General features: G+C 43.1%; 1 protein-coding gene across 1 annotated transcript; it reads left to right on the top strand.

Moving 5' to 3' along the window:
* Window positions 1-42,646: 42,646 nt before the first annotated feature.
* On the top strand, window positions 42,647-46,289 carry LOC147895995 (uncharacterized). The gene is made up of 4 exons (XM_087382898.1): window positions 42,647-43,423; window positions 43,518-43,695; window positions 45,528-45,574; window positions 45,675-46,289. Exons 1-4 carry the CDS (start codon window positions 42,702-42,704, stop codon window positions 46,090-46,092), a joined length of 1,365 nt encoding a protein of 454 aa, XP_087239024.1. The 5' UTR covers window positions 42,647-42,701; the 3' UTR covers window positions 46,093-46,289.
* Window positions 46,290-72,089: the final 25,800 nt, after the last annotated feature.

Here is a 72,089-nt window from a genome sequence, read left to right as displayed (position 1 = left end):
CTGAGACCACCTTTGTGGATGCCGATCCCACGCCCTTTATGAGGCATCCTAATTTGGAACGCATGGAGGATGGAGAACCATGGATGAGGGACTTTGCAGGGCAAGACCCTAGCGAAGGAAATGCATGAGACTCTCAAGGGGGAAACTCTTATGAACTTTCGACATTCCAGGTGCCATCGACATTCACCAGTTATGTAGCCCCGCAAGTTCCCCTGAACTGTTCAATGCAAGGAACCTCCATGTAGATGCCCAATGACCTGCTCCCTCCTAGAGTCTGATAGTTCACTCTTGCAGTTGCTGCTCCAATGTATGGGGGAGCATGCTTGTCAGTCCGAATGCCAGCACCGGCAACTCAGTGGATCCTGCCACAACAAGGTCCCCACCTCTACGACCCATTAGGCCCACAACAATGCTGCCTCCACTAGCTTCCCAAATGGTGCTATTGGATGACGCAATGCGCATCCTTGTGGTGAACTCACTAGGAAGGGGGGCCTCACCACCCCCGGCTGCACCCATACTTCTAGCAGGGATTACCAATCCCTATAGAAGTGGACATATAGCCATCTCCAAGTTGATGAGACTAAATTACTTGGGGAAGGAGATTTAGTCTACCACGTGGAGCAATTTGAGAAAATATGTGAAGCTTTTGGTGCTCCCGCAGATTTAGAAATGGTTAATGTGTTTGGCCTTAGTCTGGATGGCAAGGTAGGCCAATGGTATAGGGCCCTCAAACTGGAAGAGAAAGTTAACTGGGAGGCATTACAAAAAGCATTCATTGTAGGGTTCGCCCCTAGTGGACATAAGCGAAGCCCAATTAACTAGTTATATGAGGTGAAATAGAATGACAAGGACTCCATGCGAGATTACATCGCCATGATTAAATACCTCATTTCCCATTGCGAACCATATGAGAGGATGAGCGATGATTGCTGCCACACTTCCTTAATCAGATTGGCTGACCCGAAGCTGCATGACCACTTAATGGTTATGAATCCCACTTCCTTTGAACTTTATAGCAGCAAGGTGGCTCTCTGTATAAGTGATAATATGATGGATAAGGTTGTTTAGAACAAAACTACAACTCCATCAGAAGTATCACAATCGGTAAGGTCTTCCACTGTAAGCCTACCAACAAGAAGGAGAACAACAAGCCCAAGGGTTTAGATATGAGCGAGTTGGCCTCAAACCTACTGTATCAGTGGAAGTCAGGGACCTCCAAGGAGACATTGAGTAACCCCCATTTGTTTCCTAGGAGAGACAATGTGTGGTGTCGAATATGCAATGACAATCATCCCTCCAATGAGTGGCCCTACCTTAGGGCAAGGCAAGCAGTCTACTGCACACATTACTATAGATGGGGAAACCACGACACCTCCCAATGCCAATTCCCAAGTGTCCTCCCCTAACCGATTTATCAAGCAAGACCCCCATTAGCCTTGATGGCCCCACCCAACCCTATGAATGCACAAGGTTCCCCTTTAGCCAATTTAGGGCACTATAGGGCACAAAAGGCTCCCTTATCGCCACCCATGCTGGGTTTGCAAGCTCCCCCACAACAAATCAAGTGTTGCTGGTGGAGGAACTACCTAATGATTGGGAGAATCCAGAACAAGACCATGGTCAGAATAGGACCATACTAGGTTTGCAAGCTCCCCCACAGCCAATCAAGTGTTGTTGGTGGAGGAACTACCTAATGATTGGGAGAATCCAGAATAGGACCACGGTCACCCTGACTATTACCCTTGCAAGGAGGGAAGTGGCACCATAAGTAACTACCTTCTACATGAGGATCAATACATCCGAGTGTTCCAGATAGCTCTCATGGTGGCTGCCAGGGCAAGGGACATGAACACTATAATGTGAAGGCCCCCGATCCAATGTTATACTTGCCACGGTCCACACAAGGCAAGTGAATGCTCGTATAAGGGTTTAACAAACCCTCCGGTGTCATGCTTTAAGTGCCAGGGGCCACATTTTTTAAAGGATTTCCCCTATAGGGATCTTACCCCGGTGGTTCCACCTATGACAAGACCTACACCCTTGTGTGTTGGTTGCAGAGTAGAGCATCTATTCAAGGATTTCCCCTTGTGAAGACCAGCAACTCTGGCCACCCCGCCCAAGAGCACTAGCATTAATTTGTTGAGTATTGAACAGGGTCAAGTAGCAGTAGTACCCTTGAAGGTCATCACAAGGATGCAGGCTTGAGCCATAGGAAGGGAAACGAAGAAGCAGGCAAGGAAGGACAAAGTGCCCCTGCCACAAAACCATGAGGCACCCCAACTCCACAGACTAGGTGCAAGAAGGCCACCTGGGTAGGCGAAGGAGCGGACCAAGTGCTCATCCAAGATGGTTCTGATGAGTAGACAACCACCTCGCCACCTCCTTTGCCTCCGGACAAGCCCTCTCCTAGGATGACATGAGTATGCCTCCATACCCATATGTAAACAAGCTAGTGCAGGCCCAAGGCCTCACATCCCCACCTCAGTATAAGGAAACCAATCTGGACCCACCAGCCATGGAAAAATAGCATGTAATAGATGCTCAGAACTTGGTACGGGAATGGCAAGAGAAGTTTGAGCATAGGCTCAAGGCTAATAGAGGGTTGGATACCATCCACCCTGACCACCTAACCACTCATAGAGGAGCAAAGGCACTTAAGATGCCAAAGAGGGTGGAAGAAGAGGAATGATCCAACTCCAGTAAATCAGAGGCTCTAGACTTGATGCAACGAATGTTTCAAGAGGATCTGATATTACATAACCTATGAGAGGAAGGAAATATTTATGGGCTTGAGGATCTACTCTATCAATATATTGGTAGGGAGACCTCTCAGGAACCATGCAATAGCACCGGGTTAGTAGCCTTCCTCTCCACTGAGGTTAAGATGCCCATCACATCCTTGTTCAAAGGGAATCCTACCCTCTAGCGAGACCTCTCAAATTGGATGAACGGACAATTCTTGCCCCCACGACATACCAACCCTAGAGTCCACCAACCGTAGGAAGAAAGCCAGAACCTACCCAAGGTCCCCATCAATAAGTTAAGGCAATACTTCGAAGATGATGATACTAATGTGGCTATCCCCATAACCTACCAAAACCCAAAGGTTGATGCCATCTTGGATGGGGGAGTGGGTGTGACTGTGTGCACCAAGGAACGCTGAGAAAGGTGGGGAAAACCTTCTCTCAAGCAAACCCACTTGGTAGTGAAGCTAGCTGACGGTAGAACTATTGAACCCTTGGGAGTCCTCATAGGCATTAACATTAAGGTATTTGGCTTCACGTACCCCATTATATTTGTAGTCATGGACTTCACCCAACATCCTGGATATGAACCCATCCAGACTTGTACACAATTGGCACATAGACACATCTATTTATGGCATGAGGAGAAAATTGTGCGAGTGGACTTGCATACATACAAGACCCACCCATTGTCAAGACAACTATTTGCTGTGGAATCTAACACAATCGACAGGTTTGCATCCCTAAAACTATTCCAAACCTATGGGAAAGAAGAGGACGAGAGGGAGGCAGATGAATTTTGGTATGCCCCTCTTCTTAAGCCAGAGTTCTCTCAGAATTGGATGCACATTCTGGCAGACATTGACGTTCCAGAGAGAATAGGGTTCCAATTAACAATCCTCGAGCATGAAGGGTTGAGCCTAGTGGTTCCCCTCAGAATGTTTAACATGCTCAAACCCTGCGAGGTGAGTAAGGGGATAGTAAGGGTCGAATCACGGACATCCACTGGCTAACATATGAGGGTGCCAACGTGCATCATCTAATACCTCAAAGCCTCATGTCCTTTTTTCAGGTGGTGACGATCCAAGAAAGGCTTGAGGGTAGTCTCAGCTCCTGCGAGCCCCCCTCCCTCCCTCCCGTAGCCTCTACCTCCCTACCCTCCTCCACCTCACCCCCTCTCCCTCGCCCCCCCTCACCCTCGCCGTACCCCTCTCGCCCTCGCCGCACACCCCCACCCCTCGCCTCATCCCGCCTCCATGCCCTCACCCCTCGCCCCTCCGTCCCGCCACCCCTCGCCCCTCGCCTCACCTCTCGCCTCGCCCCTCGCCCTCACCAACCCGCCCCTCGCCTCGCCTCTCACCTCTCCCCTCCACCCGCCCCTTGCCTCACCCCTCCGCCCGCCCCTCACCTCACCCCTCGCCTCACCCCTCGCCTTGCCCCTCCACCTCACCCCCGCCCCTTGCCACGTCCCCGCCCCTCCGCCCCTCCCCCCCCCGCCCTTCTGCCCTGCCACTCGCCCTTCACCCCCCCGCCCTCCGCCCTCGCTCTTCCCCCCCTTCCGCCCCTCTGCCCTTCATCCTCGCTCCTCGCCCTCACCCCTCCCTCCTCCGCCCTCCGCCCTCGCCTCCACCGTTGTCCCTCTCCCTCGCCTTCGACCTCCGCCCGCTGCTCTTGCCTTTGACATCCGCCCTCCGCCCCCTTCCGCCTTTTGCCTCCGCCCCCACCTTCACCTCCACTTCCCTTGCCCGCCTCGATTCGTCTCGCCTCGTCCTCTTCCGTCACACCCAGGCTCCATCCCTCGTCTATCTCCCCCCCTTTTTTGGTGGCAGCCTCTTCTTCATCGGAGGTCTCGCAGTTTGTCTTGGTAGTATGGCGGCCCCCTACCCAGAACCGGAGGTCCAGCCGGACCCTCCCTCTCCAGATGCCTACCGTGTGATCTTGACAGAGCAACAGTCGTCTCGGGTTCAACAGGTTGCCAATGACTTTGCCCTTACTTCCGTCTATGGCAGAGTCATTGGACACTCTCCCTCCAGATCAGCCATCAGGGACTGGCTCCAGTCCACTCTCATGTTAGAGGACAGCCACATCGAGGAGGTGGCCCTTATGGGAAGGGGCATCTTTTGCTTAAACTCTCCACTGCGAAAGCTACGAGCAACCTGATTGCTAGTTCCCCCACATCTGTGGATGGAAAGATCATCATGAGAGTCCCTTGGTACTGTGGATTCAGCGCAGCGGACTTTGATGCTCGTTTCCGCATACCTCGCCACCCAGTGACGCTAGTTTTTCCAGGCCTTGCTGCTGAGTTGTGGCCGATAGTTAGGGACCTGGGTTCCCACTTTGGCTGGGTGATGCATGACACTTTCGTCGATGCGATTACTGCGGCAGGATCTCCCCGAGTCCGTGTGGCTGTGGCAGACCCTGCGACTCTTCCTGCAATGATTGAGATTGTGACAGATGCTGGCAGCATTACTCAGAGCATGATAGTCACAGGACAGCCAGGCCAGTGCCTGAGGTGTCATGGCTTTGGGCACCTGGCTGCTGCTTGTCCACGATTCTCAGCTCCTCTCGGCCCCCCCCACCCCCCCCTCTGCCCCCTCCCCCCCCTCCGGGCAGCCATGTCAGGAGGAGCAGAGGCAGCTGGAATTTGGTCCAGAGGTGGCTGGCGGCTAGACCGAGGTTAGAAGGAAAAGAGGAAAGAATAAGAAGATTTCTGACAAAGGCAAGGAGGTAGAGGTTACCCAACCTGCAGCAGAGCCTCAGAGACCTGACAGGCAGCCACCCCAGGGTCCTGGGAGAACTTCTTCTTCGACTGTACCCCACCCTTCGCAGCCTCAGGTTCCCCTCTCTTTCGCTCCCCAGCCCCCTTCCACTCAGCCCCAGCTGCAGCCCCCTCTTCCCGACCTGCAGCATCAGCCCCCGCCTCTTCCTCTTCAGCTCCCTCCTCTTCCTACTCAGCCCTAGTCCCAGTTTCAACCCCATCCCCCCTCCCCCGCCCCTCTCAGCTCTCCTGCAGTGTCAGCTGCACCGATGGCTCCTCAGTCGCGGGCAGCCCCCACTCCCCCTCCTCCGCCCCCACTGCTAGTCACCTCTGTGGAGTCTGAGTTGCCTACCCCTCAGCCTCCTTCCCCTTCCCCACCCCAGGCAAGGCACCCCGAGTCTACACCACCCCTGGAGCAGTCTTCCCTGTCTGCTAGCCCGACCCCCTCAATTGCAGACTCTAGCGGGCCTCAGCTTCAGGAGAGAGAGCTTCGTGGTGACTTCTACAGATCTGGTCCCTGGGATTTCTTGGATGTGGCTGACCTCGGGACCTTCCCTGCTTGCCTCGACATCAGTATCTTCCTGCTCCGTAAAGGGGCGGATGGGAAGATCGCAGCCTTGGCCCCGAGGGATGGCCCTAGCTTTGCTTTCACCTTTCTCAGTGATGGCACCGAGACTTGGACATACGACTCGGTCTGGGAGGCTCTCAGAGAGCAGACGCATGCTCAGATTTGCTCCTGGATAGGCCCATCGGGTGGACAGCTTCTCGAGACTCAGTGGTCCGAGGGTGACGTGCACCTGCGGTGGCTTCAGATTGATTGTCGTGGCCCCTTCCCCAGTATGTCAAAGCCTGGACTCCTCAGAAACTTCAAGCCTTCTACGGGATGACTACCTCAGAGATCTCGAGTTGGCTCGAGAGAGCGTTTGTCCATGGCACTAAAGGCCTCACGCCTTTGCTAAAAGTTTTGAAGAATGGGCAGGATGACCCCGCCTCCCCCTCCAAACCCTCTCAAAAGTGTCAGCGCCTTCATTCCAAAATGCCAGCTTCTTCATCGACATCAGCTGCGAGCAGACAGTTGTTCGCAGCCTACCAGTCCTCACCATGAGCTTACACCTTGTCTCCTAGAACGTGAACGGGTTTCATTCTTCTGGCACCTGTGGTCCTAGGAAGCTCATCTTGAGACAGGAACTTCAGCCAGCAGTGATTGGTCGCTTGGATTTACTCCTGCTCCCCAGGAGCATAAGCTTTCAGTGGCCCATTCCCGTAGCTACAGGAAGATCCTCCCTGGACGCTCTCACACTTATTGGGATCCCTCGATCGGTGCACAGGGGAGGAGTGGCAGTGTCTGTACTTCCGTTTGCGAGTCGTTTGCCCAGGGAGATTTTGGTCATGGTACGTTGATCCCAGGCCATGCACTCTGGGTTTTGGAGGGCTCCAAAATAGGAATCCTCAACATCTATGCACCCACAGACCTCTGATGCAGAGCCACTTTCTAGAGGACACTCACAGAGATTCTCCCAGACATGGATTCATGGATTGTTGGAGGCGACTTCAACAATCTGGAGACCTTGGAGGACCAGCAGGGCAGAGGATCAGAGTTTACAGGTATAGCTCAGGCAGAGCAGTCCGCTTGGGACTCCTTTATCTTTGTGACAGGAGGTAGGGATAGCTGGAGAGACCCATCCTTCCGCCGATGGCACAGGAGCTTGGACTTCTCGTGGGGCTTCCGCAAAGAAGGAGGCAGACTCCTGGAGAGAGTGGACAAATTTTATGTCAGTGATTGGGCCATCAGCAGAGGTGGTCAGGTGGGTATAGTACTAGGGACGACACTCTCCGACCATGCGCTTGTGCTCTTATCACTAGACTCGGCAGCTCAGTCCCTTCCTCCCCGTTCGTGCAGGATTCCCGATTCCATTTTCTGTAGGGAGGAGGTGCGTAGTAGTATTGATAGCCTTTGGGACAGAGATTGGGGCGAGTGCGTGGATCTGGTAGAGTTGGTGGCACAGGCTTTGCAGGAGTCCAACCAGATTTGCAGCTCATAGCCCTTCAGGTTCGCCAGGAGTGGTGGGGCAGAGAGAGAGCTCTCCGTAGGGACCTCGCCTCCATTCAGCATCTCCAGTAGGCAGCTCTAGGTTCGGAGGACCTTTGAATCCAGGCCCTTCGTGCCAGAGCCCTTCTTGAGGAGACTCTCCAGCGCCGCTCAGAGTTTTCTTATCACGCCTCCCTCTCCTACTGGGCTCGGAAGGGCGACCGGATGAGCAGAGAGTTCTTCAGGACGCATGGCTAGAGGGCAGCAGGTGATCAGCTCCAGAGTCTTAGGACAACGGAGGGGCACATCGTTACTGATCCAAAAGAGGTCTTGGGGTTGGCTACCGACTTCTATAGGACTCTTTTCCAGCAAGAGCAGCTTGCCCCTCATACTAGACGTTCCTGCGAGGAGGTGTGGAGGCATATTCCACCCCTTGTTCAGCCCAGCATGCAGGCAATGTTGATGGCACCCTTCACTACTGTCCAGATGTAGGAGGCCTTGATGGCCATCGATGGGCAGAAATGCCCTGGTGAGGATGGGCTCTCTTGGGCTTTCTTCACCTCTTTCTGGGATTAGCTCCATCAGCCCGTCCTAGCAGCCCTACAGAGGATTTTCAGCAGCGGACATATGCCAGAGAGCCTCTCTTCGGGATTGATTTGCCTCATCTCGAAGGGAGGAGACCGACAAGAGCTCCGTCAGTGTCGCCCGATCACTCTCCTCACCACTGCCTACAAAGTCCTTGCCAAGATGATCAATGCCAGAGTTCGACCTCTACTTCTTGACCTCATTCATGACACTTAGACAGGCTTTGCCCAGGATCGCAGTATCCAAGATAATGTCTTTACCTTCTCAGAGGTGACGGAGTGGGCTCAGCACAGTGGGTCGCACTTAGCCATCCTACTTCTCGACTTTGAGAAGGCCTACGATCGAGTGGACTGGTCATTCTTGGAAGGTACTTTGGAGAGACTAGGATTCCCAATAGGATGGATTCAGGGTATCTCAGCGCTATACAGGACAGCTTCCAGTAGGGTCATTATCGGCGGCACGATGGGAGAGCGATTTTGTTTGGAGAGATCAGTGCGTCAGGGTTGCCCCCTTGCTCCTTACCTGTTTCTCTTCTTCACCGAGGCGATGACATACTACCTTCAGGCGAGGTTGACCGGGATCCGGGGTGTTCGCCTTCCCATCACGGAGGATACAGAGCTCCTGGACTCGGAGTATGCAGATGACACAGCGCTGTATGTTCAAGATGAAGAGATGATGCTGGAGAGGGTGAGGCTGGCCTTAGAGGTCTTCTGCTCGGCAGCCGGTGCGAAAATCAACTGGAACAAATCAGTTGGTTTTCTCACAAACCCTGGGGCATGCTCACAGTGGGGGAGGTTTTTGGGTTTTAGATGGATCCCACGGGGACAGACAGCCAGATATCTCGGCTTTCAAGTCGGCCTGGACATCATGCCAGCTTATCAGTTTCTCCCGGTGCTAGATTCCATTCGACGAAAGCTGGCTTTCTGGAGCACTGCTAAGCTCTCTCTTGCAAGACGTGCTCTTGTAGTCAACCAGGTTCTCTTGGCCATGGCCTGGTATGTGGCCTCCTATTGGTGCTTCTCAAGATCCAGCGTGGCACAACTCAGGAGGTTGGTCCGGAATTTCCTGTGGTCTGGGGGGGATGGCCTCAGAGATACCAGAGCTAGGGTAGCCTGGCAGACAGTCATTCTTCCGCAGGCTGAGGGTGGCTTGGGGGTCATTGATCTTGAGCTTCAGAGTCAGGCCCTCCTGGGCAAGTTAGTTATCTGCAGGGGGGCAGACGTGGAAGATGTTACTTCAACAGGGGATCGGTTCTTGCATCCCGCGCCGAGGTGGAGAGTGGCTACCGTCCCTTCGGTGGATCTTCACCTCTGCACCACTCACTCACCCCCGCTCCCCACTCATTCGTAGCCTGCTCATGGTTTGGAGGCGACTTCGTCTCAGTCTCATCAAGTCCCCTCCTAGCTGTCAGGAGGAGATCGACTGCCAGCCGCTCATCTGGAACGATCAGGTTAGAGATGTCTTGGGCCTTCAGCTGGGAGAGAGGTCACATATCATGTGGGATAGTTGGATGCGGGGGCTAGCCCGGTCCCTTCGAGTTTGGAGGGACACTTACAGATGCTTGGAGACCGTTGCTCTAGCAGCCGCAGCTGGTGGTGTCCGTGGAGCTCAGGCGAGACGCACAGAGATAGACAAAGCGATTCCTACCGGTTGGCTGGCTCCACCCGAGATTCAGATCCTCATGCCTGGTGATGACCTGTGGCTTGGACAGTTCACCCCCCGTGGCATCCCACTGGTGGTTGCAGGCCGCATGGACGACACCTTTGTTTCCTTCTTCGCGGTTTTGGGGTACGGCCGACTCAGGAGAGAGGGTGTGCTCATCGACCCCCTTCTCCCGTGGCAGAGGGTTTGGGTCGTAGGCCTCGTGGGGAAGGTTTGGTGGACCGATCCTAGTAAAGAGCAGGATCAGCTGCAGTTATGACGACTCTGGCTTTGGGAGGGGCGGGCATTGTCAGAGCTTGATTGGGACCCAGGTGAGTGGAGATGGCCAGAGGTTGTGGCAGACCCCTTTCTTCACTTACAGCACGACATTGGGCAGGAGAGTTCTCAGGAGGATGCAGAGCCGCCCGCCCACCCAGCAGCCCAGTTGGTATGCTCAGGGTATCTCCAGGCTATTTTTGCAGGCCTTCTGGAAGGCCTTGTGGGAGAGCTGGCGGCCGCGGAAGATTTCCTACTTCCTTTGGCTACTCGCCCACAAGGGTCTTCCAGTGGGGAGCTGGTTGCAGCAGGTTGGTCAGGATGGACTTTGTCAGATCTGTCATGAGGATGAGGAGTCACAAAACACTGCCTGTGGAGCTGCACTCGCGCCCAAGAAGTGTGGAGGTGGACCTTCGGGATCCTTACTCTCGCAGCACCGGAGCTAGGTTTGATCACTTGGGGCGCGTTCTGCTGGAGCAGCACCACACCTGGCTTTCATCAGTTGTTCGAGGCAGGCCCGCAGGACCCCATGCTCCTTATCACACAGGGGACTTGGGGGCTGCTAGAGGGCATTCCGCCGCACCTGGCAGAGGCTGACACAGGATCTCAGGAGAGGCAGCCAGCAGTCTGGGAGATTATTAGCAGCATCGATGGATGGCACATTTGGACCTCGCGCTGCGCGCAGATCCTCGATGGCACCTCTCTTTCGACTGCCCAGGTCATGACCGACATCTGGAGTGAGATTATACACACACTCAGAGGCCAGTGGGACCAGATACAGGGAGATTCTCGGGCTATCCGGGAGAAGCAGAGATGCGATTCCTCCATGATTGGGATACGCAGGGCCTCTTCTTCGAGCATACTTCTCAGGGCCTTCAGTGGCGCTATTCACCACCTCTCTGGCTATTTACTCACACTCGCCTGATCCCTCTGTGAGAGAGAGCTTGCTGTTTCCTTTTTGGGCTGCGTCCGATTTGTGAACGCAGCCCCGTCAGTTGCAAAACTGATCTCTTGTATCTTGTTTTCGAAGTAATATAATCAGCACTGTTTTTTCAGAAAAAAAAAAACATATGAGGGTGCCACTACCGCTCACCATGAGTTCTCCTCCAATTGGGGAGCATGGTTCAGCAAGGTTACCTCTCCATGAGGCTCCATAAGTGCCATAAAGAAGCCCCCCTCAGGTCCGAATCTCCCAACCTCCAAAAGCCCAAAGGCTCCTATTGAGGCCAAGGGGAATACCCCCCAAAGGGGAGCAAAGGAGGAGGACAAAGAGAAGGAGGATCTACGACAGGTACCTACCCATTACAAGGCCTACACGATCGAGGATCACAAGATCTTATACCAACAAGCCAAGAGAACTCAGGAAAAAGGGTGCTTCCAAGGATACGACGGCCCAACTAAGGTTAAGGAGGTAAACCTTGTGTTGGGAGTGGAGGACCCCAACCAATATTCATCGCAGATGATCTCACCCCCAATAAGGAGAGTGCTTTAATTGCCCTCCTTTGAGAGTACAAGGACTGCATGGCCTGGAAATACACAGATATGAAGGGTGTGCCCGTTGAGGTTGTGCAACACACGATACCCATGCTTGATGATGTTAGGCTAGTGCGTCAGCGTCCCTACCCTATGAATCCCAAAGATGCGCTCATAGTGAGAAAGGAGATCCAAAAACTCATAGATGTGAGATTCATCTATGAGATAGAGTATACAGACTAGGTATCACCCATCATGATAGTCCTAAAGAGGAATGAAAAGATTCGAGTATGCATGGATTTGATAAAAGTCAATGTTGCCACCAGGCATGACCACTATCCCTTGCCATTCACGAAACATGTTCTAGAAAGAGTAGCTGGAAAGAGGATACAATCAGGTGTCCATCACCCAGCAAGATCAACATAAAACTACCTTTGCAACTGATTGGGGTGTGTATGTAGCCAAAGTAATGATATTTGGGCTTACCAATGTGCCTGTCCCACCTTCCAATGGTTGATGATCACTGTCTTCAAGGAGTATCTAAGGGAATTTGTGGAAGTCTTCTTGGATGAAGTGCATAAACTTGACATGGGATGATCACCTAAGATACCTGAAATTGGTCATGGAAAGGTGCAGGTTGTATCATATATCCGTGAATCCCCTCAAGTGTCAATTTTGGGTCAAACATGGTGTGATTCTTGGCCACAGTGTGTCCAAGATTGGTATCTCCATGGATTACAACAAGATCAAGCTCATTCTAGAATTACCCCCCTCCACCAATGCTAAGGGTATGCAACAATTTACAAGCCATACGAGCTAATATCAAAGGTTCATTTTGTTCTACACAGACATAGCCCGGCCATTGTACAAGCTGTTAGTAGTCTTTGAGTGGACTGAGGAATGTCAAAAATCCTTTGAAACCCTCAAGCTAGCTCTGGCCACAACATCGGTATTACGGGCCCCAGACTTTTGGAATCTAATATTCCATGTTCACATAGATGCCTCCAATTTTTCTATCAGGTGTGTGTTAGCCCAACCACAGGAGTATAACTTGGACTACCTTGTGTACTTTTCTAGCCTGCAAATTAAATGCTGCTGAGGTCAATTACACGACAACAGCAGAAAGGGAAGGCCTAGCCATGGTCTATGTAGTTAAAAAGTTCAAGAATTACTTGTTAGAACCAACAAAATCATCTTTTTTGTGGATTATCAAGCATTACTGTATTTGGTTAACAAGCCCTGCATGACAGGATGCATCACAAGGTGGATGCTAATCCTTCTAGAGTTCGACCAGCTCTCAAGGATCCCAACAAAGAAGCTATGACGGGAGTCGAGGATGATCTCCCGCATGCTTCCCTATTCCTCATTGATATCATTCCTGAATGGGTAACCAAAATAGGTCACTGCTTGGCCAATGGGTTTCCTCTGGACAAAGCCCTCAAGAGGGAGAGAGTTTGCAAACTCATCAACGACGCAACACCATATCAATTAATTGCAGGCCAACTATACCACACGGGCAAGGATGGCATCATATGTAGATGGATGTGTGAGCACCAATACATCAACATGCTCAAAGAAGCACACTCTGGGATAGCAGCCCACCACTTTGTCTCGTTGACATTATGGCACATAAAGTGGTGCAAGTTGGCCTTTGGTGGCCAACTCTCTTCAGAGATGCAGTTGAATTTATCAAGCGATGTGACCCCTGCCAAAACGAGTCCAAATCCCACATAAAGTGGACATGATGCCCCTAACGAGAATATTAACTGATCAGCCCTTGAGAAATGGGGAATAGATTTTATTGGACCGATAAGCCTAGCAGCTAAAAAAATAGGAGCCAGATACATTATCTTGGCCACATATTATTTCACCAAATGGGTGGAAGGGAGAGCCACAAGAAAAGATGATGCACGATCCACTGCCAAGTTTTGATATGAGCATGTCATCACACGGTTCGGGTGTCCCTTAGAATCGCTTAGTGACCGAGGGACTCATTTCCTCAACAAAACTATAGCAATCCTCACTAGTGAATTCATGATTACACATAGAAAGTCGATGCCATACTACCCTAGGGCAAATGGCCTAGCTGAGAGCTCGAATAAAACATGCTACAAGATTATAACTTGCACTGTTGAAGCCAGTCGTACTACCGACTGGGAGCACAAGCTCATCGCAGCTTTGTGGGCCTACCAAACATCTTATAAAGTAGCCATGGACTGCACCCCCTTTAGCCTAGCCTTTGAGGTTGAAGGAGTTATGCCAATGGAATATGTAGTGCCCAGCCTTCGCATTACATGCCACACCATTCTCGCCATGTCATACTTCTCTCTCGATCTTCATCCCGCTAGCCTCTCCTTACTCCATCCCTCCAACCTTCAGACCCTTGTTGCCCACCCCATCCTGCTCAACTTCCAAGCATGGTGCTGGGTCATCACCGAGTCCACTAATTATCCATTGGACAATGACGGGATGAAACTAGCCAAGCCTGATGAACTCAGCCCATGGGTCTGGACTCCTGACAGCCTCCAAGCTAATATCAACTAGATGTAGATCTACGGCCAGGCATCAACTATCCAAATGCAAGGGCACCTAGTTGCATACTGCTCCACCGCCTACCATCCCCTCAGCATAGTCATTTTGTATAACTGGGTGCGACAAGCTCTCCAGGACTCTCTTCAATCCTTGGTAAGTAATTTTGAAACAATCCATGTAGCATATTCCAAAGAAGTCACCAAGGAGAGAGAGTATAGGGTTGGCACTCCCTTCAAAATGTGGAATGTATTTGGTCTTTAGTTATTTTAAATCCTAGTATGTGATCATCTTTAATGCAATATTAGTCAAATATGTAACAAATCCATCCCACATTAGCCACATATCTTCTTCTTATCTTTAAAAAACATAAGATTTAAGGCTCATACAAAAATACATAACTAAATCTTTAGTATGTTTAAGAAGCTTATCTTCCTTAATATACTGCACTTTTCTCCATAAAACTTAATGCTACAATACATCTCAAAATATTTTTTGAATCGAATTTAATATCAAATAAGAAAGTAAGGCTACATATGTTTATATAGATGTTTGTCAGCCAAAAAGAGAATATTATGTTATGTAAACCAATGAATTAAAAAGTGATATTTGACTAATATTTCATCATAAGGATTCAAACCTACTTGTTCTCTCTATAACTTACTAGTTTTGTAGAAAGACATTCCTAAGCACTTTGAGATCCAACAAAAAAATACATACCTAGGATTTGAGTATGTTTGAGAAGAATTTTTTCTCAAGGTACTCCACTCTTCTCCTTGAAGTTTTCTTACAAAGAAATTTACCACAAAAAAATATTTTGAAACCTATCTTGGATAAATTTTCATACCAAATAAGCAAAATTAAGGCAACACATGTTTGAAATTCATCCAAATATCTGTCAAGCTGAATGGAGATTATAGTGTTTGTATAAAATAGACATCAAAGTGACTCCTCACTTCAGAGATCCTTATTCGCATTATAATTTACTAGTGGAACAACTACATCATCTCATTCTCCATGAAGCAATTTTATAAATAGGAAAAATTCACCAAAACATGTTCAAAATGTAATGGAAATCAGTGTTCATACAAAATTAAACATAGGAAGCATCATGAAAGAAATGCAAATATCTATGAAGGTTGAAATATAAATAAAAGAAGGATAGATTTTCATGATTTACTAAGTCTAGTGACTGATGATCTATACTCTTTCCATATCCTCTTAAAGGATTGAATTGTCTCCTCTAGGCTAGAGACATGTTGAAGCATTGTTCCCTATAGTCACATTGATTGTGCAGCAAACTCAAAGATAGAGATTTAAAGGTCTTGTGAGCCTGTACTCAAACACAATTAAATGGAGAGTTAAACATAGATGAGGGAAGAAATGGCAAGATTATGAAGAATATGGACTCAAAAATTGAATGGGTCAAATCTTGCTTTAAAAATTCAAGTTTATGAAAGAATGAAGATGGAGAGGGAGGGAACTCACAATAGAGATTAAGATTATGATGATAAATTCCACCCAAAGGTGAGGAGGGACAAAGAAATAATGCTCCCAATCAAAAGGAGGAAGTTTGAAATTATGGTGTTAGAGAGAAGGAGGTGAAATAGTACCCAAAAGTGAGGGAGAGAGAAGGGGAAAACATGTGGTGATGGAAGGTACATAGTAGCTAGATGGGAAGGTTTTTTTTCAAGAGATTTGGTTCAATTTTGGTTGATAAATTTGGTTTGCAAGTTTGGTTACACTTCAAAAATTTGATAGAGGAGGTGAGGGCACAAGTGGAAAATTTGCATTAGACTTTAAATTTAAAATGTAAGATTCACATCACATCCCATCGTCCACAATCCAATTTGGCATTCATATCTAGACACATTATCCTACCATGCCTCCACTTATAACACCCCACTTTGAGTCCCAATTTTTTGTAATGTCTTGAATGCAACTACCAATGCTACAACCATAATAATTGCATTCCAAGAAGTGGTGATATAGCTCCTTAGCACAAAGAAAAAGTTAGAAAGCACCACAAAAAATGAAAATTTTAATACTAATATATTTTTAGGATTGTATAATAACAAGCTCGTGGGAAGGGCAAGCTCCATTTTTATTTGTGCTAAGCTTCGTCTACACTAAGCTGCTTATGTCAAATTTGTATGTTGATCCTCATTTTGATGTTGCTTGTCTATTGTGTGTTGATGCCACTGTAGCTCTAGTGCATTGTTATATGTTGTGACTACTTCGAAGGTAACTACATTGGAGATAGTCATCCTTGACTATTGTGTCTTTGCTTGCCTGGCCGTTTGAAGAGGGTGTTGTTTTTATTGCTATAGTTATAGATGCATAGATAGTTGTTGTAAGTGGTAGCTCAGCAGTCAACAACAAGGCAGGACCTCAACAAACATTTGAATCCACACAAATCTTATAATATGAACCTTACAAAACTATAGAAAAGAAAAAGTTCATCTTTCTTTAAATCCTTAAACCCTCAATGGACCATAAAAACACATAATGAAATAATTGGAGCTCTAAATGATGGAATCAAAAGGGTTTTGAATTAAAATAAAGAGTCAAAGGAGCTCTACAAGAAGAGCTAAATGAGAGATGAAGATGACTCAAGAAGGAGAGGCTTGTTCCTTGACATAGTAAGTATTTAGGCCTTGGCAAAGTAAAGGAATTTCACTCTCTCATGCTTTGATACCATGTTTGAGGATCAAGGGGAGAAAGTGAAGTGTACAAGATAGGTAACTATACACTCTACACTATACATTATATTGTATTGATTATAAACATGAATATATACGTGAACCCTTAGCATTATGGTTAGGGTTAGCGTTTGACAATATGCCCTTATGGTATGGTGCACTTTACACCATCCTTAACACTCCTAAGGAACAAGTCCTTGTCTATCTCATGCTTAGATTTCATGTTTCTAGTAAACGTTTGAAATGGTTTGGCAAAGTACTTTCTCCTATTCATGACAATGTACTAGTCTTAGAAATGAGTCAATCTACAAAGTCCTATCCATGACAATGTAGTATGGGAGATGATAGGTTGGGGGTAAAGGGAGTCCATGTACAACCTCCACATCCTTGTATAAAACTAGAACTAACTATGACAATTGAAGCCAATAAGTGAGCATGTAGAGTATAACTTATAAAATTATATAAATAATATATATTTATTAAAAAATATTTTAAAAAATAATCAATGTATATAATGAAAAATATATATTTGTTATATTCATTAAAAGTCAATCCCCATTCATAGGATCCACAATCCTTGCAAAATTTTGAGCACTTTTTTTTATGTCTACTAATTTGGGCTCAAAATGGTTGCTTTGGTAAGGTTCTAATTTGCACGGGTATGTCCTTGCTACCTTGGGTGACAATATTATATGAAATCAGAGGGAAATTAGATAGCTAGGAGAGGTAGACATGACCACACTCATAGAGGGAATGGAACAAAAAGTTATGCATGTGTGGAGACTAAGCTTGCAAGGCACTTGAATTTGCCTCAAGATTCTCAAGCCAAATGCTCATGGCATTCATTGCCATTACCAATCCTCACACTTCTAATATTCAAGGTGAGATATTAGACTATAATGCTTCTTCTTTGAGTATATGAAGTGTAATGTTGACCTTTGCCTTTTGAATTCCTGCATGGTTTGTAAATTTATTTCACAATAGGATAATATTAATGTGAGCGTTGAGTAAAGAAAAGAAATTGGCCTACATGCATATTTTATACCCTTTCCAAGGGAGATATCTATTGGACATATGGACACCCACCCTAGTTGTTAGCCCCTATTTTAGAGAAACCCTAGGCAGTGAGCTGGGTTTTCTAGAAAATAGGATGGTTCTTTATTAATAGCTAGATGTTTCTCTTTGTTCTTACCATCCTTAGCTCCTTTTGGAAAGTTGAATTGTACGGTGTTTTTCAAGCATTAATGGAATTTTCTTTTTTTTGAAAAGAAAAAATAGATATATATTGGCTCTCATTGCCAATGTCATTTCATAATGATGTACATCCGTCACCTAAAGTTCCTGCCAACACTATCAAAGTGCTTAATGAGGAGAGCCCAACCTTATACAAGTAAGTTGTTTTAAATCATCCAAGATAGTCTAGAATTATGGCAATTGCATGTATGAACTAGATGGAGGGTGAGGGATGGAAGATATTGAATAATACTACAATATTCAGTGTTTGCAATTGGGTGAAGCCTCAAACACAGACACATTACCTCAAATCATTCATTCTTTGAAAATTCTTTTATGGAGGGTATGTAACGATACCATGATGGTCACAATTTGGGGAAGCAACAAACATGCACGAGATCCCCCACATCATTTATTCTTTTAAAAAGTCTTCTATGGAGGTGTATTTTAATACATGAATGAGCATTTCTCTTTCCTTGATAGCACATACATGCACAACAAGTAGCTATGGAACATCCATCTACTCACTCTAGTTCCATTGGGCTTGTTGGCCCTAGGCAAATTTGGAAGCTTGGAATGCTTCTTTTGTAGACATGTTCCTCTTTGTGGTGGGATCTCCTTTGCACTTGTGTTCTACATCATGCCACAGGAGGAAAATTTCACTCAATTCATGGTGCATAAGTGGGAGCATGGCCATAAGATTCGTAAGGGAATATGACACTCTGTTTGAAGAATAAAAAGGAGTTGAAAAAGAAGATTGTTAGTGTGGATCAACATGCAAGACTCAAGTGAGTGTAGATGGTGGTTGCATATGAAATTATTCTAGCTGCATTTACCAACAAGGACAAGTTGGAGATTAATCTAATGCCCAAGAAGGAGTTCTTGATCTAATGTCCAATAAGGATTTCTTGGAGCTCCAAAAAGAGCTTGACGTGGCAGTGATCTTGAAGAGGTGATCACATTGCATGATCTCCATTTTCAAGGTTAGGACGTTATATTAAAGCTCACCAGCATTCTTGTGGTTTCATAGACTAAAGCACATGGTGCTAAAGCTTAGAAGTACTTTACACAATAGTAGGGAGAAAGTGACTTCTCTATTATGTAGCTCAAGCAAAGCTATCAATATGAGTCCTTCTAATTTCTAGGGCAAGCGACACAAGTAGATGAGAGGTGCTATGTCTTTAAGATGTCCACAAGTAGAGTAGGTTTTGGCATAGATCTAGTGGATAGAATGAGGAAGATGGGTGAAATTTGCCTGGGTTTACACTGATCACACACATCCCATTCATGGGTGGGCAACAATGGCAAGCCATTGTATGAGCACATCCTTTACAATTCCCTTAAGGTGAATGGACCAATGTACCTAAAAATTTAGTTTATAGTAGCAAAAATTGTGTATTGATCCTTGAATTTGGAAAACACTTTTTCATCTATTTTTTTGTTTAGTGTGCAGGGGTTGCTAACCATTACAATGTAGGGAGTTTGATAAGGAAGGTATCAAATCACAAATCATGTTTTGGGCATGCTTGAACTAGTTTATGACCTACATAGGTTGTGCAAAAAGGAAAAAAGTACTTGGGCATACAAAGACCAAAGAGAGATGGATTTTGGCTTGATCCATCTCACCTAAGTGCTATTTTTTTCTTTTGTTAGTTGACTTAAAAAACTTGAACCATCTACTTAACTCATTATTTCTTTAGAGAGTTAATGAATGAGGGACCTTGGGCGATACTGGTTCAGTTGCACGATGCATGTGGCATGTTCTTTGGTTGAAGAATGTTGCTCCATCACATCTTGTGGAAGTCATGCCATGGTCATGTAAGTTGGCTAAGTAATGTTGAATTAAGGATTGTTGTTTGTGACCTTCTTTACAGAAATCCCTACGGTATGACCACTATAGTGAGCTTATACCATAGATTAAGGGGGTGGGGAAAATGTTTGGGTAGGGAGACTGGTAATGTCTTCATGTTTGTGCCCACTAGGAGGCACCATGTGAGCATGGTTTAAAGCGAGTTGGGTCTAAGAGACCTCCCCTAGATTCTTTTAGGACCATTATGTAAAGTGTTCTTGGAAGCAATGGTAAGAGTTATATGTTTCATCCCAATAAGGTGAGGTGAGGAATTCATTTGATGATGTCATAGAGGTATCATCCATTCTCTCTACTCCTAGCATGTAGGGCCGCACACTCTAATTTCTAGTCATAGCCCATCAAAGCCCAAACACAATACTTATGGAATGCAGTGGGACAACAGTCTAGGATCACTACATTGATTTGATTGACCACCATTAGCATTCTGTTGATGTATACAAATTAAAACCCCAAAGATTTGCAAATTTCCTAACACTAAGATTTATATACACTATATTTTGAACTCCTCCATTAACCATAAGTGTGTGAGCCACAAGATGGAAATTATTCCAGTAGACCTAAAATTGCATACTTTTATATAAGCATGACGAGCTTTCAGACCTAGCTTTGCATGACAATGATAAGACTTTGATAACCATTAAACACATAGGCTGAAGAGCTCACAAGTAGCTAAAACTAAGGTTTTCAAGCCACATATAGCAAAAGCAAAAGTACATAATGAAATCCACAAGAAAAGTAAAGAAAAATGGGGAGGAAGCAGGAAGACCATGCATGGGGGGGGGAGAGAGAGAGAAAGAGAGAGAGAGAGAGAGAGAGAGAGAGAGAGAGGAGAGAGAGAGAGAGAGAGAGAGAGAGAGAGAGAGAGAGAGAGAGAGAGAGAGAGAGAGAGAGAGAGAGAGAGAGAGAGAGAGAAAATCATGCACTAGACAAAATCATCTGTGCTTCACTTATAAAGAGCTGTGAACATACCCCATGCTTCTTTGGATGTCTTCAATGTGTTGAGCTATCCAAGCATAACATCTTGCACATTTCTCTTAATCAAATGATATGCATATTTGTCTTTCTTGTCCCATTTTGCCTATGTTTGGGAAATGGTAGGATCTACTGCAAGTGTGGACATAGTTGGTGTAGGTGTAAACCCTTCTGCTTGTGGTCTAGCAATGGTGGGAGTTGTTGTAAGTTCACTAGACGGTCTAGGTGTATACCCATCTACATACTCCCATTCATCTTGAAGTACAAGAATGGTCTCCATTCAGTATTTCCATGTGTTGTAATTGGAATTGCCCAACTTAGTAGGCCCAACTTAGTAGATGCCGCCAAATTGAGATTGCTAGTAGTAGATATGATGCAAAAAATGTACTCAAAGTGCTTGTGAAAATGTTGTTAGAATTAACTGCAATCTGAACTACTAGTAGTGAAGATTGAACTGCAATATATATCCAATCTATTACAAGGCTTGTGTGGCAAATGATGCCAAGAATATCCAAGAGGTGTTACAAGGCTCAAAAGAATGTGCACATATGTCAAAAAATAGCCAATGAGGCTTTACAATAAAGGCATGTGAGTGTAAAATGAAATGATGTACAATCTGCCCACTAAACAATCTGCCAATATCTCTGAACACTGTGAGATTTTCTCCACTTATGTGTAGATGATAGGGTTTCAAGACATGTTATGATGTGAAACTGCATGTGAGCAAAGGAACTAACTCTGAGTAGGAACTAGTCACAAATTTTTGGGCATGGCTTTGATTGGCTACTTCGGAGTTGTCTCCTCTATGGACTAATCTACTCTAATCTAAAGCTAGTGTCAATGTAGAGGCATGAATATGTGCATGAAGTGGATTTGATGCTGAGGCTAAACAATGTGTTATGCAATTGTCAAAATCTATGTGTGATGTGACAAGTGCGTAGAGCACAAAAACCCAAGTGACTTTCCATTTTGAAGCACTCTCAAATTCTTTCTGGATCAAGAGATATTGCTTGATCAATGTGGAGGGGCAAGAAGAGTGAAAAATGATGATGTGACAAAAGGGGTGCACATGAAAAAAGACCAGTGTAACTATGAAGGGGTGTGCCTATGGAGCACTATGTGCAAGGTGGCACCTATGTGCACATGCAGAGAGAAAACTATGCCTGTGAAGAGAAAATTGTCCTTGGCAAGCTATGTGCCATGTGGCAGATAATGTAGCAGGGTGATGTGGCCTTGATAATGTGGTAATTGAGGTGGCAATGATGATTTGGTGTTGCTGATGTGGTCGTTGACATGGTATGATGATGTGGTGTGTTGATGTGGTAGCTAACATGATGCTAGTGACCTAGCAGTGTTGATTGGAAGTTGACCAGTCAATGATGATGTGGTAGGTGTGAGTGACGTGATAGATATGCTATTGACCTGGTAAGAAGGGCTACCATGTGTCATTGATGACATGGAAAAAGGGCCAATGCTACTAACGTCTCAAATTGGGTGGTGTGGCAGTGCAGGGGTACTTGTTGATGTGGCAAGATAGGGTGCCACGGGGCACTATGGATTGGGTTGCCATGCATGGCTTGGATGACCAATCCTTGGTGATAGGGTGGACAAAATCTTTGAAATTGTAACAAAATCTTATAGATTCCATCAATGGGGAAAGAATTCATCCTTGTTCTCTTCTCTTTGCATCGTCGATTTTATCATGGGTCGTGGTGTCCACCTCTATGTTGGTGCTGTAGGTCATTGTATTATTTGTTAAAGACATTGTAGAGTTCAATTAATTTGTGTAGACGTTCGAGTCGCTAAGCGCTAGGCATCAACCTATGTTATCTGACTGTCCGCGTCATTGAAGGGCTAGTCATCTTGCTTTCTTGGAGTTGGGCTACTTGTAGAAGTCATTGTGGCTTGGCCGTCATTTATAGAGTGCTATAGGTCATTGATGCTAGGTTTGTGTCCGTCCTGTGTGTGGAGGTCGGGCTATTATAGGAGCCGGTGGGAGCCATTCTGAGCTTTTGAAGTTGCTAGTGGTTCATTGTTGGAGGGCTGCTCATGGGCTGCATGGTTGTGCAATTGTGGTTGCTGGCGTCTAGGTCGACGTTGCATGTGTTGTTGGATGTGGGTCACTCAGTGGGGCTGTGAGCTCAATTCTTGATGCTAGTCGACTAGTTGCTTGTGTCTCCATCACCTATGTGTGTAGCCTAGGAAGTCATTGAGGGTGCTTTCTATTGGTGAGGATTTACTGCCCATACATGTGTTTGTTTGAGTGTTGCACTAGTTGCCTTAGTCGGTCCATGAGTTGTCATTTGGAGATGCATTGCGTTATGTGCTAGCCTTAGTTACTTGTGTGCTTGCTAAATGAAAGACACTCTCTTCGAAAAGGTGGGCAACAGAAATGCCTTAGTCGTTGTACCTCTATCTCTGAAATCTCTCACAACAAGAAATGAAGTGTAATGGACAGCTCTCACTTTCTCTCATAACTAAAATTCTATATTTCTCTCAAAACACTCGAGAAATGGATGAAAATTTCCTTCATCGATGGAATGAAAAGGAACACTCCATCTTCTTGCAAAGGAATGTAACCTCACAAGAACTCTAAATCTCTCTCACACTCTCACACAAGGATTTCGATGCCTTAGTGGAAGGCAAGGTGGCTTTGATACCGTGAACAAATATGGAGAGGGAGAGGAGAAGAGTGGAGATGAGGAGAGAGGACACAATTGTACACTAGATTAGTTGAAAAGAATGAATATATACAATCCCCTTTAGGGTTAGGGTTAGGGTTAGGGTTAGATGAATTCTCAATAGATGTTGCTTGGAATTGCAGTGATAGGTAATAATCTCATATGAATTTTAATGCTTGTAGAATCGCTCGTTGATTGCTAGCTTCATGAGCTTGTTGCAAAGATAGTGAGACAATTGGCTACCAAAACAATGAATTTGCGATGCCTAAACAAGTTACGAGAGATGCTATGTTATTGGTGTGAATGCTTTGATGCAATAGTGTGAACTTCTTATGAGTTAAGTCCAACAATGAGCCTCGAAAAATTTGTTTGGCTATTGCTTCCATTCCTCTCCTACTTTTAAGCTTAGACTAACAATTCGACTTAAATAATTTGAATGTTAGTGTGGAGATCTCCTATAGTTCCAAATCATACTCATTCTTTTTTCCAACAATAATTTGTTTTTGTGTAAGGACAGATGATGCTTTCGAATTTGCATCAATTCAGTCTCTCTAGAAGGCAAAAGATTGATTAGATCTTGTGGTCTAGCTGATAACATAATAGGTGATTGCTATAAGATCATGATGCTGGTTGCAAATGTCGAACATCTCTCAAGTAGAGCCCTATCATGTAGCATGATGCATATTAGAATTTTAATTGACTTAATTATTAGTATGAGTTTATGTGTTAGATTGGCACAAATACCTTGTGGAGATTTGTTCGTGTGGCATTTCTCACGGTCAACATGGGTTTTTATTGTATGTACAATTCATTTATGGTGAAGATGAGTATGAGCATGAGCATGAGCACCTACTCCAGATTTTATCTTTGATAAAATGACCTTGCAATCCTTATTTATGTAATAGTCACCTATGTCTTTGAAATTTCTAACCTTATTGATTCTGAAATTTTCAAGATGAATTGTCATCCTCTATTCTCTAACTTATGGCTAACTTGTCATGTACACAATTACCACTCAACCCAACTTTTCTCGATGTGTCTTAGTTTTTTTCCATATACCAATTGTGCTATCAAGCTGCTCTTTGTACTCGGGAAGTTTTTGTCTATCAATAGTGTAGACTTCTTCTAGTGTTAATTGCAAATTCCTACGTGGTATGCATAGGCTATGAATGCAAATTACTACGTCTTGAATGCAAATTACAATGTGTTGAATGCAATGTGCTATAAACCCAAGGAAGGGTACATTCCTTGGTCTTATAATTTTTGGAGAGGAAGTGTGCCAACTCTCCCCCCCACAAATGTGTGGCTATGTGCTAAACACAAAGTGGGAGTGCAACATGATTTCCAATTAGCTAACATATCATCTACTCTCATTTCCAATATTCAATTTCAAGCACAACTTTGCAAAGTGGTATATGTTGATTGCAAATCTCTTTGTGCCCAAGAAAGGGTATGCTCCTTGGTCTTATAATTTTTGGGGAGCAATCTCCTTTTCAATAGTCAGGTCCTTTACACACCGGGTGAGCCCCACCTACCAAGCTTGTGTTACAGAGGCATGTTGCCACATCAAAAAAGAGTATTAGATCTGCCAAAAAAGTTGTGTGGACAAAGTTGGCCAGCCAAGATGGGGCGCCCCACCCAAGCAGATGGGCGAAGGTTTTACATAGTTCAAAGCATTTATTGCATCAAGCTTGGTGGGCCTTGAACACACAACACCTTGCCACATACGTTCGTGCACCAAAAGAGAGAAAATAGAGGCAACATGCTCCATTTTGGCCAGGGACAAGACCCTCAATAGGCACCCATGATGAGGTTTATTAATACATTAGTATTAGTCAAGGGGCAACAGGGGAAAATTAACCTAAGTACAACTCATGTTTTTGCAAATGGGGCAAATTAACATAAGCTGGAATTAAAAATACAAGAAGGTTCGTTGCGCCGCCCTGAGCCAAGTATATGAGGGGAGGGAGAGGAGAGTCGAGCTGCAAGGAGGGAGAGGGGGAGGCTAAGGGGGAGAGGGAGAGAGTGTGTGGAGGGAGAGGGCTGAGGGGAGATGTAGGAAAGGGGGGGAGCTTAGCTGAGCGAGTTGAGGAAGGGGGGGGTTGGCGGGGGGCAGTGGAGATGTGCAGAGGCAAGTGAGGCGGAGTGTGCATAGTGAGGGAGGAGGTTGAAGGTAGGCGAGAGGCGGAGGAAGGTAGCGAGAACGAGGGAAGGAGGCAAGGAAAGAAGGATTGGCTTCTAACTTAGCTTAATTGGCTTCTAGCTTAGATCAATTGGCTTCTCAAGTAACCATCTCTCGCCTTGCTCTCCCACCCAAACCTCTCAAGCAGCCTCCCACGTGAACCTCCTAGAATTTTGTTCACAAAATTAGGGATCAGATGCAATTGATTCAAGCTTAGAATCATTGTTAATAAGTAAGAGTTAGGAATTTCAGAAGTAGAGAGAGCCAGAGCTGATCTAGTTAGGAAAAAAAATTTGGGTAGAAAAGTAATGTGTCTTTATTGCTTTATTGATATGTGATACATCAAAAAGATAGAGCCAAAATTGTCTGTTGTGGCTAAAAGAGCCCTTACATCCTAAAGAACAACAAAAGTATAAACTTCTAAAGAAGTCCAAAGTGACTTTTCAAAGATGAAATGAAAAGCTAGAGGTTTCTTCCTTGAAATCTAAGGCAGCAACAGCAAAGGTGCTTGTGGAGTGTCCCTGGGCAATAGTAGTGTCTGTAGAATGTCCCTGAGCAGCAAGAAGGCCCTAGAGAGGGTCAATAGACATAGATGGCAACTGGGTGAGATCAGCAAGGATAGGAGTGAGTTGAGTAGAAGAGCTAGAACTAGGGATCTGAGTGTTGGCTCTAGGAAAGGCAACTTGAGGCTGTTTGGATGGGTCCACAGCCACAGAGGGGGAATTGATGGAGAGGCACCCACCATTAGAGGTAGAGTGGATGGGACCAGCAATAGCAAAAGCAGAGAGAGCTTTGCTTGAAGAGGCATGAAGATGATGAGGAGCTGAGCCTCAGGAAGGCATAGGGGACCCCTAGTTGTGGCAGATCTTCTTTGAAGAAAAGGGGGTAGCTTTGCATGATCATCTGAAATAAAACAAGAGTGCTTGTGTCTGGAAATATCTTCACTTAACCTCTAATGTTCAAGGTTGTATGCACTAATAAAGAAGTCAATTCTCTTTTTTTCATGTTCCACCATGTAGCAAACATAGCATCAGTAGAAATATCTTTATGATTAAATTGGAAGTTATTTCTAGATATCCAAATGAACCAGAGTGCATTGGCCCTGATGAGAAACCAAGGCTCATGCCTTATCCTACAAGCATCTCCTAGAAGAATAGCTTTCTAGTTAACAAGCTCACCGCATTCCATCTGAATAAATTTCCATACTTTTTTGGCATGAGGGCAAGCAACAAACAGATAGAAGACATCCTCAATAGAGTTCAAACATCTCATACACTTTCCATCCCCTTTACCAATGCTGAGTCCTCTTGAATGAGACCAAATAGATTCATGAAGTATTAGTCAAGCAAGACAAGACATTTTTTTAGACACATTCTTAGTCCAAATTCTGTGGAATTTGTAGTACCATTTGGCTTTGTCATCACTCAATTTCCACCTTCTGTTAAAAGTTTTAAACAAATCCTCCATATCAGCAGTAGCATAGCTAAACTCCTTGTACATGCACAGTACTGACCCTCCCTTCCAAGTCACATCCCCTTGCCATAGTTCTAGTCTTTCCATGATCAGTCTTTAATGTTGATTGGTTAAAGAGAACTCTCTTCTAATTTCAAACCAGGATTTCCATTTGATATGTTCTCCATTCCAAAGCTGCCCCCAAGTTTGAAGCCCTTTCTTAAACAACCTAGCTGCAACTGTGAACTAAACATCGGATAGAGTGGCATATCTAAATATAGAAGACACCCAAATAGAATCAATTAACATGAAGTTACCTTTGCCAGAGAAGAGGATATACACTTTTATCTCTTCAAAAGCTCCCCAAATAGACTTCCATAGGGGACTACCCTTGGATTTACAAGGTTCAGGGTTAAAAAGAGTAGAAATAAAGGGATATTTTTTCCAGTTAGGTGCCCTGCATGGTTTGATATAATTCATGTTTCTCAACAACAGCTGGGCCCAGTCCTCTGGATGGAGAGCAGCCTTGATAATCCAAGTGGCAGAAAGTTTTTCGGCAGGAGAGGAGATGTCAATCACCCCTAAACCCCCTTCTTCTTTGGGTTTGATGCAATATTCCCATCTAACCTTAGAGATTTTGTTAGACCCCCCCCATAAAAAGGATCTACATAGCCAGATAAATATGTCCAAGCCAGTTTTGGATGGAGACCAATAAGATAGAAAGAAGATAACAATAGGATAGAGACAATGATTAAGGAGACCAGTTTCCTACCAACCAGATTGGCTTGGAAGCTTCTCTGTTTGGCCAGCTTTTTCTAGAATCTGTCCAATACCCAGTCCCACCTCTGCTTCCTTGTGACACAAAACCCCATTGGTATCCCCAAGAGTCTGAAAACTGTACCTTTTTGTATCTTCATGCATCCTAACTGTTGAAGAACTCCTTGATCTTTCCCACCACTGAGAGTAGCATATCATGTTTTGGAGTGATTAATACATGAACCTAAGGCTTAAGAGAAAACTTCAAGGGTAGTCCATTACATAGTTGACATCTTGATCAGTGTTTCTAGGAGTCAAGGTGGTATCATTGGCAAACTGTTGGCATAATAATTGTTTACCATTACTGAGTATTAGCAAAGTCTGCTATTAGACTTCATCTTGCAGAGTCAGTTTATTTCACAGTAGTAAATGAGCAGACTACGCAAGATTTGTGGAAGAAACTGTGTGCCACTTATGAGAAGGAAACTGCCTCTAATAAAGTTTACCTCATGAAGAGGTTCTCTGAGCTGCAGATGAAGGAAGGGGTCTCCATTGCTTCTCACTTGAATGAATTCAATATTATTTTCAGCCAGCTTCAGGCTTAGAAAATGAATTTTGATGCGGAGACTAAGGCAATATTTCTCTTATGTTCATTGCCATCCTCATGGGATACCTTCCGTACAGCTGTCAGTAACTTTGCACCTGGTGGAGTACTGAAATTTGATGATGTTGTGGGTAGCTTGTTGGCCGAGGAGATTAGACGGAAGTCTATGGATGGCAACAAGCAGGATGCAGCCTTAAATGTGCAAAGGGGTAGATCACAGTTCAGGGGGAAGTCCCAAGAAAGAGGGAAGTCTCGTAGCAAATCCAGGGCATGAAACATTGAGTATTACCACTGTGGCAAGAAGGGCCATATGAAAAAGGATTGCTACAAGCTGAAAAGAGAGCAAAAGGATAAGAAAAAGAATGCAAATTGGGGTGCAAATAAAAAGGAAGAGAGTCCAAGGGAGGACAAAGGAAAAGTGAAGATCGAGGAGATCAATGCAGTCACACATGATAGTGACAATGATGTTCTCTTCATGTCTACTTTATCTGCAGAGTTGCTTACCACTTCAGATGATGCATATTCCCAGGATTGGATTTTGGATTCTGGTGCTTCATTCCATGTTACTCCCCATAGGGAATGGTTCTCCACTTATGATAATGGAAAGACAGGTTGTGTGCATCTTGGAAATGACTATGCATGTGACATAGTGGGAGCAGGTGACATAAAGTTTTCTTTTGCAAATGGGTCTGCATTTGTTTTGAAACATGTGAGACATGTGCCTAAGTTGACCAAGAGTCTTATTTCAGTGGGTCAGCTAGATGATGCTGATTTTCACACCACTTTTGGCTTTCAAAGTTGGAAAATTCAAAAGGGCTCTATGCTTTTGGCCAGGGGTGCCAAGTGTGGGACTTTGTATCCCTTACATGTATCAGGGGTATTTGATCATGTTGTTGCAATAACCGAGCAGCCAAGCACTTCTTTGTGGCATTGCAGGTTGGGGCACATGAGCCAGAATGGAATGAAACTCTTATGCCGTTTGGGTTATGTATCGCATTTGAGTTTCTCTGATTTTTTGAATTTTGTGAGCACTGTCTCTATGGGAAGCAGACTAAATCAGCCCATAAAAGAAGGGGAAAGAAAGAGTTTGAAATGCTTGATTTGGTGCATTCAGACGTATGTGGTCCCATGCCTACACGGTCATTAGGCGGGGCTGAATACTATGTGACATTCATTGATGATGCAACTAGGAAAGTGTGGGCTTATGCTATAGCTCAGAAGAGTGATGTGTTCCAAGTATTTCAGAAATGGCTGGCCTTAGTTGAGAATCAGTCAGGTAGAACGCTTAAATGCCTACGGACTGACAATGGTGGAGAGTATCTCTCTCATGACTTTCAGCATTTCTGTGATACTCGTGGGATCAAGAGGGAGCTTACATCCCCTCGTACTCCAGAGCAAAATCCAGTTGCAGAAAAGATGAACCGTACCATTCAAGAAAGGTTGCAATGCATGCTTTCCAATGCAAGTCTTTCTGGTGGTTTTTGGGCTGAGGCAATGAAGACTGCAGTGCATGTGATCAATAGATCACCTAGTAAGAGTTTGGATGGTGGTATTCCTGAAGAGGCATGGAGTGGAAAGAAGCCCTCTTACTCTCATTTGCATATATTTGGGTGTGAGGCATATGCACATGTGCCAAAAGAGCTTCGAAAGAAGCTAGATCCTAAGTCTAGGAAATGCATCTTTCTAGGTTATGGTGAAAGTGGAGAGATGGGCTATCGTCTCTGGGATCCAGAAGCAAAGAAGATCATACGCAGCCATGATGTGGTCTTCAATGAGAAGAAGATGCATAAAGCACCCATGAGGGATGTGGAAATGAGGAGAATCACTTTCCAGGATGTGAATCCACCTGCCTATGTTGATAGACAGCAAGCTGTCCATGCACCAAATGTGCAAGAAATGGTACAACCAAGTACTCCCACAGGTATACAATCAAGGGTAGATGATGGATCATCTATTGGTGGAAATGATGAGCCAAATGTGGCTGATATGCAAATGGGACAGCAAGCTGAAATGCCCTTGAGAAGATTATCTAGAGTGTCTAGACCACCTGATAGGTTTGTTCCAGGGGTAGACTATGTGATGCTTACTGATTGCGGGGAGCCTTCTTGCTATAGAGAGGCTATGATGCGTGAGGATCAACGCAAGTGGGAGTATGCTATGCAATCAGAGATGAGTTCACTTATGATGACTGGGGACTTGGTTTCTTTGCCACATGGAAAGAAAGCATTGCCATGTAAATGGGTCTACAAAATGAAGGTCACACGTGATGATGTGCCTAGGTACAAGGCCCGTTTGGTTGCTAAAGGGTTCAAGCAAGAGAAGGGTGTGGACTTTGATGAGATATTCTCTCTGGTTGTGAAGATGACCACACTTAGATGCATGCTTGGACTAGTGGCAATAGAGGATATGGAGCTTATGCAGATGGATGTCAAGACAGCTTTCTTGCATGGGGATTTGCATGAGGAAATCTACATGGTTCAGCCGAAAGGCTTTGAAGAAAGGGGCAAAGAGCATTTAGTTTGCAAGCTGAAGAAGAGTCTCTATGGTCTTAAGCAAGCGCCTAGAGAATGGTATCAGAAGTTTGATGCTTTCATTCGGTCCCAGGGTTTCAGAAGGAGTGAAATTGATCACTGCCTCTACACTAAAATGGCTAAGGATAATAGTCTGATAATCTTGGCACTATATGTGGATGATATCCTATTGGCTAGCAAGAATACTTATGAGCTAGATGCATTAAAGGCCAAGTTGCATGAGGCCTTTGATATGAAGGATTTGGGACTTGCAGGTCATATTCTTGGTATGCGCATCACGCGTGATCGGAGTAGGAAACTCCTTTGGCTTTCACAAAAAGAGTATGTTACAAAAGTATTGCAGCGTTTCAATATGGAGGGGGGGAAGGCAGTGAGTACTCCATTGCCTCCATATGTGAAACTGAGTCATACAGATAGTACCAAATCAGATGAGGAAACCAGACATTGCATTTGCAGTGGGAGTTGTTAGCCGGTATATGGCTAATCCAGGAAAGAGGCATTGTGAGGCAGTTAAGTGCATCATGAGGTACATGAAGGGTACCAAGGAGATGTGCATTTGCTTTGGTAAAGGAGACATGCGTGTACTTGGGTACACAGATTCAGACTATGCAGGGCATGTGGATAGTAGGAGATCCACTTCTGGTTATGTGTTCACCTTTGCAGGTGGTGCAGTGTCGTGGATGTCTTGCGCACAGAAGTGTGTTGCTTTGTCTACCACAGAGGCTGAGTATGTTGCAGCCACAGAGGGTTGCAAGGAGGCTATATGGCTTGATCTGCTAGTGGGAGATTTGGGGATTCATACAGGTGTACCGACATTGCATAGTGATTCCATGAGTGCTATTCAGCTAGCACGGCATCTGGTCTTTCATGCAAAGACCAAACACATTGAGGTCAGGTACCATTTCATCAGGGAGGTACTTGAGGACAAGCGCATAGAGCTTGTCAAGGTTCATATAGATGATAACCCTGCAGATATGCTGACGAAGAGTCTACCTAGTCAGCGGTTTGAGTATTGTCGTGTATTGATGGGCATTGGATAGTATGCTCACTGGTTGTTTTCCCTTAAAGGCACATTGTCCTTTAAGTGGGAGGTTGTGGGGTTAAAGGTCACTATGCCTTAACCCCAGTTATGTACAATACTCAAACACATATATAAATGAATGAAAAAGAAGATTAGATTGGTTCTGCACCCACCAAAACTTGTGTGGCTCTCTGTCTCTCTCTCTCCTTCTTCGGTTCTTGCTTCCGTTGAGAGCACTCTCAACCCATTATTATGCAACTGCCATCTGGGTATTGTAGAGATTCCCATAAACCCCTCCTTTTGGAAGCTGAATTAGGAGCATAAATAGGAATGACAAAGACATCAACTTCTTTCACACAACACTGCAGCATTAACCACCTGTTATGAACATCTGTAATAACTTGAGAAATACAATCCTTGTAGTGAGACAAGATGCCTAATCAGCAATGAAATACCAAATCCTTCTTCTATCTATTACTTTTAATATCTTCAAGAGTAGACCTACTTGCCTTGAGTTCTTGCAATGCTAAGAAGAGAGGTGAGAGTGAGTTAGCTCTTAGCCAGAAAGCTAATTCTTCACTCCTACCAGGATCCATCAATCCTCTAACATTGAGAGTCAAGAAAGTCATTGATTTATCTAACATTCTTCTTCTGCCCCTTTTTAGCCCTGGGGTTAGGGCTGTTCACTAGCACTATAGCTGCTTTGGATTGTCTTCTCTTATGCTGAACTACTGTGAATGCCTTGCCTTGACTAGTGTCTTCCTGAGAGGGTATAGTATTTTGAGTGGCCTTTCCTAGATCATCCTCTGAGTCTTCCTCACTAGCTTCTACTTCTTCCATTGCATCTTCCCTATTAACATCCTCCTCAAATTCTTTGGACTAACCAGTCTCTATGACCATGTTATCATCTTGGTTGACAATGTCCCTCTTCTCCAAACTCTCCTCTTATTCCTTGAGAGGATCAAAGAAATTTTTATTAACTGTTTATGACTATCTGTTGTCTTTTTCACTCCTTCTATTGGTATTTTGACCAGTGGATTGGCTTTTAGTAGGAGGGTTCTGAGTTTTACGTACCCACTTTTCAGTGGGAGAGGGCTGTTTGACAGCATTGGCTTCTAGCTCCTTTGCTTTGGGTCTCTTTAGAGGACAAATCTTAACCACATGTGTGGACAGTCCACACAAAAAGCAAGAATGAGATTTTTATAAGAAAGGGGCTGCTCCCTAAACACACTACCATTTCTGTTAAGAATGGTAAGAGTTCTAGGCATCTCTTCTGCTATGTCCATTTTGATGCAAATATGGGGATTTCCTCTGGGATTGATAAAATTTTCTTACTTTACTCCAAGGACTTCTCCCAGCCCACTGCATAAGGAGGGAAGTTGGTTACTTAAATAAAGAGGTAAGTCTGGGAGCTCCACCCAAACAGGAATCTTGGTTAACCTAGGAGTATTAGGGGGAAATTCTTTGGACCACCACTCAAGATGCAAGGGCTGATTTCGAATAGTCCAAAGACAATTTTGCATGGCTCTAGAAGCCATTTCTGGTTTTTTAAACAGAAAGACAAAAAGCCTTTCTTGAGAAATCTTACATTCAAGACATTCATACCTTTCCTAATCCAATTCATCCCGACGATCCAGGACTCAATGAAAGTGAGAGGGGGCCTTACTCCAGGCAAAAAACCTACTAAAGCATGGGTCCTTAGCCAAACTAGAGAGTCTTGAAGCAAATTGTCATCCAAGAAAGCCTTTACTGACTTACCTTATCCATCTGATGGATTCTCTCCATTAGAGTGTTGTGCTCCATCCTCATCTAGTTGTGTATCATGCTGGGGTTCTGTGATACCCGATGGCGAGAGGTCTTCAGTTTCTTCCTCGCCGATTGCGGGTAGCCTCTTGTCTCCCAAAGTCGACCTAGAATCGACTCTATCTCCTCTTGAGTCTTTGCTGGATGAGCCTCCACTGGTTGACGGAACTCTGTCACCAGTTGCAGTTGGTCGACCTCCATTGTCTCTTGTTTGATCGTTTCACATGGTTCCTCCTTCACTGCTTTGGTTGAGTGGATGCTTGGAGGCTACTAGTACCAGTGTGTGAGGCTCTTTCTTCACTGTTGCCAACTGTTTCTCTTCGTTGGAGAGACTATGTGATGTGGGCTTTGTGTAGGTCTCTAGCCACCAAGGTCCCGTCTACACTGGGAGAACCAGCAATAGAACACGTTCCCAAGGGGAGGCTAAAGAAGCCACCCCGTGGCTTCTGAGCTGCATGTGCATAAGAGGGGTGCACAGGTCCTCCTCGTCCTTCTCTTCCACTATGGGAAACCGAGCGAGCTCCATAACGCAAGGGTGGCGCTTCACGTTCCCCAAACTAGTTGGAGACAAGAGTAGGAAAGCGGCATTCATAAGCTATATTGAGGTGGTATGGGAGCTGAGGCAAGCGAGCGCAGACGTCACTCGAGAAGTCCGGCAAGAAGTCAAGCTCGAAAAGGCACTGAGGTAAGTCAAAGGAGATATTCACTGGGTTGATGGGAGTGGAGGAGTAGGGATCTAGCATCACCCTCTAAGCCTCTGTTGTTGTCTCCATCATCTTTAGTCTCCATCATCAGCTCGACCAGCCTTGGATTATTTTGCTCTACTTCTTTGAAATTTACTCTAGTTAGGAATTTTAGAAGAAGAAGAAGGAGCTTCTTTATCAATGTATTGGGACACAATAGGTACCCCCAGATGAAATCTGGGGGCATCAATTAATTTGTGTGCGCGGGGGGAGTGTGGTTTTGACAAAAAATAAGCCTCGCGATATGTAAAGAGAAGGCACAATACGTAAAAATTAAGCTCAAAAACTTTGAGACAAGAGGGCAACTTTTTGGAGAAGCTTTTGCCCTCCAGAAGCTAGGAGGAGGGCGTGTGAAAGCCTCTTTATGCATCAAAGGGGAGAGAGGGGAGGGAGAGTGGAGGGAGCTGACGGCGGGATAGGAGCGGAGGAGATGGAGCTGATAACATAGGAGGAGAATGCAAGGACATAGGTTAATTGAGGCAAATTAATCGAATAGCAATAGGTTAATTGAGGCAAAAGGGAGAGTGGAGGAGGTGAATTAATTGAATAGCATAGCTGGAGGAGCTAAATAGAGGAGGAGAATGATGATCTCAAAAATAGGCACAATAGGGGGCACAAGAGGCACATACTAATAAGTATAGGGGCACAATAGGCACATACTAAGTGTTGGCTCAAAAAATTGTATTTTGGGGGGCATTTCAATAGGCACATTTACTCTCTTCTAAAATTTGTATCTCTCGCTACAGAGCTTAGGTGGCCTTCAAACCAACGCCATGTTTTTTGTAATTTTGTGTATAAAATTTAGGAGTTGGTATGAGAGTGAGAGAGGTCTGGGCGAGAGTTCTGAGCGAGGTGGTCTACATTTCATTTCGTGCTTAAGCCTAAGCAATATGGGCTTTAATTTCTGACTCTCCCCTCCCTTGCTGGCTCGCCACACTGCACCTCTGCTCAGCCTCCACTTTGCCCCACTCGCTCCCCTCTGCCCCACTCGCTCCCCTCTCTCCTTGAGCCTCCACTCTGCCCTCCCTTGCTTCTTTGTCCATCGACTCCCCCTCTCCCTTCCTGTGGGGGTTAAAGGTCACTGTGCCTTTACCCCGGTTATGTACAATACTCAAACACATATATAAATGAATGAAAAACAAGATTAGGGTGGTTCTGCACCCACCAAAACTTGTGGCTCTCTGTCTCTCTCTCTCCTTCTTCCGTTCTTGCTTCCGTTGAGAGCACTCTCAACTAGTATCAGAGCCCGGGTGATCTAGCTGAGCGTGCGTGAATGCTTGAAGCTCAGCAGCTCTGTAGGAAGCTTTGTGGGTGACTTTACTTGCATCCGAGTGTGTAGAGACCTTGGAGGAACCTTTGGAAAAGTCACTTTGGTTTTGTGAAGTGGTTTTGAGAGCCTGTTAAGTGTTTTCAAAGAAAAAGTCGTTTTTTGAGCTTTTCCCTGTTCCGTTCGATAACAGAGACTCCGTATTGACTTGTAGAGGTAACTATTGCTTGCTTTTGGTACCCACTTCACTTCAGGAGCTTGGAAACACCTTCATTCTTGAATCTGGGATCATTTCATTGGATTTCTGACTCACTGTGTCAGTTTCTGCGTTTTTTGCTCGGGTATTGGAACTCAAGTTTGGAGCAACCATTTGCAGATCTATCAGTTCCAGTGGACTCAGGAGGTCCTAAAACTTCTACGTTGCTCATCATTCGCACTCCGGTGGAGTTTACAAACAGCTCTGTTTCCAAAAACATTTTTCAGTCCGTGTGTTGGACCCAGTGATTGAGACCACAGTTTCCAAAACCGTCTGTCCCATTGTGTTCCGGATGCCCAAAAACCCCTGCCTGTCAGTTCTTGTGCGATTCGGTGGAGGATTCTCAGAGTTATAGATCTCTGTGTATTCAATTTCGTCTCTCTATTATGCATTTTTCATTCTAAGGTTTTGAAACCTTAGATTTATGCCACATGGCAGTGGATGTGTTGACTCCCATTTCTCACTCATCAGTTAGGATTTTGGAGTTTTGGCAGAAGAGAGATATTTGCAGATTTTCTTGCTGAGTCCGATTATGCAATGGCACCCATGTTTTGAGGCATCTGAAGTTCTATTTTCAGTAGCGGTCATTACCGTGGGACTATGATTTCTTGAGCATACCTTATGCAGATCACTCTGGTTGCAGTGTTTGAGCAGTGTGCGCTCATTCGTGGTATGCATTGGGTTGCAGTGGATGATTTATAGGCCATTTAGATGCATTACGGTCCTTATTGGATGCACTGATAGGCCCAAATTCCTTGTGGGATGCTATTTTTTATGGACGCTTTGCACATGGATGCTATTTTATGCTGAGGGATAGCTTTGACACATTGCAGGTGATGCACTGATAGTGCTATGCTCTCTTGGATGAGATATTATTGATGCATATGCCAGTGGACGGTGTTTATACTTGAGTCATTTGGCACTTATTGGCATTTTCTTTTGGGCCAGATTTGCTCATATGGATGCATAGTATATGCACACGAGTCAAATGCATCTTTTGATGCTTTGAGCTTTGAGTTTTGGTGATATTTCACTCTATTGGGGCATACACATTTGGGTGCACCTGGTATTTGGTGTGATTCTCTCTTACAGGCACTAGCATTTGGGATTTTGTTTCATTTGCATCATGGCATCCTCTTCCATGTCTGAAAAGGAGTTTTTCAGCATTAAAAAGTTTGATGGGACAAACTTTTCTTTGTGGAAAGAATAAATAAGGGATGTGCTTATTCAAAAGAAGTAGATTAAACCCTTGGCAGGGATTGAAGCTAAGCCTGCAAATATGTCTGAGGATGATTGGAATGAGTTCGATGCATTAGCAAAGTCTACTATTAGACTTCATCTTGCAGAGTCAGTTTATTTTACAGTAGTAAATAAGCAGACTACGAAAGATTTGTGGAAGAATCTGTGTGCCACTTATGAGAAGGAAACTGCCTCTAATAAAGTTTACCTCATGAAGAGGTTCTCTGAGCTGCAGATGAAGGAAGGGGTCTCCATTGCTTCTCACTTGAATGAATTCAATATTATTTTCAGCTAGCTTCAGGCTCAGAAGATGAATTTTGATGTGGAGACTAAGGCAATATTTCTCTTATGTTCATTGCCATCCTCATGGGATACCTTCCGTACAGCTGTTAGTAACTCTGCACCTAGTGGAGTACTGAAATTTGATGATGTTGTGGGTAGCTTGTTGGCCGAGGAGATTAGACGGAAGTCTAGGGACGACAACAAGCAGGATGCAGCCTTAAATGTGCAAAGGGGCGGATCACAGTTCAAGGGGAAGTCCCAAGAAAGAGGGAAGTCTCGTAGCAAATCCAAGGCACGAAACATTGAGTGTTACCATTGTGGCAAGAAGGGCCATATGAAAAAGGATTGCTATAAGCTGAAAAGAGAGCAAAAGGATAAGAAAAAGAATGCAAATTGGGGTGCAAATCAAAAGGAAGAGAGTCCAAGGGAGGACAAAGGAAAAGTGAAGATCAAGGAGATCAATGCAGTCACGCATGATAGTGACAATGACGTTCTCTTCATGTCTAGTTTATCTGCAGAGTTGCTTACCACTTTAGATGATGCATATTCCCAGGATTGGATTTTGGATTCTGGTGCTTCATCCCATGTTACTCCCCATAGGGAATGGTTCTCCACTTATGACAGTGGAAAGAGAGGTTGTGTGCATCTTGGAAATGACTATGCATGTGACATAGTGGGAGCAGGTGACATAAAGTTTTCTTTTGCAAATGGGTCTGCATTTGTTTTGAAACATGTGAGACATGTGCCTAAGCTGACCAAGAGTCTTATTTCAGTGGGTCAGCTAGATGATGCTGGTTTTCACACCACTTTTGGCTTTTAGAGTTGAAAAATTCAGAAGGGCTCTATGCTTTTGGCCAGGGTTGCAAGTGTGGGACTTTGTATCCCTTACATGTATCAGGGGTATTTGATCATGTTGTTGCAATAACCGAGCAGCCAAGCACTTCTTTGTGGCATTGCAGGTTGGGGCACATGAGCCAGAATGGAATGAAACTCTTATGCCGTTTGGGTTATGTACCGCATTTGAGTTTCTCTGATTTTGAATTTTGTGAGCATTGTCTCTATGGGAAGCAGACTAAATCAGCCCATAAAAGAAGGGGAAAGAAAGAGTTTGAAAAGCTTGATTTGGTGCATTCAGACGTATGTGGTCCCATGCCTACACGGTCATTAGGCGGGGCTGAATACTATGTGACATTCATTGATGATGCAACTAGGAAAGTGTGGGCTTATGCTATAGCTCGGAAGAGTGATGTGTTCCAAGTATTTCAAAAATGGCTGGCCTTGGTTGAGAATCAGTCAGGTAGAACGCTTAAATGCCTACGGACTGACAATGGTGGAGAGTATCTCTCTCATGACTTTCAACATTTCTGTGATACACATGGGATTAAAAAGAAAGCTCACATCCCCTCGTACTCCAGAGCAAAATCCAGTTGCTGAAAAGATGAACCATACCATTCAAGAAAGTTTGCAATGCATGCTTTCCAATGCAAGTCTTTCTGGTGGTTTTTGGGCTGAGGCAATGAAGACTGCAGTGCATGTGATCAATAGATCACCTAGTAAGAGTTTGGATGGTGGTATTCCTGAAGAGGCATGGAGTGGCAAAAAGCCCTCTTACTCTCATTTGCGTATATTTGGGTGTGAGGCATATGCACATGTGCCAAAAGAGCTTCGAAAAAAGCTAGATCCTAAGTTTAGGAAATGCATCTTTCTCGGTTATGGTGAAAGTGGAGAGATGGGCTATCGTCTCTGGGATTTAGAAGCAAAGAAGATCATACGCAGCCATGATGTGGTCTTTAATGAGAAGAAGATGCATAAGGCACCCATGAGAGATGTGAAAATGAGGAGAATCACTTTCCAGGATGTGAATCCATCTACATATGTTGATAGACAGCAAGCTGTCCATGCACCAAATGTGCAAGAAATGGTACCACCAAGTACTCCCACAGGTATAGAATCAAGGGTAGATGATGGATCATCTATTAGTGGAAATGATGAGCCAAATGTGGCTGATATGCAGGTGGGACAGCAAGCTGAAATGCCCTTGAGAAGATCTTCTAGAGTGTCTAGACCACCTGATAAGTTTATTCTAGGGGTAGACTATGTGATGCTTACTGATTGCGGGGAGCCTTCTTGCTATAGAGAGGCTATGATGCGTGAGGATCAATGCAAGTGGGAGTATGCTATGCAATCAGAGATGAGTTCACTTATGAAGAATAAGACTTGGGAGTTGGTTTCTTTGCCACATGGAAAGAAAGCATTGCCATGTAAATGGGTCTACAAAATGAAGGTCACAGGTGATGATGTGCCTAGGTACAAGGCCCGCGTTTGGTTGCTAAAGGGTTCAAGCAAGAGAAGGGTGTGGACTTTGATGAGATATTCTCTCCGGTTGTGAAGATGACCACACTTAGATGCATGCTTGGACTAGTGGCAGTAGAGGATATGGAGCTTATGTAGATGGATGTCAAGACAGCTTTCTTGCATGGGGATTTGCATGAGGAAATTTACATGGTGCAGCCGGAAGGCTTTGAAGAAAAGGGCAAAGAGCATTTAGTTTGCAAGCTGAAGAAGAGTCTCTATGGTCTTAAGCAAGCGCCTAGAGAATGGTATCAGAAGTTTGATGCTTTCATTCGGTCCCAGGGTTTTAGAAGGAGTGAAATTGATCACTGCCTCTACACTAAAAGGGCTAAGGATAATAGCTTGATAATCTTGGCACTATATGTGGATGATATGCTATTGGCTAGCAAGAATACTTATGAGCTCGATTCATTAAAGGCCAAGTTGCATGAGGCCTTTGATATGAAGGATTTGGGATTTGCAGGTCATATTCTTGGTATGCGCATCACGCGTGATCGGAGTAGGAAACTCCTTTGGCTTTCACAAAAAGAGTATGTTACAAAAGTATTGCAGCGTTTCAATATGGAGGGGGGGAAGGCAGTGAGTACTCCATTGCCTCCATATGTGAAACTGAGTCATACAGATAGTCCCAAATCAGATGAGGAGAGGGCCATGATGGCCAAGGTTCCTTATGCATCAGCAGTTGGGAGTCTTATGTATGCTATGATAGCTACTAGACCAGACATTGCATTTGCAGTGGGAGTTGTTAGCCAGTATATGGCTAATCCAGGAAAGAGGCATTGGGAGGCAGTTAAGTGCATCATGAGGTACATGAAGGGTACCAAGGAGATGTGCATCTGCTTTGGTAGAGGAGACATGTGTGTACTTGGGTACACAGATTCAGACTATGCAGGGCATGTGGATAGTAGGAGATCCACTTCTGGTTATGTGTTCACCTTTGCAGGTGGTGCAATGTCGTGGATGTCTCGCGCACAGAAGTGCGTTGCTTTGTCTACCACAGAGGCTGAGTATGTTGCAGCCACAGAGGGTTGCAAGGAGGCTATATGGCTTGATCGGCTAGTGGGAGATTTGGGGATTCATACAGGTGTACCGACATTGCATAGTGATTCCATGAGTGCTATTCAGCTAGCACAGAATCCGGTCTTTCATGCAAAGACCAAACACATTGAGGTCAGGTACCATTTCATCAGGGAGGTACTTGAGGACAAGCGCATAGAGCTTGTCAAGGTTCATACAGATGATAACCATGCAGATATGCTGGACGAAGAGTCTACCTAGTCAACGATTTGAGTATTGTCGTGTATTGATGGGCATTGGATAGTATGCCCACTGGTTGTTCTTCTTTAAAGGCACATTGTTCTTTAAGTGGGAGGTTGTGGGGGTTAAAGGTCACTGTGCCTTTACCCCGGTTATGTACAATACTCAAACACATATATAAATGAATGAAAAAGAAGATTAGGGTGGTTCTGCACCCACCAAAACTTGTGGCTCTCTGTCTCTCTCTCTCCTTCTTCCGTTCTTGCTTCCATTGAGAGCACTCTTACTTTCCTCCATCTCAACTCTCCCCACCCCTCTCCCTCCCCCTCCTATAATCGGTGAGGGTGAAAGCTGGAGAAAATTCCAAAAGTCGCGCATTTATAGGAGGAACTTTCTCAATTCGTGTCGAATTAATTTTGCGCGTGGGGACAAGCTTAGGTTAATTCTTGCATAGTGGTGTGCCTTAATTCTTGCATAGACACATGGAGATGACCTTAATTCGTGCATGGCTGTGCATTACATGAATTGAAATGCCTATTTGTCAATGTCTGAGGTCAACTAAGGGTGTTTACACACTTGCGGACCGTGAGCACCGCCCACAGATCATGGACGGGCAAGATTGCCTGCCCACGTCCAGTCCATGGCCCAGATGCATGCAATGCACGATGGGCGGGCATGGGCGGCTCTAGTCGGTAAACTCCCTAAGTAAGGCGCAAAAGGTAGATAAGTGTTGGCTCAAAAATTGGTATTTTGATGAAGACAACCTCGATGTTGAATGGCAAAGTCAATGTGCTAGTTATACACAAGACATTTTAGAAAAGAGGCCCTTTTCCATGTAGTATTCAACAGCATGAGTTTCTAGAGAGAAGGCACCACGTACCTAACCAAGTGCGGCTAGGGGCAGGGAACTGCTGGCCCGAGGAGGCCCACGTACCTAGCCAGTTGCGGCTAGGGGCAGGGGACTGCCATGTGGAAAAGAGGCCCTTTTCCGTGTAGTATTCAACATCATGAGTTTCTAGAGAGGAGGCACCACGTACCTAACCAGGTGTGGCTAGGGGCAGGGGACTGCATCTCATCTGGCGTTTAGAGGGGCCGAGACGGGTAGGGGAGGGAGAGGGAGTGGGAGAGGGAGCCGACTACCTTGGCTTCCTGCAATTGAAGCTTTTGCTTCAACTTTTTGTTGGAGAGCACCATAGCTTTGCAGCTAATTCACAGCAAGTTTTGCAGCTAATTCACAGCAAGTTTTAGACCAGATTGCCACATTACCACCACATCATGAGTTTCTAGAGAGAAGGCACCACTTACCTAGCCAAGTGCGGCTAGGGGCAGGGGAACACCGGCCCCCACCCTAGCCGCCGAAGGCACCACTTACCTAGCCAGGTGCGACTAGGACCCCGGGCCACTGGCTTCTCTCTAGAAACTTTCAATGTGTCTAAAACTTGCTGTGAATTAGCTGCAGAGCTATGGTGCTCTCCAACAAGAAGTTGAAGCAGAAGCTTCGATTGCAGGAAGCCAAGGTAGCCCCCTCTCCCAGTCCCTCTCCCTCCCCTGCACGTCTCGGCCCCTCTAGACGCCAGAAGAGACGTCAGCTCAAGGAGTCGCTTGCCTCTCTTCATTCTCCTTCTCAGCATCCCCCTTCAGCTGCCAAGAATTCGCCACCCATCGATTCATTCAGCCCTCGCCTTTCTCTCGGCCTCGCCTCCGCGGACGTTGGGGAGCCTGATGCTGGAATTGACGATGCCGAGATGGAGAGGTACTCTGAATGTATGCGGAAGGTTCTTGAGAAACACAACGGAGGTGACGACCCCGCCGCTGGGCAGGTGGAAGGTTCGACTGTGGTGTTCGAGTCGAAGAGTCTTAAAAGGAAGAAGAAGAGGAAAGTAGGCAATGGGCAATCCGTAGGGGAAGTGCACAACGCAGAAAACAACCCAAATGCAAAGAAGAATAAGAGAGTCTCCCCTGAGATGGCTGATGCTAAGTCGCACAACCGAGAGCCAACAGATGGTTCCAAGCAGGACATAGACAACTCAGGAAAACCTGGTGAGAAGTTCCAGGCGGAAGCGGGCAAAAAGTCTCCTGTATTAAAAAATACAAGTGAAAAGCAGGAACCAAAACTGCAGGAGCAGCTGCCTAAAACTGGCGACAAAAATGCTCACGCTGATCAGAACGCCCAACCTTTTCATAGGTTTGTTTCTATAAGCCCATTGTGTTGGCAGTATAGTGTTGTCTTGGCCAACTTGATATCAAGCATGTTGATTTCCTCTTTTCTTGTGACGCAGCGCTGAGGATCAGGCTTTGACAGATCCAAAAACTGTTTATGTGGGCGGAATACCCTACTATTGTTCTGAGGATGACATTAGAGCTTTTTTTCGAGATTGTGGTAGCATCTCTGAGGTGACTTTGAAAACTTTCTCTGATAGTGGAAAGTTTCGAGGAATTGCCTTGCTAACCTTTAAGGTAAGTGCTGTTACTTTCGCTTCATCAAGTATTCTACAGATTTATTCATGCTTCTATGGACTTTTTCTCGTCCCCTAGACATCTTCCACCTCGAATGGCCACCTGTCATGTGAATGAGCGCTCTTGTGAGACGGAACGCTTCTGTGAGACACGCGCCCACCCGCCAAATCTGTATCCTCTATCCATGTATTTTTTAGATGAGCTATTTTGATTTCTAATCAAATGGCAGTAAATGCTTGCTATTTCTTTTGGGCTTCCTCTTTGTATTTGGATTTCTTGGCCTCTCCTGTCACAACAACGTTCCATCCCCCCTTCCCTTGTCAGAGTGAATGCAGTCATGAGGAGGAATAAGAAGAGGACCATGGAAGTGGCACATGGGGAATGACTGATAGTTGCTAAATTTATATTAAATTCTTTTTCTCAATTGTTTCTTTCTCTTTAAAAAAATGTTATGCGTGTTCCAGTCTTCAACTTCATGCATGATCTTGTTCAATCAATTTAACATACTTCATATTGGGCACCTATTTGTTCAAGTTTGGATGATTCATACGACCATGATTCTATCCCTCCGGAACTAGTTGTTCACGATGCATATGGAGTAAAAGGGGACATGGTGTACAATCACCTCACTAATGTAAAAGTGGTTTGGGATCAACCTGCAACAATTGGTCATGAAGGTGGACTCAAGTCAACTAGCCATGCTCATCATGGGAAAGCTGCCTTATAGCTTCAAGAGTCTTATGACAATGATTGCAACTGGAGAGAGCGATCCATGCTAGTGCTAGGTCCTATTTTGTTGCAAGAGGAGACAAGGGAGCAAATGTATGATGGAGATGGAAGGCTTTTCTAGCCAAGGGGAAAGGTGGTAAGGGCAAACCAGAGCTAGGTCCTGTTTCATTGAGAAGGCAAGGGAGCGGATATATGATGGAGATGGAGTGAAAGGCTTTTTCTAGCCACAGAGGAAGGTGGTGAAATGCTTTCTAGTGCTACAAGCCTGGGCACATAGCCAAAGATTGTAGATAGAAAAAGGCTGAGGAGGAGAAGAAAGGTCAGTATTCCTTGGTCTTTTTCTTTGTTGAGCATTTGAAGAAGTTTTGAGCAACATTTTATGCCATCTTGGAGGTCCTATCTTGCAGTTTGACAGTTTTGAATTGAATGCTATCTTTGTAAGGGACTAGACACTGCCACATCAGTGGTAAGACTTCCCCTATGGCCTCCAAAACCAAGATAGATAAGTTTGAGGGAGAGGGTTTTCATACTTGGCAGACCAAACTGAAAAATATACGTCTCCAAGAGGGAGGATTGAGTTTTGTGTTGCAGGACTTGCCCCTTTACACTAATATGTGTCACCTTGTTGCATACTTCCTAGGGAAAGGAAGAGAGGCTTGAGTGGAGTAGGAAAGTGGAGGACGAAAGTTCGAATGAGAGTGGAGGAGAGACTCAAGAGTGTGGTAGAGTGGCTGAGTGGACTCATGGAGTGGAAAGTGGAGGATATCCGATAGAGAGCTTAGAGAGGAGGGGGTGGAGTGGAATGGTAGTTGGAGAGGCTACAGCTTCAAGTTCGTCTCATGTCATGTCTGATCTTTGCTCCATGAATTTAACAGAATTTCTATTCCACACCTGTTTGTCAATGCTGTAAATCTCTAGCATTTATCCAAAACTTCCAGTCCAGAGCTTAGCTGAAATATTTCAGGTCATTTGTTCTGCAACAGGGGGGTATTGTCTAAATTGTAATTGTCAATCAATATGAAATTTTATGGGATTTTGCAGCTAGCAGCTTACATATAATTACAAGGATTACTCTGATGGAGTATGGTGGTTGGCTCTTGCAGACAGATGCGGCTGCTCAAAGAGCCCTAGCTTTAGATGGAAGTGACATGTAGGTGCCTGATGCTTTTTTGTAATCCATGCTGGCAAGCTTTTGCGGGTAAAGAGTTTTTGCATATTAATACTGAACTTGTTTCTATCCAATTCAACAGGGGAGGTCGCTTCTTAAAGGTTCAAGCTTGTGCTTCCAAGCCTCAAGAGAGCATAAAAAAGGAAGCATACAAAGAACCACCTAGGAAAATGCAGGGTTACACTAGAGCTTACATAGGGAATCTTTCTTGGGATATCACAGAAGACGAGATTAGAGAAGTTTTCAAAGACTGTAAAATTGATGCCATTCGGCTTGCATTAGATAAGATAACTGGGGAGTTTCAGGGATATGGCCACATAGATTTTGCAGATGATGAGTCTTTGGAACTGGCTCTGCAGCTTGATCAGCAGCCTGTACTTGGAAGGCCTATTAAAATAGCATATGCTGTGCCAAAGACAGATGTAAAGGATGGAAAGTCTGTGCCCAAGAGAGATGAAAATAAGGAGCAAACCAAGCATGGTAGATCCCCTCGTTCTTAATTACCTTTAAGGGGTAGTTAACTGCCGACTAAGGAGTTCCTTGGTATGCAAAGGTCTATTCTACATCTCATTCCCCTCTATTGCTAAAATCCAACATTTTCTTGGTTTTTTAGGCTCGATGGAAAAAAGGACAGTAAGTGATTTTGATGTTTTCTTTTGTCCCACATCTTAGCTCTTTCTTGTAGCAATTCAATGGTTTATTCAAAGTTTTGATCAAAATCTTCTTTTTATATGACAAAGCTATAGTTTAATTCATAAACATATAGTTTGCATCTAAAGTTGATATGCTATGTTTATTTTTGTTGATAAATATTAATGAAGCTCCCATAAGTCCAATGTAAATGGACCTTCCTCCGTTGCTTACATCATGGCTTGTTAGTAAAGGCAATGGGCTTTGTGGAAATGCTCAAAGTCCATGTTAGGATTTACTTACATTATGTATATGACATCCTTAAAATGTACATTTTCTATTCACAAAGAACAATACTACCATAATGCATTCAGGTTTTCTATTGGGTTTGATATCTAATGATACCATCATAAGTCAATATATCTCACATGTCAAAATATCTTTCATTAAGTGTGAAGGACCATGAATTGTTGGGCAATGGAAAGTGCGTTTGCCTTTGAAAATGAGCTTGATCCCAACATGATCATCTAGCTTGAAGCGGTTCTGCCGTATTTTATCAAGGCTGGATGGATGAAGCATGGTGATATGAACATTTTGGCTATTATTTACATTCTAGAGGATAGTAGGCATAAATCTTCACTTAGTGCACAAGCACATCTTCTACAACTTTAGCTAATACAACCCTAATGCCACTTAGGTTTTTGATGTGAAAGCTACCATTCATTGTGTAACTCATATGACATGATAACCATGCCAGATCTTTGATGTATTACATGCATCTCCTCATGAAAATCTTGTGTTAGAGGGATGCCAACATTAATAATATGGTCCTTCCAACCCTTTGGATTGGCATGTGGTGATAAACCTTGTGCTCTAATATGGGAAATCTAAGCCTTGGAAGAGATTGCCCCCTCATTCACTTAGATGGACTTTATGACATTTACTCTTTACTAGGCCTATCCTTCTCACATTGTGCCCTACTCCCCCTCAAGGCCTCTCCATGAACCCTTAAGCAATAAAGGACACTCTATATGTAGAAATTAATTACAAGCACATGCTAGGCACCCATTTCATATCCCTTTGTACATATCCATGCACATGGAATTTTAGGATGCTCATGCACACTTGTGTGCATACACACAGGACCTAAGAATATAAATATAATACTTGCACTCAAATGATTTTCAATGCTTAAATATAACACTTAGTTTTTAAGACTATAAATGCATTAAAATAGTTTCTATAAATAAATAACTTGATTCATTGCAATTTTTTCTTAAATATAATTGATTAGAAATACATTGTGTGCTTGTGTGTGTGCACGTGTTGAGATTATGGAGTTGCAAGGGGGTCTAGGACAAGGGGAGATTCTTATTTTTTGCATAGGAAAGAGATTGCATGCTAGAGGTTGCAAGGAGGTCGAGGGGTGGCACGATGAAGCATTATGATATGAACATTTTGGCTATTATTTACATTCTAGAGGAGAGTAATGTGTGGTTTTAATATGTACCTTTTGGCTATTCTTTACATTCTAGAGCATAGTAATGTCATTTAACACATTTGAGTAAGGTTTTTAAATGATTCTTATTCTCATTATTTCACTCATAATCTAGTAGGAAAGATGGTGAAAATAGATCCCTAGAAGCCCACAAAAGCAAGGAGGGAGGAACTTGAAACGTTACTTGATGCACAAAGGAAGGGATACCAAAATGGTATATACAATTGGATAGTCTCTGTTGATAATTGCAAATGCTATGGAGGTTGACTTGAAATTCCTTGTTTTGCATCATACTTAATACAACCAAAATGGGTATTGGTCGTTGTTGTAATCAATAAATGCCTCTAAGAGCATCACACAACCATATTACAATCTCTTGTTGGATGGAGATATCATTGAAAATCTAGTAGATTCACAAGTTGCCACCTTAGAATCCAAAAAAACGAGACAAAACCACAAGTCATGGAGCCATGAGGCATGGGGGCAATATGATGCAAAATCAATATTAAAGAAATGGGATTACAATCTATTTACGCATAGTAAAGATTGAGTTGTAGAATGGGATGCAAAGGAGTTAGCAAAACAGCATTTGATAGGAGAAAGGATATTTGGAAAACTTTTGGAAGTGCCAATAATGCTCATTCCAATACCCACAAAGTATTATTATCCATTGTAGCTCATGCGTTGATGTATCGGCCAAATGACCTCGATGGTTATTATTGCACTGAAATAAAATGAACATATTTCCTTTTTGGAACTAAGCTTCAATGAGGAGAGCTAGAAGAGCAAACCAATGAGCTTTCTAGTATTATTCTAATGAGCGATAAGTACTTCATATTATGAATTGAGTAATTTTATCTATTGTTACTTCACTCTAGCCAAACATAGCAAGCGTTATTTTTTGCATTTCCATACAAAGTAACAAGGATAAAAACAACAAAAGAAACCAATAGACTCGTAAGCATTAAATGCATCAAAACTATAATTGTTTTATAAAGCAAAGAGCATGCATACAAAACTTGTTAAAGTCCTTCAAAATTTTAAAATTGAATGACAAAGTACATATATGCCCATTGACATAAATGTGGAGCACAAAGCACTTAAATCATGTGTATGTGAACTAAAAGCATGATGTTATGAGATTCTCTTTTAATCAATTCTAGATGAGATGCTAAAATATCTAAAGAAATGGTCGTAAATATCATCTAATAACTTGTTGTGGTCCCCTAGGCTAGAGATAGGTTCTTCTTGGTCATCCCACTAATGTTTTTGAATACAAATATCTAAGCGATAGACACGGATATTTGATGTGCAAAATGGACTCCATTATAATATTGTAACTCAAATTATTCGCTTAGGTATACCCAAGATTGTCCAAAACCAACATATTACCTTTTGAACTTTGCTAGATTCTCCATTGTTGGGGTTCGCTCTTGTACAACCACTCTTTTGGCAAAATGCTTTGATTCTTTTTTGGAAAGGCCTATGACTATGCATACAATCATATATGCCCATTAGTAGATGCATATATTGTAGGTAATAAACCGCTCATAACAAATGGCTATTGGTACTCTTTAATGTGTCACTTTTTGAAGGACGTTGTTGCTCCTTAAATAGATATATTTCCCTATAGCCTAAGCATCACTTTGTTGAGAGTGCAAACACGACATCATCCTATGTGCATATTGTGAATATTAGAGCACTAGCACTATGAATTGCTAAAAGGTAAAAAGGGGACTAGGGATGCATGCTCTGATCCAACCATAAAGGCTTCATTTATCTACTCAACCATTAAAGGGGACTAGAGATGTATGCTCTGACCCAAGCATAAAGGATTCATTTATCTACTCAAATTTCTTAACTAATCTAGTGTACATGTTACTTTCTTGGTTTGCTATCTAGTTGTTCCCTCGCAAGTATTTTTTTAATTCCTTTCATTAAGTTGTTGAGCCTCCCATCTTTCTATTGAAACAATAAGATAGTTAACCAAATGCTTTGAGAATAGTTGCTAGAGCAGATAAATAGGATGTACGAGAGAGAGATGGAGGCCATAATAGGGAGCACTGATCAATTGTATAGTTTCAAGTCCAAGGTTATAGAAGACCCAAAGATGATGCTTGAACAAGATGTCCAAATTGGCGTTCTTGTCAACATTGTGAATTGTCAGTTTATGTCTACACACAGTTTGGGAAATCATGTGCTCCAAGATGCTCGGCATTTGCCAGTTATGTCAATCCATTGTAGATGAAACGATGGGATGAATCATGGGCTTTATATAAAAGTAAAGCCCTTCAATGTGACAAGAAGAACCTCAGAATCGATAGGCGTGGGAAGAAGTCGGCATTAATGTTTGGAATGGCAGAGGAACTAGATGAGCAAGATGAAGAAGGAGGCACTAGAGAGTTGAAAGAAAAGGTTCTTGGAGATGACATGCAAAAGCTATAGTAGTGAGCTAGTCACATAAGAAACGTTTTTTTGTGTCATATATCACGGACAAAGAGATTTTCATAGGTGAAAAGATTCGATCTAGAACATACAAGACATCTATCGGTTCCATCTCTCCCAGTCTATTAAAATGCGAGTGGTATGCTGGGAAGCGACACGAGGGCACTGCTAAGACTCATAGACCATAAGCACGAAGAAGGTGGCCATGCAAATAGCACACCCTATCCTCATCCAAGGAGTTGTTTCTACCTTAGAGGAGCCCCTTTGGACCATCACTTCATTCTTCAATGGTGGGATCCTCTCCCAATTTCCCCTCAAGTTTCCATTTAATGAAGGGCCCTTCAAGCACGTTGATGTGCATTTGAAGGGAGGAGTAGAGAAGAGGGCAAACATAGAAGGAAAGCTAGAGGAAGCAATCAAAGGCTTAGGAGACATGGTGCAAAGAATCAAATTCTTTTGTGCCACTGTGCACCAGTTAGTCCTTGCTCTCCTAATTGGACTAGCACATTTGCATTCGGCTCAATGGTTCCATACAAACTTGTACCCTAGCAACATCTTGCTCAAGTTTACTTGGTGCATGTAGATTGGAATCATTGATTGGGGAATGGCAAAACACATTTCAAAGGACAATAGAAAAGCCTTCACAAAAATGAAGCGGCTGTAGGATGAGAATGATGGGGACAAGGCAAGACATTTTCTCCATCGTGAGCAAGATCATGCTCAAAAAGACTGGCTATCACTAGAGCTACAGGTTTTTGCAAGAAAAGGGAGATACAATCCACAATCTAATGCATTTGACCTTGGTTGGATTATTACCAAAATGAGGTTTTTCTTTGATGCATGTACTTATTTCAATTTGGTTGTTTGCATGACTGACAATGCACTTTTGAGTGCCATTTTGACACACATTGGTCATAAGATGATGGTAGAAAACCCATTGGAGAAGCATACACTTGAAGCAATGCAAGAACACCAAGTATTTGGTTGTGATGGGGAGTTGGCTATGCGGTCCATAAAGGAGATGAACCTTGCTTCAAAGCTTGTAAGCAAGAATAGAAGGCAAATTCTTTGTACATATATTTGTTATGAGGGTGTGATAAAATCAAAATTTGAGTCTCACTTTAAGCCTCTTGAGTCTAGTTTCCTAAAATTTGCAAACATCATGTAGCATCATCATGCACCACAGTGTGTTGCATTGTCATCCACCACATCGTGTTGCATCACCATGTTGCGTTGTCATGCATCAAGTAAGCATGCAACCCTCATACGTGCCTAAGGTTTTTGGAAGTACCTTAAATTATAAACAAATATATCAAAACTACTACATAAATCAAGAAAATTATTGATTTGTGTAACGGGTTGGATATATCCCCCAACCTGTTGCTCAATCCAACCTGTTGCACAAATTAAGAAAATTCTTGACTTGTGGAACAGGTTGGATATATACCCTAACCTGTTGCTCAAGCAACAGGTTGGGAGTGCACCCCCAACTGTAAGTGCTTCACTACTTTGCATTTGTAGGCTGCTTTACATGGAATATGCAAAGTACTATGTCTCACTGCTTTAGCACTTCTTTGTATGTGTGATTGTCCATGCTTAGCAGTGCTCTATGATGACTGCTTTACCACTGCTTTGTTTTTTGAAATCACCTTCCATGTAAATAGTCACTTCTTTTGCAAGGTATTTGCATCTGCTTTGTGACTGGTTGCCCACTGTTTTTCTATTTCTGTAATGCTTTACATGTGCTTTTTAGTGATTTGACAATGCTTTACCAGTGCTTTGTGACTGCTTTCTCTTTTAAAATTGCTTTCCATGTAAATAGTCATTGCTTTCAGTATGTTTTGGTATTGCTTTGTGACTGCTTGCTAGTTGTTATCCTGTGAAATTGTTTAAGGACTGCAAATACTACCTGTAACCTTGGTCATGTACCTTGTTTTTGTTTCATGCTTGCATCATGTCTTGCCTAGCTGTAGTGCTCTCTGACTACTTGCAAACATTATCAGTAACTTGGATCATGTGCTCTATGGTTGGATCATGAAGTATTACCTTTGCTAATGGATCATGACCATTACTCATGTATATAAAATGGGTTTCTCACATATTTGGTACTGTCAATCGTACTTGGCCTCTTTTTTGGGGGGAGACAAATAAACAATCATAGAAAATGGCAAGCAAATAAACAATCATAGAAAATGAAAGCAAGCACGGGAAATAAATTAATTAGAATGTGGTCTAGAGATCATAAGGCATGCTATTATAGATAACCTCGTACTCTTCACGTGATAGTAAGTACAAGTTTCTCTCTCCCTCAATGGCTTCCAGTGGTAGGAACCGCAAATTCCAGAAGAGCAAATCCAAGAAGAAAATGTCCAAATCAAAGAAGTCGGATGACAGTGAGGAAGATTCGGATGCGACCAGTTTGGACAGAAGGTCTGAAGGTATGAGTTTGGAGGATTTTGACTTGGAAGCAGAGACGAAGACCCAGAGAGCCTCTAAAGGGGCTAAGGGCATGCCAGTGGCTTTCGGAGAAGGATTCGTACCTAAAGGAAGGGTATATGGTGTACTCACTGCCGCAATCCTGGTCATTTCACAATCGAGTGTGCTCTTAATATGAATTGGCATTTGGGGAATTTTGGACTCAAAAAGGGCCTTATAAGGAGTAAATTAGCAAAATGGATTAAGAAGTAATAAGGCCTACAAGTGCTATCACTACTCAAATCGACCCAAGGTTGATTTGCAATTTGTGTGGGTGTATCTTAGAATGTGTTTGTGATTGATCCAAAATCGACCTGAGGTCAATTTGCAAAGCTTGGCCATTGCGTTTGAAACCCCATGACATGTGTTCTTAAATTGACTAAGGTCGATTTGAAAAGCAAGTCCATTGATGCTATGCTATCGCTACTCAAGTCAACCCAAGGTCAATTTGCAATTTGTGTGGGTGTATCTTAGAATGTCTTTGTGATCACTAGGGCATCACTAACTAGAATTCTTGGACCAAGTGGATTCATGTTGGGTTGTTGGCACTACACAATGTCCTGAAGATGGACATACCAACAAGGAAGTTTGGATGTAGCGCCTCAACCATGCATCTCTCATATTAGGCTACATCCCTAAATGAAAAAAATACTTGCTTGTCATATTGCATGATTTTCCAACCAATATGAATGTAGTTGAAAATAAATGAGTTTACAATAAAATACAAGTCTGGATATATAAGGCCTAGGTAAAGAGGGGTGGGCTAGCACATCTACATTGCTACCACATCTATTTTATATAGCCCTACCTATTATTATATTTTTAATCCCTTAACACGTAAAGAGGGGTGGGCTAGCACATCTACATTGCTACCACATCTATTTTATATAGCCCTACCTATTATTATATTTTTAATCCCTTAACACCTAACAATGTTTCAAACAATACTTGATTGCAAGTACATTCCCTAACATGATAGGGATTAAGAGAATCCCTCATTATTGTAAGGTTCACAAAAATTCTCCACATCATAGATCTATATTCAAAGATTAAGAGACATTGATATTTTATTCTTGATATAATTTTTCTCAATTTCAAGTGATATCATTCACTTGCAAGGCCTAAGATGAGGAAAGACTTTAGATAAAATGCATTTGCTTCATCTTGGTTTTGTGCATTCATTTCAAGGTGTAGGTGAGATCTAGCACATGAAAAAAGTTCATCAGCCACTCTAGCTGCGATCTAGCACATGAAAAACATGCATTGTAGATTTGCTTCATCTACCTTTTTGCTTTGTGCGAGGTCTACTTGGTTAGATCTAGCAGATGTAAAACATCATCATCCAATCTCATGTGCATTAGGGGAGAATTGGGGTCTCAAAAGGGCCTCCAATTAGTGTTTCCTAATTTCAAGGGATTAGAGAGTGATTTGAGGTGTACCAATGAGAGTGCTAGAAGGTGTGGGGCAATGGTATGTTGAGGTGGAGAGTGGGCAGGCCTACAGAGAACCCCTATTGGTTGCTCCCCTTACACTAAGGACAACCCAAACAACCCCCCCCTCTTAACCCATGTTTGACCCTCCTACCAGATGCACCTCCCCCACATGAACCCAAAACTACATTCAATGGGATGGTAGGGCCCAAATGGCGAATTTTTCTTCTCCCCTCCCTCTGTCTAGGGCCTCTACCCCCCACTATTTTGGTCCAGCCTGCCAAATCACTTAGATTTGAACCAAATCCCACACATTTTCCCTCTTCCCCCTCTTTCTCTACTCCCTCCTACTCTGGCCTTCTTGTTGCAGCTCCTCTCTCTCTCTCCCCTCTCCCTCTCCTGTGCCTCTGTTGGAGCTACTTTGTCCCTCTCCTTCTCCCTCTCTCGTGCCTCTGTTGCTTTTGCTCTGTCCCTCTCCTTCTCCCTCTCCTGTGCCTCTCCTTCTCCCTCTTTTGTGCCTTTGTTGGAGCTGCATTGCCTTGTGTAGGAGTCCCATTCTTGCTGTTGCAACCTCTGCAAGCATGGTGAGGAGAAAGGCTACAAGACCACGCAATGCTGTGACCTCTTGTGTCGACGGCATGTCAAAGTCCTACTTTACCTTAAATGGTGGTAAGATCAGCCGCTGTGTGGAGAAGTGCATGCATAGTGCCAATTTCATTCCTCCTACAACTTTGAAGATTGCTAACAATGTGTGTGACTACTGCAGAATTTAATTTTTTGTCAGTCAACAAATCCTAGTTATTGCTTCAAAAGATGATGGATAATTAAATTAAAATGTTATTTCTTTTAATGTTTTCTCCTTTCAGTTCATGGCAAATGTTTTTCAAAAAATTTGGGAATTTTATGATTAATTTTAATTTTTAGGGTTTTGATATATATTAAGGGGTAAGAGCCCTTTTTATATCACATTCTCACTTTCACATTTAGAGAGCCATGGAAACTCCCGTCCTCAAAAGTTACTCCCTCCATCAAATGCTATTTGCCATGGATTCAGCTGGAACTGCGTTCCATGAATTCATCTCACGAACTGCATTTGCAAATCGTGAGGAAGACCTAATTTTAGTGTTTGATAGGACTTTAGATGTCCTAGGCACATATATGCGAGCCAAGGATGACTTCTCAAATCTCATCCTTTACATGCAAGATAATTTCTCAAATTTTTCCTATACATTTGACCACACTTCAAAGAGATGGGTTCCCATAGATTACATAAAGTTTCTGTTCATAGAGGAACCCAAGTTTGCAAAGTGCTTGGCCCGCTTTTGTGACAACCTTACAAACAAAGGGTTTAGGACAGTCGAAGTTCAAGACATCCTAGACACAGGGATCATAGGAAATATAGGCACCAAATTCCTTTCATGGGAGATGACATTCATCTTCCTTCTCCAAGAAGGAAATTTAGAGGAAGAAGCCTCATCGTCTAGCACCCCCTCTAGTAGAACCGTTGATCTGGTCATCCCTAGACTAGACTCGGACATCTACATGGAAGAGAGTCTTGATGATCCAACAGAGGAGATGGAAGCAACTCAAGCATTGAGCCCACTTCAAGAGCCCCTAGTAGAGCAAGAATCTGCATGAATTATGGTCCTTGTCCCCCCTCATCATCGATGGAGAAGAGTACATATTCTTCCATGACATAGAGATTCTTTTTGGACTACGAGAGAATGAGACACTCGGAGTCCTATCAGGATTTAATGTTGACACAAGTGTCAAAGATCCCAAGGTTTTAGGTACCGAAGACCAGACAATGGAAGACTTTCTCTTAATGACACTAGTTTCAATGAGGGATGCAGACATGTCCGTATATGATGCAGAAGCTTCCACCTCCAACATAGGTCATGAGAAAGCGCCCACCTCCCAAATGGAACATCACACAGCAGGTGGTTCCATCAACATTGCAAATGAGGAAGGAATAGAAGCTGACGATGCTATAGTAGTAAGTTCGAACAATATTTTTTATTTTGATGTTCTTTCAGTATAATTTGTTTTGTCGGTCTTCTAATGTTTGTTGAATTGTTGCAGGATGCATTTGAGCTTGATGAATTCTCATCTCGACGGGGTAATGTTCGCAACACATTTGGGTGAGATCATTCTTTGGCCCATTACCTTGGCAAAGTCGCAGAGCATATCGTGGTCTTTCACCGAGCAAATTTTATCCTCAAGATCCTTCGGAGCTGCTGAAGTGCAAGGCATTGTTGCGCGCTATCGAATATCCAACATTACTCGGAATGCTGACAAAGACATTTTGGTACACCGCTTGGCTGCTATCAATGCCTTTGGATCGAACATTCATGGCAGGGCATTGATGGGAACGGCTATGTCTTTGGCAGCAAGAGAGGAGCATGTTAGTGCTGTTGCAGCTAGATTTATATCTAGGAATCCACTAGGGGATTCAAAGACCCCTATTCTCGGTGTACTCGAACTAGCCCCAAGAAGAAAGATAGCCTGTGAGGCCTTTTGTATATTTAAATGGATATTTCAATGGATACATGACTACATGTCTTTATTATTTGTTTTAAGTTATCATTGCTCGTCATGAATTCCATTGTATTTTGTTTAAGTCATTGATGATATATTTTCTCCTTCATTTTAATTGTGTTAATTTAATAAAATTCTAGCCAATTTAGTATCATTTTCACCAATTTTGGGTATCGAGAGTTCATTTCTATCAAATCCTAAAGGAATTTCACCGTCGCGCAGAAGGGAAAAGTGTTCGACACGTCGCTAGGACCCCAAAAAGCCCAAAACCCGCCACGGTGCAAATTTGGGCATTCTGGCAAGTTCAGAATGCCCAAATTCGAGAGTTCATTTCTGTCAAATCCGCGCCGTGGCGCATTTTGGGATCCTGGCGACGTGCTAGACACTTTTCCCTTCTGCGCGATGGTGAAAATCCTTCAGGATTTGACAGAAATCAAAACTTACATTAAAATTATCAGTTACTGAGAAAAATACACAACAATGCGATAGTGTAGAGAATGTCGATATATTTTATTTAAAAAAATTGGCCCTTGGGCCTTAGATACAAGATAGTGCCTTCAAGAGTAGGGGGTGGTCTAAGTCCTAAGAGTGGGTTGCAAGAGAGTCTAGGGCTTCAAACTTGGGTCACTCCGTAGCCGCTTCGCCAGAGCCATGTCCTTGTCCATGACTGTGATGCGCTTTGCATGGATGGCACACAAGTTGGCATCCTCGAACAGAGCGGTGGTCACTTACTCTGCAGCCTCTTGGAGCACCCCCATAGCTCTTGTGCTGAAGCACATGCCATCCTTGTATCCCTGTGCTATCTCCCATACCACACGTTGGAAGGGAGACGTGGGATCAAGTTATCGGTGGTCTTCTGCATTTGCCTGATCTCCCTCAGGGCCCGCACTCCTGGCTTTGCTCTGTATGGCTTCTTGACTCTTGATGGGGGCTTTACAGGTACCTGAACACCTTCCCATGGCCTCCTGTCTGCCTTGAACTTCTTCCGTTGCTCTTGTCTGCATTGGAACTCCTCTGAGTCCTCCTCTCACTGACGTCTGGAGCTTTGGCCTTCTTTGGGATGGGGCTTCCTCAGAGTCTGCTTTACCCTCCTCATGGGTATAGGGATCATCTCTGCGATGGGCTATATCTCTGGGAGAGGGAAGATGGTGCTCTTCCTGGCAGTCTATTGGCCCTCAGGAAGCCTCTCTATGTCCAGGAGGTTATCGAACACATTTTGTTCGATCCAAAGAGGGCTCTCATGGGGAGGGGAAGGCCAAGGGGAAGGTTGAGGGGAAGGCTGAGGCTGAGGGGAAGGCTGAGGCTGAGATGAAGGCTGAGGGGAAGGTTGAGGGTCAAGCTGAGGCTGAGGCTGAGGGGAAGGCTGAGGGGAAGGCTGGGGAGAAGGCTGAGGGGAAGGCTGGGGAGAAGGCTGAGGGGAAGGCTGGGGAGAAGGCTGAGGGGAAGGCTGAAGCTGAGGAGAAGCCTGGGAGACCTCACGAGAGTTAGAGGACTCACGAGAGTCGAGGAAGGCGCCACCAGACCCGGATAGGTTCATGTGCATGGATGCCATGGAGGTGGTGGAGCTAGAGGAGGAAGGGTGGACGTGGCGTCCAGTGGGTCTAGCAGTGTTCTTTACTCTTACCATTGAATAATGAGAGTTAGGGTTTTTTAAATGTTTTATAAGGGCCCATCATATTTTGACATCCCTTTTAATTACATTTAGGGTTTTATCGTGCCCTCTATCCTCGCCCTAACCCCTCCAACCCCCCCACCCTTGTCGCCCTCCCTCCCCCTTGCTCTCCCCCTACTTGCCCCACCCACACCCGTCGCCCTCCCCGATACCCCACATCCCCCCCTCCCCCCACCCTTGCTACCACTCAACCCCTCCCCTTCTCTTGCCCCATGCCCCTCCCTTCTCTCCCCTCTCCTTCACCATGTCCCCACTTTCCCCAACGTCATGTGTACAAAATTTGTGGTCAAAATAAGCAAGATATTAAAGAGTGAGTACACAAATTGTGGTCAAAATAAGTAATATATGTATTTCATATTTGTATACAATTACACCATAGCTTTTGTTGGTGGTTGGACCCATCTACTCCCTTCTCTCACTCTAGCTTACAACCAACGTGCAACTCCTTGACTTCCTATAGATGCTTTCCAAGCACTATGCCTTCTATTCTTTGATACAATTTGAATTGCTTTTGCAAGTTCTGATGCCTTTGCCTTTTCAGAATTCAAAGTCCTTCCTAGTAAACATCTAAAAAACTAGTCGAACATCTCATGCAATGCATTGCTCTGTGAGTGACACCAGCACCATGCCTTGAGTTCTTGAAGTAGGCTGCCTTGGCTCTATAGTGTGACTTCTCCATGCCTTGTGTATTCCAAATGGACAAAGGACCCCAATTTTGTACAACCCATGGTCTGTGTGCATAGAGAATATGCTACAAACATGATGAGAATCAAATCAGCAACAAAAACTGTTTATAAAGCAAGTGCTAAATATTACGATGGTACCAAGATTACCATGTAATGCGTAATGTGTGACTCCCCCCATGCTTTCACCATTAATTGCATAAACTCTTTCACAGCCATCATGAACCTTTCATAATACATCTCATCGATTTGAACTTGGTGAAGCAATTTTATCAATGCATCTACCTCTGTCCATACTTTAGCTCTCAAAGTTACCACTTGAGGATGAGAAGCCTTATTGGTCGTGCATTCACACAATGCTTTCCAATATTCCCAACCCAAACTATTTTGAGACAATGTATGTTTGTCTTTGTCGAGATTGTGATTCAATAGGATTCTCCTTACCTTCACTCTACCCATGGACACTTTTGCAGGAAGATTCTGTGTTGCCGTAGACATTTTCTTATCCTCCTTAAGTTTGACATGTCCTCCATGGAATCCCATCTCTGAAAATAACTTCTCAACTTCTGTAATGCACCGTGTGTATATTTCTTGTGGAATTAAATTCCAAGCATAAACAAGATGCAAATACAACAACTTATCAAGTATGTGCAGTTTTACGTTAAAGTACATATGTGTACTCTCTCAAGTGGGATGGGCAAGATGGGATCCCACTTTGGATCCTTCTTGTCGCAATTAGGAGCTTGCATTTGGCTGCAAGATAGAATGTCATTCTCCCATTGTAAGCCTGAATTTTGCTTACGTTGCAAACACATGCAATAAAGCATGTGTTCATTGCATTTGCCCCTATATCATAACCATGCAAGCACTTGAGTGTTTTCAAATCACTAGTAAGATGCCATTCAACTTGAAAGGTTCCATGGCCATCGACTGTCAATGTTTGCCCTTCCTCTTGTCTTCGATGGGATTCCTATTCTATCTAAAACCCACTTCAATGTCTCATGGCACTCTTTCGGAGTCTCAAATGTTGCAAGCCACCATATACTTTCTCAGATTGCACTGAGAAATCTTTCTCTACTTCTTCATCCCCTTGAACAAAGGCTAAGGCTTTATTCATAATGCAGATGCTGACTCTCTCTAACTTATGTTCTTTCACCAATTGAGCTTCATCCATTTTTGTAACAAATATGAGCTTTCCATTGCAATCTGTACAACAAAAGATAAAAATCGTTAGGATAAACATGATATAGGAAATGGACTAAGTAAAGTGCAATGCTATAATGGATTTCCTCTTACCATATTCTCTCATGCCATAGAATTCAACCATTGCTTGTTGCATTTTCTCAACATCTAAGTAGACATTGTTGAAAGCATTCATCTCAAAGGTTTGCAAGCCAGATTTCTTTTCACACTTCCAAGTCATTGTGACACTTATGCAATGGTACCCTCCAAGCATTTCTCTTGCACATTGGTTTGTTTCTCGCCGTGCACGTCTCACAAACCAAGGTGTGGGTAGGGGCACTGTAGACTTCTTATACTTTTCCAAAATAGTAGATTTTTTTAAATATATGTGTAAGCTTCACGACTTACACCGGCAGTATCATAAGCTGCAAGCATGTCCTTTGCATCCACAATATCCTTGAAGTCCTTCATCACCTGCTCAGCAACTTGCACATGTAGGCGCTTGTGTCTTGGGTCCCTTAGTATCCCAATGACATCGCTTGACTTCAATAAACTAGCTAGAGCATATGAACAGTCAATATCATCCCCATCCATTCTTCCCATCACATCTTTCATGAAGTTCCTAAAGAAGAACACAATAAAAACTTAGTCACAAACAGTGTAGCACAAAAGAGTATAATCTCATTGGAACATTTGATAACCAACCTTGTAGCCCGGACTCTCCTCTTTCTAGCACCACCGGTGGGTGCCAATGCGTCCATGTTATGTAAGTACCTTCTTTTCCTCTCCTTCAATCCCAAAGCTATTTCTTTCATCTTTTGCACTTGTACTTTTGCCTTCTCTCGTTCCTTCTCTATGGCTCATCGAACTTGATTGTATATAGATCTTTCCAAGCCTTTTTTGGACTCAGCTAACTTACAGAGTGACTCTTCTAATTTAAGTCGCTCCAAGTCTAATGCATTTTGTTCCAAGTCCAATGCTTTGGCTTTATCATGAAGATCTTGGTTCTCCCTTTGAAGATCCTTCATAGAGTTATGTATTGCAATAATGGTGCTATTTCCTAAATGTGCTAGCATCTCTGCTTGGGCTCTGCGCATCTCGCTTGCTTGTATAGCCATTGATTGAGCATTGTTTAACTGATTGCAATAACCAAGCAACCCCGCATGTCCATTAAAAATCAAACTAGCTCATGCATTGTATGGAAAGGAGGGCTTTTTTGGCTGGCAGGATCTAAAGGATACAAGGATCCTTCTACCCAAAGGTCGAGATGCTTCTTTCCTTGCGAACGAAGACTGTGGATTTTGGAAGCTCCCCTCAATCCTAGACTACGTGTGCTTGCATATTCCGCCTCCAACTCTAAGTGAACCTAGTACTTGTTGGAGACATGCCATGACTAAAGGAGTGTAGAGAAGGAGAAGGTGTGGAGATGCAGGCTTGAAGGAGTAGCACGCAGGAAGAGGGAGGGCAAGGAGGAGGAGGGATAGGAGAGGGAGGACCAGTAGTTGAAGAGAAGGAAAGGGGTGCGGACCAGCAGGTGTGGAGGGTGAGGAGGAGTAGGCATGGAGGAGAAGGGAGGGAGGAGGGAGGAGAGAGGAGGAGCAGCAGTGGAGGAGGAGGGAGGGGGAGGGGAGAAGGAGCAGGCATGGAGGAGAGAGGGAGGGGGAGGGCAAGAGGAGCAGGCGTGGAGGAGGGAGGGAGGGAGGGGGAGGAGAAGGAAGGGGGAGGAGGGAGTGAGAAGGGGGAGGGGGAAGGGAGGAGAGGGGAGGGGGAGGAGGGAGGGAGGGAGGGGGAGAAGGAAGGAGGGGGAGGAGGGAGTGAGGAGGGGGAATGAGAGAGGGGGAGAGAGGAGGGGGAGGGAGGAGAGAGGAGGGAGGGAATTTAAAATTCGAATTTTGAATTTTGAATTTTTTGGTTCCCACTTAGGAGTAAGACTTATGTAAGAGGTGTAAGAGGTGGGGTCATTTTTGGGCTTAACCCACCTAGGTGAGGGGGGGTTAGGACTTTTTGGGACCTACCTTGGCCCTTTCATTAGGACTAATCCTTTCTTAATCCATTCCTTATGAGGCCCTTTTGAGACCCCAATTCTCCCCTAATGCTTTGAGTTATTTCTCTATGGATTACACTTTGCATGGATGAGAATTTGCAATGAATATGTGTTCTCTTGGGCTTGGTATCTTTTAAATTTATCAGAACCATTATGGGTGATTAGTCATATGAGTAGTTACACCTAAGTCGACTAGCCATTCAAGATCAACCCTTGGTGCTAGCTTCGGCCTGCTTTATATGAACAACTAAATTTGCTACTTTGGAGCATTGTGATCATCATGGCTTGTATAATCTTCAATGTATCTATAATTTTATCCATGAGACTCATATACTTCACATCTTATGGCATTCCAATTCGTTGTGTCAAAGCACTCCACCATAGTTGCACTTTCCAAGTCTTATTGGTGCATTCCATTATATTCATCTTGTTGAACATGTTATTGAATTGATTGCTTCTTTTGGCATTTTTGGTCCCTTTTTGTTCTAAGAACCTCTAGAATCTTCTATCCATTTGCTATCTTGATGTGACCTTTACTTAAAACGTTGTCTTTTATTTGATTGTTGGTGACATTGATTGAACTCTTTGCATTATCCCTACCTCTTTGGGCACTATATTGTTCTTTATCTCTTTGGGAGATGGAGTCTCTTGTTGCAAATTCTTTTTCATTACCCATGTGCTCATTACATCCTCTTGTGTGGATTTATTCTTGCATTATTATATCATACATGATCTCAAAGTTTGGCAATTTCTAGATTTGTATCCATATCACTTTCCAGACTAGACATAGTCTTTGCCAAGACCACTTAAGGAAATTTGCACCAACCTTGTATTATCAAGCTTCTGATCAGTAGCTTCAAGGTGGTTACAATATGTTTTAACATTAATGGGTGGCTTGGACCTAATTTTGATGCATTTATTTTAGAACTATTGACCTTATTTTGATTTTCTTCACAAAGCTCGTGATTTTGAGCTATGGAGAGTGAGATATGGTTATTTTCATAGAGAGGAGTGTTCATAGACTATGTTAAAGCGGTCTTCAAGGTTTTTTTGCCCTATGTCGGTCCTCAACTGCCCTTCTATGTGTGGTTCATGCTCTTATCTTAGTGTTCCTTAGTTTGTAAGGTTATCTTTGGTGAGTCTTTGGTCTTTTGAGAGAGAGACAGATCTCTACTCCTCCAAGTCCTATTGTTTGTTCGAGACAAGACTTCAAGCCTAGCAGAGAAAGACATGCTCACATGCAGCAAGCTATCCACCACGGAAGTAACTCCAAGTCCAACTCCAACAACTGTCCATCATGGGCTATGCCATCAAAGAGCCCTACCTAAGCTTTTACACGTGACTACTTCAACAAGGTGGCTCACATCCATCCTCGAGCGAAGAAGCTCCATCACTAACCAATGCCCATCAACACGCAACCAAACAAGCAAACGATGTTGTGATGTACCCCTACCCACATAACCTCCTCCTTTGCCAGGAACGAAGGGTCTTCTAAAACTTGTGGCACCACATCCACCGCTTCCTCCTTGACCTCTGTCTTAAGGACCAACAGGGAATTGCGGAGAGGTAAATCCGCTTATCACTTTCGACGGGAGACAGTTTGCTGATGCTCAAGTCGCTGGTCGAGTGGGGGGAACTCAGAAAGGTTAAAAAAAGTCGATCTAGGATCTCCCATCTGAAAGGGACGTAAGGCAAGTGAAAGGCATCGAATTGAGGAGTGGCAGTCACATTGTAGGTAGGATTAGATAAAAAATCTACATGCACGAGCTCTGTGGGGGAGAGTTGGAGAGGACAGACTGTCCTATCTGAGTCGACCTCCATTTCTATTTTCGACTTTTGGGATGGTTAGTCCCTTGTTTTTTGCTAGCTCATTGCGGACAAGTTCACATCACTTGGCCACCATGGAAGATCATAAAGAAGAAGCTGGAGGGGTGTGGACTCTAGAGTGTGGTGGTTCATACCACGTGGCTGTCATTTCTTATACAACAGGCTACCATTTAATATCACAAGGGTTGAATGGGCTAGTGGCTGAAGGAGCTCATTTTGGTTTGACCACTGGGCTCAATATCCATTCAGCACACTTCACGGAGATCTTTGTCAATACCCACTAAGCATATTTCATGGGAATCTTTCTTAGTTGGTCGTGTAGTGGGTGAACTTCACCTACGAGATACAGTGTCAGACACTCATTGGTCATGTAAGGGGCGGCCTTCATCTACGAGATACATTGTCAAACACTTGTTGGTCGTGTAGTGGGCGGCCTTCATCTACGAGATACACTCTTTTTGGCCTGCCCTCAGGGTAGCCTTAGCAACTGTCGAGTTTTGGCAAAGCCAAAAATCGCATTTTCTTTCATTGAAAATTTGTAATGGAAATAATTAAAGGAAATTTGCATGTGATGTAAGCCTAGAAATCCATGGGATTTGAGGGAAATAAATAGCCTAGAGCGAATGAAAATGAATTTACTGCTCTAAGGCGTAGGTCAGGGCCAAACGGCAGAAATTTTATCTATTATTCTTGAAGTAGATATTGTATTGATGGACAAATATTTTGCTCAGAAGATGAAAGTGCACCCCTCCTTTCGTTGTTCGTTCTATAGTAATCTATGGTTTGCCTATTTAAGCACAACGTTCATAGCAAGGAGTATGGCACTTACCCTTTTCTTTTCTCAATCATTGTCTATTTCTTCTATGGAAGCGTCGGCTGACTATATGGACACCACTGATAGTGGAGCCTTCATCAAAGGTGATTTGGTCGCTCTTGTTTTTCGGTCAATGTCCTTCAATTCTTTACGACATTTTCTACTTCTCTAATCATTCACTCATGCATGTCTTGCGAAGGCTTGTCCTCAGATAATAGACTCACCTGTCACCCTGGATGCGGGTAAAGCTTCGTCGGAATGAACGATTAACAAAAAACTGGAGCGAAGGCGATTGAAGATGCAGGTTAATACGAAACGTTATTTCATCTTTTCTATAACTTTGCAAGCACTTGTGAATTCTCTTGTTGAACGTAGTACTTGAGACGAGCTGTCTATTGCCGTAGTCCTGTCTTGCATGCAGTGTGTACCTTCGTCGTGTTGAAGTTTTGGTATAGTTTGATAGCTTCGTTGTAGGAAGCCAATGTGTACCCTAGTAATATACCATTTTCCAATTAACATTTCTTTATGTTTCGTGTTGGAAAGAAAGCCTGTGCTAGCGTAGTATTAGATGCTCTAATCGACAAACCTTTTCTATTTTATTTTAGAAATAAAGCCTGTGCTTCGCTAAATGGTCTCTCTACTTCTATTAGTCATTTTTGCAAAAGTCACATGGAATTGGCTTCTATGTCTTAGCCGTTCTCGACCAGCAGGGCTTTCATTCTTGGTAGCACTCCAGTGGCTATCGATTTCTTCTCTGGAGTTCCTCCTACGTTGCCGCCATCCATCGTAGGTCTTTTGCAATACTTCTTGTGAACAATCGAGCCTTTCATTACTTCCATGGTTGAATGCGAAGATCATTACATTAGTACTTGTCGTCGTCGTGCCGTAGCATAATGTGAAGTGTGCCCACGCTAATTTCATTTGCAGTTCTTCCACTCCTGTAGTGTGTTAATTGAGCAGAGAGTTTTAATGAGGTACCTTTGTTTGCACTATCTATACAACTTTGCAGACCACCACCCTTTCATTTTTCCATCTTGCCTTTCCACGTTTTTGTTCATTTGATTTTGTACTCGTAAATAGTGCAAATTTCTTTGGTTGCTAAAATGTCCATTGTTGGCCAGCTGCTACTATTGTAAGTTGTAAACAAACTTATATATTTCATGATGTTTTCGGTTACTGTGTTGTATGTAATATGTTTACTTTGAACGTGTTCTATTTGAGAATATAACTCGAAGTAGAGGACAATAAAACAAAACAGTTTTCCTTAACTTTGCAAAATATAAGTATTACTGTTTTTTTGAAATTAACTATGATCTTTTGCAACAGGAATCGCCATCTTCGCATGCTCCTATGTGGAGAAAACATCATCCCCACCTAGTCCTAAACTAAATGCATTTCTCCTTGCATCTCCAAGTAGATCCCCTAAAGAAAATCTCTTGAAGAATTCTTCAATTAAGAAGACACCATGATGCTCGCTTAAGAATTCTTTCCAAGAGGTGGCACAAGAGGCATACGCCCAAGGTAATCATCATTTCAGTTTATAAAATTATATTGGAAATGGCAACATGTACTTAGTTTTCCTTTTTGTTTTGTTTATTTAGTGAAAAAGCTTGTACGAGAGAATTTGGAGTATGTAAATTTTAAGTCAACTATTACATCTCGTGTACAACACGCAAGCAAGCCTTTGCACATGAGCCGTTCTATGGAAAAGAATGACCCATCGAAAAAAGGACCATCTGAAGTGATCAACATTGATTCTGATTGAATAATCAATGGACTAAATGCTCTCTTTAATATCTTTATTTTGAACTTATTATGTATTGTTGAGAAGACTCTATGTTTGAATTACTGTCTATTTTACTAATATTAAAATTTAAATTTGCCTTCGAAGGTTACTTAATAATACAACAATTACTTTATATGCAATTAGAAAAATGTTGGTGCTATTACTTACAATTGTGAAGTGAAAATAATTAGTTAATGCATACAAGTAAAGTGCTAATAAAAAAATTGCATAAGTTTCTCATGTAAGTAGAGTATTTGCAACTTACTTTTTCTTATTCTTGCATTTGCAGCAAGCAAGCAACTTGCATCCAAGGAAGAAAATGATGAAGTAAATTCATACAATGCATTAGCACATAACTTCCCATGTAGTGCAAAAGCCATTGTGCCATCAAAAGAAAACTTTGTGGGGGGTGGTAATACTTTGGTGTCTCTAAGCATTACGCAACTATCTGATTGTGCCCCATATAGGTTTGTCTTCGAGGGAAAACTCCTTTGCAAATATGGCACTTATAAGGTCATCAACCCAATGTACCTCACCTTCTTGAAAGGAGACTTAACAAACAAATTTTGTTCACATACAGTGACTTTGCTCATTCCCTCTACATACATTCACCAATATGTCAACTTCTTGCAAATTGATGAATTTTATAGAATAGAGGGTGCAAGTGTTGTGGGAAAAAGGACCAACTAAAGGTGGGACTTAAAAGTTATCTCTACTTGTTGATGCTACTACTTGTATCATTAGAGGAGAACCTTTTGAAGGTAACCTTTGTTTAGAGCTCGATCACTCCATTTGCACATATGTGCCTTGGGCCGCTGAGAATATCAACTTTGGAAAATTGTCAATCTCTAACATCATGGGGACACTTGCAATTGATATTACCAAAGTTGCAAGTGATGAGGGAATGGCAGACCAAATCATATTTGCTGATGGACCAAGAGATGAAGATAGAGCTGCTATAAGTTAATTCTTTTGTTGAGGTTCTTTTACTATTAACTTTTTTGGTTAAGCCATTTAACTCAAAGAAGGTTGAAATACTAAAAGTTTGGTAAACAGTTGTCTTTTGTAAAGGAAAGAAAATCCACTCTTACTCAACTTGTGCAAGAGTTCAATGAAGGAGAAGTTGTTATGTACATCTTGAAGAATGTATCATTCTTAAAGACAAAGGGAACAATTTGTGTCTTCGATTTCAGCATCTTGGCGGAGGTTCCTGAAGGGCCAACCAAAGACGACCTTAAGCAAGCATTTGTTAGCCAAGTGGCTCGTCTTGGCGATAGAACACAGGTGTGAACATTTGATTATAGGTTAATTTCCTTCAAAGTTTTCCTAAATTTGTCTTCTTTTGTTGTAGGTCTTTGGCACTCTTCACTTCACCAACATCAACGTGGATTTACTCAAATATGTATGCGAGTTTTGTGGTAGAGTTCATGTTAGTTGAGATCTTCTTCGACCCTACTACTTTACTTGCAAGAGTGCTCAAGTGATTGCTCAAATCCCTTTATTGATAGCAAAGATTGTTCAATGTGGTGGAGAGCAAGTTCTCGTGCATATTTGTAGGCCCTATGTTGACATTGTGCTTTTCGTAGGAGTTCCTTTTGTAGAACTTTATGATCAAGATCTCATGATGGCTCGAAGCAAGCGTAGGACTATGAAACCTAGTGGAAGCTTTACTGTAAACAGTTCGGGCTTCATTATTGCATTTCAATCAAATGCATGAGGTATGACTCTTTTTTATAATATAGTTTGTCCACTTTTGTGTTATGAAATTATTCAATGATTTTACAATACTTTCACCATCTTTCATCTTAAATTGTTGGATTATCTTGGTTTACACTAATTAGTGGCACAACATGAATACTTTCAAATGCCTTTAAGAGAAGCAACTAAGGATAGATGAAGATTTTACATCCAATAATCCAATGAACACAAACACACTTCTTTGTCTTCTCCAATTCTACCCTTCTCTAACTTATGAAAAATTGCTAAGTATTATTTGTGAGAACTTTTGTTTGAAATTTGTAGCAACAAATACATCATGGCACAAGCTAAGTATGTTGACTGAAGATGCAATCATAACAGGAGAAAACTCTTTAACTTCTCGTGCACTCATTGTAGATATACTTCAACGATTTCATGCCATCTTTGGAACATCGTTCACTTTGGTTTTCTATGATGGAATAAAGTTGAGCAAGAAGATTACTATAGGGAAAGCAAAACAAGCACTTACCAAAGCCTTACTTTTAGATGAGTCAAACAACATTTCCACAATTATTCCACTATGTCATCTCGGAAAAAAATGCATATATAATGTATGGATGGAGAAAGATGAGAACCTACTGCAAAGTCTTATTCAACAAAATCCAACACTATGTGCAAAAGATATAGCATTGTTGCTTCATAGCAATGTTTTGGAAAATACGCACTCGCTACAAGAAACTCTCATCAAAATTTACAAAATGAGAAGAACTATATTTTCAAATACTACTATTGCAACCAAAATACTAATTCCAACCCCAAGTCTCATTGGCCAAACTTGTCAATGCAAACGAAAGGGGAATCAAATAACTCCACAACAACAATATGCACATAAAATCTTAGATACTCCAAGCCACCCATGTAATTGTTGTGGATCATTAAAATTCAAATGCAAATTGCGAAAGTGAAGGAGAAAATGAATATTTTCTTGCAAAGCAATGGTATTAATATAGCCGATTCTCACTCATCAAATCATTCTCTTTATTTCATTTACTATCAAGACATCAACAATAATAAAGTACCATTGCTATGTTCCAAAAACAGGAAGATGCCTGCTAAAACAACTTACACTACTAAACTTAATAACGTTAAAGCATGCTTAGTCTCTATTAGGATACCATTCGAGAGTTGACATACGAGGGCCAATTTGCCTACATGTCGTAAATGTCTTTGCAGACATCAACAGAGCACAACAAGTTTTACCAAGGTTCCTCAACGAAAACGACACAATTGCAGTTGCAATCAAAAGAAAGATTTCATTTAAACAAAACTGCATGAGTGGCATTGTTCGTCCTACATTCACAATGCTTGCTCTAAAAGAACTATTGAGAACTACTTTGTACAAGCAATACAATGTGTCCATTAATACTCTTTGGGAGGAACATGTCAAGTCTTTTCAAGAAGAAGACTTACAATATGAAAACAAAGATAATGACTACAATGAACCAATTGATGAAGATATTCAAGCGGATACTTTAGTTCATGGAATAAACCTAATCAACAGGTTGTTGATTTTGAAAATCAAACCATTGCAATCACTCATTCTGAAGGTACTCCCCATTGAGCATTTTCAAAGACAAACATTGTGAAGAACTTGCATTCCCAAAATTGTTCTTTGGTAGTCCTAGAAACTCTAATATTCGAGAACGTGCTTCATATCAGGTCATTGCTTCATGGGAGTTAACAAACATTGATCGTCGATTTGCACTATGCATAGAAAATCTCTTCTTCAAAACAATGAAAATCCTAGTGCAACAAGTACTTTCATCCATCTTAGGTTCGTGAAAAAAGGCACAAATAAATGGAAGAACTCTACAAGTAAAAGATGCACTTTTGGATACAAACATTGAAAAATTATTGCAATCTAACATAGGGTATCGTAACTTCTCTCATCTTTGCACATCATCTGATTACAAGTACTACCTCAAGAAGAACCTCTTTGTAATGCTACGCCAATTAGGGACACCTTCATTCTTCATCACATTGTCCTTTGCCGAAAATTTGTGGAAACCATTAGTAGACTCTCTACAAAATCTGATGAATTTCCTTGAAGAAACCAAGCATGTTAACTTCAATATGCAATTGAGGAACTTGATTCGATTAGACCCTCTTACAACAGCCCAATATTACATCCACAAATTCCAAGCCCTCAAAATACTAGTTCGAAAAGATGACACCATTTTGGGGAAAGTCAATGACTTCTTCTTCATTACTGAATTCCAAAATAGAGGAAACTTAACAAATATTTAAAACGTTCGAGCATTCTTCATAACATTTGTTTGGCTACTTTTGCTAGTGAATATACACTAACACCAAGTACAACAAAACAAAGGATAAAACCTTAAATAATAAGATTTAATAATTTTAGTGAATCCAGCAATGTTGAAAACTACTATAGAGAAAACAAACAAATAATAAACAAAAACAAAGAAAAATACAATAAACTTATCCACAATTTCCTACAAAATCAAATTCCACTTCCAGTGCTTCCACATCAGCATCTAACAAATCGAAACTTCATAACATGGACAAATATGACATTGGAATTGAAATGCCTAAACAAAAAAAAACACATCAAGAACATAAAACCAGACTACAAAACTAACACCAAATAATGAATACTACATTAATTTAAGAAAGCTTAACAAAGAGCAAGGTCTAATTCTCGAAGATATCTTGTTAAAAAAAAGATTAGATCCACATATTCAAATACATCTTTTCTTGACTAGAAATACAGGATCAGGAAAAATGTACACACTCATGGCAATTGTCCGATCATTGCTAAGACATTATTCACACAAACAAACCAATGATATAGACCTTCTAAAAGTGCTAATGCTCGCATATACAGGTAAAGCAGCATTCAACATTGGTAGCACAACCATCCATGCAGCTCTTCGCTTGCCCCTCATGGCATCCCACTATACAAGCCTTTCAGTAGAAACATTGCAAGACCTCTCACAATAATATAGAGATGTTCAACTAGTTGTATTTGACAAAGTTTCTTTAGTAGGCTACATCACATTGGTGGCCGCCGCCCACTGACATGCGCCTTCGTGAAATTAAACACAACCAACTGGAGCCATTTGGGAGAATTGATGTTATCTTATGTGGAGATTTATGCCAAGCAAGCCCAACAAAAGATTCATGGATTTTTATGCAACAATCAAGAAACACATCAATGGTGACATCATATTGGAAAGAAAAAGTTCTTCTTTACGAATTAAACATACCAATGCGCCAAAAAAATCCTAAGTACATTGACGTGCTAAACAAAATAAGGACTATGCAACATACTTTGGAGGACATTACATACATTAACAAACAATTCCTCAGAAAACCAATGCAAACTCACTTATCTACACAAATTATGCAAAGGACATCCACAACAAGCAAGTATTTGAATTGCTAAATAATAAACCACATATTCTACATGTTATTGACAAGAAACACAAAACATACGCTAAAAAAATTGCAATACCAACATGTCCAAAGAACACTAGAGGGATTGCACACAACACTACTTTTAAAACCTAGAAAGATAATTGAAATTTGCTCAAGAAATTTGGACATTTCAGATGGGTTGGTCAATGGCGCCGATGATGTATTCAAAGACTCCACCATACAAGCAGATCATAAAATATTATGGATTTTGTTCACCAACATCAACGTTGGTAAACATGCTCGCTACAATTCTGCTTCTCTTTACAATGAAAAA

The sequence above is a fragment of the Dipteris shenzhenensis genome, chromosome 12, assembly GCF_047967505.1.
Source record: "Dipteris shenzhenensis isolate YYH24624 ecotype China chromosome 12, Dip_SZ_1.0, whole genome shotgun sequence".
NCBI lineage: Eukaryota > Viridiplantae > Streptophyta > Polypodiopsida > Gleicheniales > Dipteridaceae > Dipteris > Dipteris shenzhenensis.
The sequence above is the reverse complement of the archived record's forward strand: the minus strand, read 5'-3'. Positions and strand labels throughout refer to the sequence as shown.

What these genes read in the sequence shown, in the direction of transcription:
- LOC147895995 (XM_087382898.1), top strand. Translation starts at nt 42,702, where the DNA reads ATGGTGCTCTCCAACAAGAAGTTGAAGCAGAAGCTTCGATTGCAGGAA. An exon ending in TTGCCTTGCTAACCTTTAAG is followed by an intron (nt 43,696 to 45,527) that starts GTAAGTGCTGTT and finishes TGGCTCTTGCAG; the next exon opens with ACAGATGCGGCTGCTCAAAG. An exon ending in GCTTTAGATGGAAGTGACAT is followed by an intron (nt 45,575 to 45,674) that starts GTAGGTGCCTGA and finishes CCAATTCAACAG; the next exon opens with GGGAGGTCGCTTCTTAAAGG.